Genomic DNA, 70,395 nt, shown 5'->3' on the forward strand with positions numbered 1-70,395 from the left:
GTGGCTGAATCCCGGCTGTGGACCCCTGAACCCCACAGGGAAGCTGATCTGTGGGGTCACAATGAGCTCCAAGGACAGCAAGGCAGAGGTCAGGGAAGTTCCAGTGAGATTCAAACAAAAAAGAGCTCTGCAGGAAAAGGTGCTTCCCCAAGGCGACTCAGGTCCGAGCTTGACCCCAGGTGGGTCATCACCTCCCCATGTAGCCAGGAGCCTCCATCTCTGCCTCTCACGGAATGCATCCCTTCTGTGCTGACGCAGTTCCTTCATGGAGGCCCACCCGGGGGCTGTGTCTGCTGGGGACACCTTCGTTCTGGGCGTGGGTCCTCAGAGGCTGCGACTCGGAGGCCTCCCAGGGCTCAGTGGGGCATGTCTGCTCCTTCCTGCACTTCGAATAAAGAGTACAGAAATGACTGCAGGATAAATGTACATTTATTTAGCACAAAACTGAGATTCCAGACAGTGCGAGAAAAGTTTGTGCAAGCACGAGGTGCTACGTCATACGAACGTGGCTTAGAGGAAGGCTGGCCTTTGAGTGGCTTCACTGTCCCTGCCCACTCAGCATCCATGGGTGCTTTATCGTTAAGACCATGGCACGTAATACACTCAGGACTTTTTAAATTAAAAGTGATGTTTTTCAGACTCAGCAAAAGGGGTTGCAAGGGTGACTCACTCTCATTCTTGCCCGCCGTGAGGGAGACCCGGGTTCAATGCCCGGCCTGTGCACTGCCCAAACAAACGGACAAAAAACCAAACAAACTAACAAAAAAATTCAACAAACGGTGCTGCAATAATGGGATACTCACATGGAAAAAGAATGAATAGTGACCCTGCCACACAGCATACAAAGAAAAATACTCAGTAAGAGCTATTCCCCTCCCGCCCCTCCCATCCCCTCTCTTCCCCTCCCCTTTTGTCCCCTCCCCTCCCCTCCCCTCCCCCCCATTTGTCCCCTTCTGCCCTTTAGTGGACTGACTGGCCCTTCCAGCCTGTGAGGGGTGCAGGGGGGTCTTTAGCTTCATCGCCTACCACAGTGGTTCTCAGGCCGGGAGACCTTGCTCCACAGTGGTGAGAAACCCATGGCACCGGTGCTGGGAACTCTGGCCTTTCCGGGGTCAGTGGCCTTTTCTGTGAAGGGACCTGGCATGTCCCAGGGCCTGCTCGGTGGTGACTGCCTGGGTGTGTGGTGTGGGGTGGGACCAGCCACAGGCGGCACGCAAGGGGGCTATGTCCCATTACAACTTGATTATGGATGCTGAAATTTGAATTTCATATAATTTTCATGTCACAAAATGTTCTTCTTTTAGTTTTAGTTCCAAAGATTTAAAGATGAAAACACAGGACTCGCTGGCTGACCAAACAGAAAACAAGGGGTGGGCTTTCTTTGCCCACAGCACAGTCAACAGAACTTTTTACTTCCATCTAATTTAGAGAATACAGTGTTTTCTTTGAGTAAAACCACTTACTCATTTTTTTCCACTCACCGCATTGTAAAGTAAGATTTTTGTTGTGTGTTAAACACCAGGGATTCAGCTAAGAAGAGCTGTGGGTGGAAAACAGTCCTCATTCACGTGGTGATGTTAGGTCGTGGCCATTAACATCTGAATTTTAACAGGATCACAGCTTGGGGGACATTTTCTTTTCCTTAAGCGCTTATGACTTACCTATGTAATCTTGCTCTTATCATTAAGATCATGGCATGTGATACACTCGGGAGTTTTTAAATTAAATGTGATATTTTTCAAACTCACCAAGAGGGGGTGCGAGGGTGACTCACTCTCATTCTCGCCTGCCGTGAGGGAGACCCGGCTTCAATTCCCGGCCTGTGCACTGCCCAAACAAACAAACAACAAACCAAACCAACCAACAAAAAGTCAACAAATGGTGCTTCAATAACTGGATATTCACATGGAGAAAGAATGAATAGTGACCCTGCCATACAGCAGCTCTCCAAGCTTCTGCAGCCAAAGACTGGCTTCCTGGGTGCTGGCAGGCCCTGGCCCCATGCAGCTGTGAACAGACCGTGGGTGGGGGCAGCCTGTAATGCGGTCCCCTTCCCGCAGGGACAGAGTCACCAGGGCCGAGCTGGGTCACCGGGCCCAGGAGGGCACTGCAGAGGGAGACTGAGGCCATGGCGTTCTCTTCGTCCCTCAGCAGTGCAATGTCGTGGGAGGCATCCCCAGATACCACTTCCACAGGAGCCCCAGGAAGGCATGCAGCCATGTGCAAGGAGGGAGCCCCGCTTCCCAGTACCCTGCACTGCTGAGGGCAGGGGGTGAAGGGAGCCTGGGGGTGAGGGGGGTTAGGGGGTAAGGGGAGGGCCGTGGGGGGATGAGTGGAGGGGAAGGGGGCCAAAGGGGGCACGGAGTCTGAGGGGTGTTAGGGGGGAAAGGGGAGGCTGACGGGGCCTGAAGGGTGCCAAGGGGGGCCGAGGGGCTGCTGGACACGCGGAGCCAGGTGTCGGTGCAGAGAAGTGGACGGAGCTGGCTTCCTGCATGCCCTGTCCCACCTGCAGAAGCCCCGGGATGGAGACCCCACAGCGTCCCCACCCTGAACACTGTGCCCGGCCACAGAACTGTCCATCGGCGGGCTACAATATGAAAGATAAAAGGTCAGGCAATTCTCCCGGTCGACCTGTTAGATGACATGCTTAGAAAAGTGTCCCATTCCCGGCTGCAGTAAAAGACATGACACATAAGGGCACGTGAGGTGACCGTGGTGACTTCACTGGTTTCCTGGGGAGCCTGAAGGAAGCCTTGGCTCAATGTTGTGTCCACTGCATCAGCTGCAGTTTTTGGGGAAGCGTGGCATGAGTGATGTGACCATGGTGGGTGCCATGTTGGGTGCAGCCATCTCCACCCCTGTCCTGTCACCTGCCGCCCCTGTGAGGCTCTGAGGTCTTCAGGCCTGGGCGTGAAGGTCGTCTATGCAGGGGATTCTTCCCCGACCACCCAATTCTAAGCAGCGCCAGACTCCCCAGCTCCCAGCATGCTTTTGTTTTTGTCCTTGTGTGTCCTGACATCACATGGTAAGTTTCTTTGGTTGTATTAGTAACAGTTTTCCAGAGAAATAGACCTGACAGTGGACACACACACACACACACACACACACACACACACTCTAAACACTACAAGGTTTATTATAGGAATAAATGTGATCATGGGGATGGGCAAGTCTCAGTTTTACAGGACACGCCACAAGTTAGAAACTCAGTGAATTCCCTGGGAGAAGCTTGCTAGGAGAAGTTGAGGCAGAAATTCCTTCTGACTTCTCGAGTCCTCAGGTCTAGCTTTAGGACTGCCCACGGATTGGTGAAGAGCCTTCCCTCAGTGCTGAGTGCAATCTCCTTTGTTGATTGTAGATGCAATCAGCTCCAGATTGCATCAACTAGCCCCACAGGCAGATCCGCCTCTGCAGTGTGCTCACAGGAACAGTCAGGCCCGAACTTGCTTAATCAAACAGCGGGCGCCCTAACCTAGTCAAATTGATGCAGTTGAGTCCTTATTTTCTGTCTCTCCAAGCTCCAGGAGGGCAAGGCTCTGTTTATGGCTACACCCGAGCCCCTAGGACAGAGCCGACTCTCACTAAATACTTGTAATGAATGATTTAATGGTGCATGGCTGAAAGAAAACCATCCCATAAACAGACAGTTGACAGTAATATAAATACAAATGTCCAATGAACACATGGGAAAAAGGTCACTAACAAATCAGATGTAAATTATACTGAAATGCCTTTCACCAGTGACATTTGCAGAGATTTTAAAAAAGAGGATATTATTCTTTATTGACTAGTTGATAAAGAGAAGAGCATATGCGACTTGTGCAACACCAATTTAGACAGCTTTTTGGGAAGTAATTTGTAAATAAGAATGTGAAGTTCCTACCCTTTAAAGACAATTAAATTCTAGAAACCTAGAATATGGTACACTAACTGATTTAGGTAAAAGGAGTTCATTACAATAATACTGAACATAAACTAAGTCCAACAATAGATGAAAGGTTTAGTAATTTTTTAATCACATGATGAATAATATGGAGACCTTAAGATGATACATGAATTTTCATTCCTATACATGAATTTTCATTCCTAGATAATTCTTAGGAAAATATGCAGAATATAATGCTTCATTAAAAAGCAAAAAATAAAAAATTTTAGCTCTCATGTGATCCTAAATGACTTACATGTATGCTTACATAAAAATTTGTAGTAAGTTCCATACAATGTTAACCGTGCTCATTTCCTGTTAGTGGGATAACTTGTGATTTAAATTTTTGCCTTTCTGCTTTGTTTAATTTTCAAATTTTATACAATGCATATTTAGAATCAGGAAAAATAGGAAATTTATTAAGAAAAATCATTGTAATTGGTAGAGAAACTGCTCAGTGAATGCTGGAGGTCATGAGAACTTCTGACAGGTAAGGACGAGTGGGTTGATTAACAAATCAGACATGCACAGGGCTCGAGTCATTGCAATTCAGTCTAGTGCAAAGCCAGGCCAGGCGTCCACCCAGCAAGATGTAAATTACTCCTTAGTGCCTCCCGTGTGTGTGGAAGGGGTCACTCTTATTTTCTGTGACTGGTCCCACTGTACTCTGCTCCTCGTAGGCCTTTTGATGGTAAAAACATGTATATTTCATTTTGTCAGGTAAAGCTGTCTTCATCTCACCCAGTTTGAACAGCACCTTTTGGGTAATTGCTTGGGGTCTCTCAGGGTTGCTTCCTTTTCCTCCTGGTCTGGGACATGATAGAGACCTGGTGGTGTGGTTTATGAGCCGCCCTGGAAAGAGCCGCTGGCTCCTGCCTGCTCCTGGTAGCATCTCACTTTGTGTCGCCACTGTCTGGAATGTCTCTAGCCCTGGTCACTGGGGATGGATCCCACGGGTGGAGGGAGGCAGGTCCCACCTGGCAATGGGGCTGTGTTTGCAGCTGATGCACCTAACACCTGGCTGCCACCCAGCACACACCCCATGCAAAGCAGTGCTCTAAGGATCCAAGGAATAGTAGCTTCTGGACACTCAGCCCAGCTGGGAGCCGGGCGCAGATAAGGAAGCAGAGGCTCAGAGAGATGCAGTCTCATGCCCACACCTGTGGGTGTCAAGGCCAGCTGCCCATGGATTTTGCCACTGCCCCTAGCTGGGGTCCCTCACTGCAGCCCCTTCCTTAAACCCCAAGTCTCCCCTGACCCCTTCCCCCAGGCCTTCCCCCCTTTCCCCACTTCACCCGGCTTTGACACCCTCTCCCCAGGGCTGCCCCCCAATCCCCCAGGCCTGCCCTCTCCTGTGGTGTTGGGGACCACTGGCTGCTGCTTTGTGGCCTGCTGCAATGGCCATGTCCCCCAGGCTGCCCCCCGACCCCGCTACCATCCCCAGGCATCTCCGCGGGCCGCAGGCACTTGACCCAGTGGCTCATGTGTCCCAGGCCTGCTCTCCGCTGGGCCTCAGGGGGACCTTCACCAGCTCGGTTCCTCCCATCCCGAAGAGTGCTCTCTTTACCTGCTCTGTGCTTTCTCTTCCTCATGGCTCTTGATGTGGAAAAACTCAGCTTTGGAATATTGGAGAGATCCTCGGACAGGCCAGACTATTAGGAGAAAAACAAATCCAGCAACTCTTAAGTGCAGCTGTTGGCAGTTTGTGCTTTCCCCAGACTGGAAAGAAAGTAGCAGGAGAATCACAGGGAAGGACATTGGGCTTATAAGACGTGGCCCTGGCCGGCTGGCGGGCGCCCTTCCGAGGGCCCCCCTTGTGGCTCCATGGCCCTCCCAGGCCCCCGCCCACCCTTGGCCCAGCTCCCGCCCCTGAGCTGGCCACTCCCTCTGGTGTTCAGGGCTCTGGGCCTCAGGGGACCCTTACGGAGGTGTGGAGGGAGGGAACCCCAGGTCTCCTGGCTCCCAGCTACCGCCAGCGCGTGCCGCAGTGAAGATGGGGAGAGAGGGGTGCCCGGGGGCCAGTGGGTCATTCACCTGGAGCTGCCCCCTTTAACAATCTTTGGGTCCCCCCTGCATGGGGAGCTCGGTGTCCGGGTCGTGTGGAAGCAAACCTGCAGTTTAATCCGTCCCGGGGGCCCCGAGGCCGGCGGTTCTTGGTCACACACCCCTTTGTGTGCACAGATCTGGGCCCCAGGAAGTGCTTTCCTCAGGCCCGGCGGGGAGTCATCCGTGCTCCTCATTATTCCATGGGGTGCAGCCTCACCTCATTAGCTTTCTTTGGCTTGTACACTCTCAAGGCTGCTGTTCTGTCTGCAGACTGAGCTATGCACAGTGCCTGGCTCCCCTCCGTGAGGCCGTCGTGGGGCAGGGCTGTAAAGCACAGTGAGTGTGCACTGTCCATCTCACGTGTGCCCGGCTCGCTGGCTGGCTGCAAGCACACTCCAGCGCGTGGCAGCACAAGGGACAGGGATGGTCCAGAGGTCACGTGGGCTGCCTGTGAGGTCTCTGCATTTGGCACAGAATGCTTATTCATGTGTGCCTCTGTCCCCAGCACCAAAGAAGACCCGAGGTGGCTGAAGACCCCAGCACCAGAGAAGAACCATTGGGCAGGCATAGCATAGCCTGGCAGGGGGCTGCCTACAGCCTGGTTTGTGCCCACAGCTCCTTCTCCTTTCCCCAGGCTCAGGCTCATGCTGCAGAGTGCCCTGACTACTTCTTTAGCTGGTGATCAGAAGCTGAAACAATCCTGTCCTATAATCACACATTTTTCTGGCTTGGAAACATTCAAAAGTGAGTACAAATGAAAAGGCAAACTAACCAGGGTCATGTTCCCCCAGGTGTTATCACCAGAGTAAAATGTTCCTCAGAAGACCTTCCTGACAGGTGACTCAGCACACAGCCCTCGCCCTATGAATCTGGAGGTTCTCTCACTCCACAGGACTCGATAGAAGCATCCTTTAAGAAGTCTCGTCTGGTGCTCGCTTCGGCAGCACATATACTAAAATTGGAATGATACAGAGAAGATTAGCATGGCCCCTGCACAAGGATGACATGCAAAGTCATGAAGCATTCCATATTAAAAAAAAAAGTCTCATCTGCCTCGAGCCAGAGCTGTGGTGGGAAAGCTTCCTCCGGCTCGATCCCCTTCCTTCTGTCTCTCCTGAATGCTTCTCATGGCACCCATCCCATTTTTCTTTGTTACTTAAAATAAAGAAAATCCTCCTCTTATCACTGGTGCACTCAGGCTTTATGTTTAACCTTTTGAAACTCATAAAATAAGTGAAAATCAAGCACCCTGCATGGGTGGTCAGGTTGAGGGGTCGCTGTGGCTGGGTGACAGTTGTCCACCTGTTGCTATGGATTTAAAACAGCAGCATGTGGGCTTCGTCCATGGCTGATCACATCTGCAGTCAGCTAAGCAGAGCACCTTCTGCAATGAGTGAGAGTTTAATTTAATTAGTTGGAGGCTTTAGAGAGAGAGGTCAGCACACCTCAACTCAGCACTCACAGCTCAGCCCAGACGTTTGGAGATGAAGAAAGGAATCACCCGGTGAAAGCTGTTGGAACCCAGAAGCCAGGAGAGAAGGCCAGCAGATGTTGTCCTGTGCCTTCTCATGTGGCGGAGAAACTCAGATGACAGCCAGCTGCTTTTCCTCTGAAGAACTATGAATTTGTAACTAAATAGATCCCCTTATTAAAAGCCAATCATCTCTGGTGTGTTGCATTCCAGCAGCCTTAGCAAACCAAAACACTCCACAATGGACCATCCTCTCCTCTGAGGCCCATTGTGGCGAGGTCCTGCCCACCCAGGGCCTGTGCCCTGCCTGCCTCTAGGAGGAGTTTAGGTCTCCTGGTGGGACAAAGCTGAGTCACTGCAGAGAAGCAAAATAGTAATAATGACAGTTATCATAGTAATAAAAATGAAACTTTTGCTCTCAAAGCACTCTTTGGGGGGCAAAGGAGATGAACCAACAGTTCAAAGAAAAGGATATGTAAATGCCTCTTTCCTATAAAGAGATACTCAGCACCATTCGTAATGAGAGAAATGCAAATTGCTCAGCTATACCATTTCAAACCCATAAATTCATCAGAAACTCTAACACCTGTGTCAGGAGCATGTTGGAAAACAGACATTCTCAGAATAGGTGATGAGATCTGGCAAAATCTATCAAAGTTGCCAATGTGTGCAGTTGTTAGTCCATAAATCTCACTCCCTGGAATTTCATCCTATAAATGCACTCACACACATGCAAAATGACATATGTAGAAGGTTATTTGTTGCAGTGTTGTTTGTAATCGCGCTTTTTGGAAACAGCCTTAAATGTCTTTCAGTAGGTTACCGGTCACAGAAGTGTGGTAGCCCCTACACTAGAATACTGAGCAGGGTTTAGAAGACTAGAAACATGTCCATAAAGACGCACAATGAGCTCTAAACACAAGTGGGAAAAGCGAAGTACTGAAGTGGGAGCTCGCATTCGCGCAGGCAGGTGGAAGGAGAGGTTTACTTGCATACACAGCATTGGCTTATAAAAGCATGATGGCGTCTCGGAAGGACACGTGGGAAACTGACCTCACGTGCTGCACCCACAGAGCAGAACTAGATGGGGAGATACAGAGGAAGGGAGGCTTTCCACATATTTCTACACACACAGAGGCACACACACTTATTAGCAGTTTAAACTTTGAACCATACAAACGTATTGTCTATTTTAAAAATTAAGAGCAGTCTTGACTGTAAGTAATAAGTGCTTTTATTTCTTTATTTTTGGGGTGCATGGTCTGAGAATCGAACCCAGGTCTCCTGCACGCAAGGCAAGCATTCTGCCACTGAACTCCCTGTGCACCCAAGCACTTTTATTTTTCAGTAACACAGCATCACCTTAAAGAGGCGGCTACGTTCACCAAAGCCAGCTTCATCAGTAGCTCCCATCCCACACTCCTCTTACACCTCGGCCTCGATGCTCCCCTTGGATCTGGGCCCGTGGCTGCGGTGGAGGTGATGCTCGATTTCCAAGGCTAAGCCCAGAAGGGGTACAGGGATGCTTGCCCTTGAGCCCCGTCTCCACATGGGAAGAGCCAAGCAGCCCCAGATAGGTGTGTGAGGGTGCCCTGCCCCCCAACCAAGGTCCAGCCCACAGTCACCCATGTAAAAAAATAGCCATGGGCGTGTGTGGGCCAGCTCACAGTGCCTGCAGCCCCCCACTTCACCTTCACACCACCCCCTTTGACGCTGAGGGCCAGAGAAAGCCATCCTTCCCAGCTCTGCCCAAATTGCAGATTCATGAGCAAACTATGACTCATGTTGTTTTAAGCCACTAGGTTGTGGGTGGATAGTCACAGGGCAATAAATAACTAGAACAGAGAGGACATTTTTTGGAAGTTTCTAGGACCTCTGGAGTACATTCATGAAATAAAGTAGGAGTGTAGCCGGGGCTCAGGTGCAACTAACCCTGAGGCTGGTTACTGCTGGGATTCCTTCTCTCCTGGTCAGTGCTCGGCCATCCCTGCTCAGTTCTCCTCCTGGAGATGATCTCAGACCATTTGGCTTCCCTGTCTCACAATCCACAGTTTGGCCACCCAAGAAGAGCTAAGTCTCTTTGCCTCATGCCCAGTTTAAATATCCTGGGCACAACCTCAGGCCAGTTTCTCATGGCCCTGTAACATTTGGCCCTGAAGGGTCCTCTCCAGCCTCTATCCTGAGTCAGGGAAACTGTGACCCTATGCATTTTTCTATTTGCAAAAGCAATAGATTGCTTCAGGTATGGATTTAAATTTCAGAGACAATCTCAAGCTCTAATTTTATGAGAGAAATCAGTGGCAAATAGGATTGTTTGAACAGAAATTCTTTCATCAGGACCATCTGGGTTTCTTTCTATAGCAGTATTCCAGAGCCATTGATTAGGAAGCTCACAGTCCCTAATGTCACTCAGAAAGGGGACTGGGAAAGGCAGAGTCTGCCCGCATGGCTCAACATCTGAACTTCTTTTGTGGAGCAGAAATGTACCGTGGTTGTTAAAGTCATGGCTGCAGTCATATTGCCTGTGCTAAACCTGGGGCCCAGCTTGGCCACCCAGCAAGTGACACAATCCACATGTCTTGATTTCCTCATCTCTGAGGATTCAGTAGCAGTTCTTGTCATATAGGATTGCTGTGCGTTTTAATGAATTAGTTCATGTAAAGCACTTATAACCGTGTCTGGTGCAAAGCAAATCCTCTATGAATCATGACAATGACTATCATTTTTATATACAAGATACCAGTTTTGATATCCTGGGTCATTTATCTTGAATGAAGCCATCTTCAGTAGGCTTTAGAATCCATTAAATTCAGGGATATGGGTAAGTCATGACCACAAATTAGATGCTGGTGGGAAACCGCTTTTATCACTAACCCTTCAGACCCGTTTCTCACCTGTGTTTGGGAGGGAAGGTGTGATGTTTAAGTGCATGTGTCAGCTTGGCCAGGGGATGGTGTCCAGCTGTTTGGTGAAGCAAGCATTGGCCTGGTTGTTACTATGAGGCTATTTTGTGGACTTAATCATCAATAAGTTGATTGCATCTATGCCTGATTGCATCTACAATCAACCGAGGAGATTTCCTTCAGCAATGAGAGGCATCTCTTTCGATCAGTTGAAGACCTGAAAAGGAAAAGTGATGACTTCAGCAGTCAGTAGAAGGAATTTCCATCTGTATTTCAGCTGGCCACTACTCCTGGGCATTCATCAGAGTTCCCAGCCTGGGGCCTGCCTTGTGGAGTTTGGACTTGCCCATACCCACAGTCACATGAGACAATTCTTATATAAATCTCAAGATATTTCCATAATAGACAGATAGATGGATGGATCTTCTGTGGACTCTGTTTCCGTAGAGAACTCTGGCTACTGCAGAAGGCAGTGTTATCAATGTGGGCGATGAGCATGTGGCATCAATTCCACCCCCTCCAAGTGTGCCCCGAATTCTGCAGAGGCTGGAAAGCTAAGGCCCATCTTTCCCAAACTTCCACCCAGCTGGGGATCTGGCCATGAATTAGGCTCTGCCAACCTGATGCACATCGGCGGGGTCTTTAAGGTGGACGAGAACCAGGGGCCACCTTCCTGCATTGCCTTCACCAGAAAACATGACTGGGAGGACTTCGAGTTTTTCTGGAGCAGAAATCTAGAAGAACACAACTCAGACATGCGTGGAGAGGCATGTAGGGTTTTCTATTCCTTGCAGCCTCATCTGTACATGATTTGTTATCTGTACCTCTTGGAGTTTTTGTAGGGCTCTTAAAGGTTGGCTGGTGTGAAAATATTTTGAAAACTTTCAAGAGTTAGGGTTAGGGTTAGGTTTTAAAAGGAAGTAGTCAGATGTTTTCTGAGTAGCTCAAAGTAGAGGAAGTTTCACTGAGATGATAAATGAGTGAAATAAATATGCCTCATAATCCCTTCAACCACTCAGATGAACATTTGCTTCTCTTCAATTATTAGTAAACCCACTTAGTACTTTCAGAGTGCTCTGACATCATTCGATATTTAATCCTCAGAATTTCTGTACTAGACTGTAAAATATCTTTTTATAAGGGAAGAAATGAAGACAGAAGGTCCTTCAAAGACTTTTTTAGAGATACCATGTGCCCATGGCAGACTCAGAACGAAAAGTCCAAAAGCTTGGCAGCTCCATGTGAATTGGCTTTTCCCTCTAAGTTTAACATGCAGGGCAGGACACAGCCCAAGGAAGCCTCTAGTACGTTAAAAATGTACCTTATATATAGATTCAAGTGACTGTTCAGCTAATCATATAAGACTCCTTATACTCTTAAGTAAAATGTCTTTATGCCCAACACCATTAGAAAAGAACAAGGAAAGAATCTCTCTTCCCAGGCATGAACTTGAGTTTATTTGTGCGTTGAGATTCTCACCCAGGTCTGACATAACAGAGGTGATGGCAGGATCCTCTGTTCTCTTCCTGGTATACATCGGCATGGGCAGTGAGAGGTTGGTTCTTTCTCTAGTACGTGTTGAAAAAACGAGGGCAAATGAAATATAACAATCTAGTGGGTTTGTGCTCACGCTTAAAAAAGGAAGCAAAGAATAATTAATATTCAGAAATTCATTCAGAAATGTGCTGCCTCATCCCAAGAAAATGCCCTGGCAAATTTAATCATGTTTTGTTTCATGAAAACAGACATTTGGCCTTTAATTAATGATGTTATTTTCAAGAATAAATGTATGTATTTCAAGACCTTCTATCTAAATTCTGATTTAATAAAGTGGACATTATATGAGATCACAGAGGGGAAAAGAAAAAAAAATTCAAGCAGAACCACCCAAATGACTTAAGTCTACATTGCTTATTTAGATTTCTCTTCAAACCCAGTGATGGGTCACAGGACGGGTGTTTAAACACGGCTTCTGGAGCCGGGCTCTCCGGTCCCTTCACCTCTGCCCAGCTGAGGGGACTTGACAAGTTGCTCTCCTTCCACATTGAATGTCTTCTTATAGCAAATGAGGATATTCACTCGGGGATGGGGTGGATGAAAAGGGATGATGTGGCAGCTATAAATGCTCGCTGCTGTTTCTGTCTGGAGAGGCTGTGAAGGACCTGCTGTGCCACCAGCCTAGGGGATGGGGGAACACGGCCGGGTCTCGGGGTGGCCTGGGGATGCTGAGTTACTGCTGTTCAGGCCTTCTGTCTCAGCTCATTGCCCAGCCCCGGCAGGGCCCATGTCAGGCAAAGGTTCTAAATCCCAAGAGGCAGATGCTCAGGAGGAACAAGGGCCCACTTAGGCCCAGTCACACCACTGGGAAAGGCAGCACCAGTGACCAGATGGGGGAGGGCCAGGTGAACTGAGGAGGGTGGGGGCTCAGCAAGAGACCAGGGGTCCCACAGAAAGCCAGCGTGAGCAGGAGAGGAGTGGCTGTAAAGACTGAGGGTCTGCTAACTAGATGGCAACCCGGAGCCAGGACTCCACATGCCCCGAGTTCTTCTGAGACCCAGGGCCTCCAGTGAATGGCAGGAAGGGCACCTGTGCCTGACCTCAACAGCCATCTGGCAAGCTGAAGTCCACACAGGTGTGCTGCCTTCGTATCCACCTGCCCTGTGACCATGGGACCCCATTACAACAGGGGCGAGGACACGAGAATGGAGCAGATGCTCTCTGAGAGGCTGCAGGCTTGGGGCTGACACAGAAAGGGGCCGGAGGGCATGGAGGGGAGCAGAATGACACAACGCCCAGAATGAGCAGGAGGCTTGCTGCCCCTCTGCGTGGTGAAAGACAGAGAACAAACCACAGTAACTGGCTCCACATAGCTGTTTCTCAAAGAATATCCTGTCGGCATCTGATTTATCCATCTCTGGGTTAAAGAATTATCCTCCTGAAGCCTTGGTGTGTGCAGTAGTTATTTACAGGTGACATTGCACCCCAGAACTCCAGCGTTTGTTTTAGCCCGCCCTGTACGACGGTTCTGTCTGCGTGTTGGCTCCACTCACTTTCTCACCTGAGTCACCTTTGCTCTCTCAGTTCAGGCGTCCGTCAGGTCACCTCTTGGACTGGCGGTTCCCAAATATTAGTGGGCATCAAGGTCCTCTCGGGGCTGTGAAACACGGAATTCAGGGCCCTGTTCCCCGAGTTTCTGGTGCCGTAGCTCTGGGTGGGGCCTGCCCGGTCTCCATGGGGTGCTGACATTGCTGGTCCCGAGACCTGACCTCGGGAACCAGGTGCTTGGTGAACAAGGAGGTAGAGACACCTGCTGTGTGCAGATACAGCACGTGGGTCTACGTGCAGGCAAGCCCCGCTATAGTGGGCGAGAGGTTTGGGGTTTGGGCGATTTTGTTAGAAACATTACTATGCAAAGATATCAATTACATTATTGAATATCCACATTAAATCTCTCTGGGATGTTTTGTAGGGAAAACTTTTGAAATTTATAACTTTCTCTGGGTCAGCGATTCACTTGAATTTCTGGTCTTCCCAATGTAGTCTCTCCGATTTTAAAACCTCAGACCTACGAGTTGTGGGGGGAAATGTCTTCTCTCCAGACAGTCAGATGTTGGCCCCTAGAGAAGGGCACATTGGCCAACACTCCCACCCTCTCAGAACAGCCCAGGAGGGGGCTTGTGCCCCACCCACCCCCTCATGACAAATGCAACATTCCCTGGATCATGCTGAGCTGGAGGGACTGTGCTCCAAGAGAGGGAGGTGCCCCCTCTCCTTCCTCAAGCCCCTGAGCTCAAGGTCAGGGTTGCCATGCCACGGCCCACCTGGAAAAGGCCCTTCCTTGGGCAGAGTCCCTGCTCTTTCTCTCTCAGCCCTGTTGGGGATGCTGTGCAGGTGCAGGCTGGGGATACTGTGCAGTGCAGGCTGGGGACACTGTGCAGTACAGGTTGGGGACATTGTGTGCTGGGGACACTGTGCAGTGCAGGCTGGGGACACTGTGCAGTGCAGGTTGGGGACACTGTGCAGTACAGGCTGGAGACACTGTGAAGTGCAAAGTGGGGATGGCATGCAGTGTGGGTTGGGGACAGTGTGCAGTGCAGGCTGGTTATGATTTGCAGTATATACTGAAGATGGCTTGCGGTGCAGACTGGGGACAGTATGCAGTGTAGGCTGGGGATGTGTTCAGTGCAGGCTGGAGACAGTTTGCAGTGCAAGTTGGGGATGGAACGCAGGGCAGGCTGGGGATGGCATGCAGTACAGGCTGAAGATGGCTTGCGGTGCTGACTGGGGACAGTGTGCAGTACAGGATGGGGATGTGTTCAGTGCAGGCTGGAGACAGTTTTCTGTGCAAGCTAGGGAAGGCATGCAGTGAAAGCTGAGGATCGCGAGCCATGCAGGCTGCAAATGGCATGCCGTGCAGACTGGGGATGGCATGCGGTACAAGCTGGGGACGCTGTGCAGTTCAGCCTGGGGATGCTGTGCATTGCCCTTGCGGGTCCTGGCAGCTGGAGGGACGAGTGGATACACCCCCAAGTTAATGCACAGGTTCTGAGTCTCAGGAAGTGTGGGGACCAATCTGCATCCTCCAGCAGGATTTATCAGAAGCCCTGCAAGCCCCTGACACAGCTGGCAGTGTATTCTGTGTTTACTCCATCAGACAGTGCCCTTGCCAGAAGCAGAGGAAAGTTTAGATCTCCCAAACTAATGCATCAGCCGGGAAACAAGCCTGTGTGTGAACTGGGCCCCTGGGCAGCAGAGGCCACGCTGGGACACTGGGGATCTGGGGTAAGGCTTGGTGGTTGGGGCCACAGCTAATGCATCAGGCACAGGGATGGTCAGAAACAGAGCTCTAGTTAAGTCCATCTCAAAAAAGCTGTCTTCACTATTTGATACTTTTTAGGCAATTTGGGAAAAAGGAAGCATTTGAGGATGAGCCCATCATTTCAGGTAGCAAAGCTAATAAAGCCTGCGGTTCTGAGGAAAAGACCCAGGAAATGCATGGGGTGAGGACTCTGAGCACAGGTGATGGAAACATGAAGCAAAAGAGATAAACTCCGAAAGAGACAAATTCCAGGTTGATCTGGTGGGCGGGGAGATGACTCCGGGGGCAGGGGGGAGTTTCCCATCCAGGGGCTGAGGAAGGCGAGTGCACGCGTCCCGCTGACCCAGACTCCACTCATTGCACGTCAGGGACCCCACAGCAAATATTTGGCCTTCAAGGGAAAAGAAGCCAGGAACTGTGATCCAGGAGGAAAACACACAGAGCTCTGTTGAGCCTGCAGAACTCATGGAGAAACAAAAGGAAATAGAACTTTAGGGTCACATCCCACTGCTGCGGGAAAAGATGCAGTGGAAAGAATCATTCTCCTGCCAGTGGAATGGGCGAGGTGTTCGAGGCTGTGATGACTGAAACGTCGAGGAAAGACAAGGTTTGGGGGAAAGCACATGACAGTGAGCATGGACATCCCCACTTAGAAATACCCGCCGTGGCTTCAGTTAGGGTTTGCTGAGGGCACTTCTCTAACTGTGGTCCCCACGGTACCCTGTGACAAACTGCCCACCATGTTCTGTGGATGCCAACCAGACGTGGGGCTGGGCTGTCCCACTGCCCTCTCAGGATCAGCCCTGCTGCTGGGGACAGCTGCTCAGTGGCACTGGGTGTGCGTGTGTGTTTTCTAAGCTGTAATGTGGGGGCCTGCAGTGGGCCCTGGGTGCCTGGCATGGTGGAGGGAATGCAGTGAACCCTGGGTACCTTGGTACTTGGCATGGTGGAAGGAATGCAGTGGGCCCTGGGTGCCTGGGTCCCTGGCGTCATGGAGGGAATGCAATGGGCCCTGGGTCCCTGGGTCCCTGGCACACTGGAGGGAACACAGAGCCTGTGGCTGGGTTCCCTCAGCGTGGCAGTGGCTCAGAGGCTGCAGGTGCTCCAGGGTCCCCTATGGAGAGAGGGACAGCTGTCAGTGCCATCCCAGCCCTGCCACAGTGAGAGCAATCCAATAATCAGAAAGTAAAGACAGGAAGAATTTGGAAGGGGACTTTGAATTTGATGTCAAATATTTTCTTTTGAAATTCAATAATCAAAGAATCAATTGGGCCTTTTAAATGTTTTTTTATAGTGTATTTTTTGAGCCCTTTTCAGCCGGCACATGGGACTCGCTAGTTGCCCGGTATAGTTCAATAAAACTTAAGGAAAGATGACTGACTGGGGGTGAACTTCCAGCCTTCAGTGCAGGCTGGAGGTAAGGTGAATTGAGTGCATTTCTGTCCCCCGCAAACAGAGGCCCCCAGAGAGAGTGGAGTGGGCCACTGGGACACGGCAATGCTTTCTCCTGCAGGGGGTCAGTCCTGCCCCTGAAGGACCAAAGGAGTGACTCAGTCTCATTCTCATTCCCTTAAGGTGCTAGACACAGGAGCTGGGGTTTAGGGCCATGAGTCTCCCGCAGAACAGGTCTATTGCCATGTGGGTGCACCTACAAGAGTCAATTTTGGTGGAATCCACCACTGCATAAATTTTAAATTGCTGGCAATCTATTGGTTCTTCTTCCAAATTTGACATTTCTCAAGATTATAGTGTTTTAGACAAGGCTTAAGTATGCTCAAAGTACAGTTAGGAAAATGTTTCTGTTTTTTTTTTTTTTAAAGATTCTTCATTTAGCATTTATACTGTGTGTTTTTTACAGTCTTTCAAGTTTTGAAGCCCAGATGCACCTATGAAGAACTATTTAAATTCACTTTTCAGCAAGAATACTAAGGATGAGCAAATATTCATCGTCATCTAGACTTTTAGTAATTTTCTGGTGGAATAGGAGAACCTGAAAGAGCCTTTCCAACAGCTCCCACAATATCATCAACTACGGCTTTAACTGAGATTTACACGCCCTGATTATATTATGAGAGAATAGACCTTCCTTCACCTGGGATTTGAAATGAGAATAGGTTGTTTAGATGAATACGTTTTCTAACTGAATAAAATAATTTTCATTCTTTAGGTATCCACACCTAGCTAAAGTAACGGAGAGTTAGATCAACAAACCACATTAAAGCTTTTCAAAAAAGTTCACTTGAAGTATTGGTTGGTTGTTAATGGAATTTTTAAATACTCTTATTTATAATACTTAGATGATAAATTATCAGATTAAAAAATAAGGTTGGTACTTCTGTTTTCCTACATATGTATGTGTGTGCATGTGTTTGTGTATACACTTTCATAAATCAAAGAAGCTCACCAATGTTTCTTTTTTTGTGGTATATTCAGGTTTTCCTTTCTAAAAGTATTTCTTCTATGCATATATATGCCCAAGATAAGTTTTCCACTTACTACATGTATTTAACATAAAAGAATGAAACATAACTTGTTGAATTGATGGATTTAGCTTTTTTAAATTTCTTTTCCTGAGAGAATCTATAATTATATGTGATATTTCATATGATAAGTTAGGCAAATTCTAGGAGGATATTTTTGTCTAAAATATATTTAAAATCTGGTTATAAACAGAGTCATTTTATTTATTCAGATTGGCAAAATATTTTCTATATGCCTCAAATTTTCCTCTGACCTTTCTCCCCTACTAAGCTGGTTGGTTTCTCATCCATCCCAACAGGGCAAAATTTCAAAAAGGAGGTAAGTATTAAAAGTTGAAGTGCTGGGCAGGCCGCGGTGGCTCAGCGGGCAAGAGTGCTTGCCTGCTATGCCGGAGGACCCCGGTTCGATTCCCGGCCCCAGCCCATGTGGGAAACAAACAAACAAACAAAATATAATAAAACAAGAAAATGTTTGAAGATGTTTCCCTTTCTTCCTCCCTTCCTTCCTTCCATCCTTCCTTCCTTCTCTCTGTCTTTCCTTCCCTTCCTCCCTCTCTCAAAAAAAAAAAAAAAAAAAAAAAAAAAAGTTGAAGTGCTGAAGAAAGGAAGGATCAAAATGAAGTTGGGAATAAGATAAGATCACCACATGATGTTATGCTTGGAGATAATGGCAAAGTGCATGATCCCTACTGCTCACTTGATATAAAAATGAAGAGAAAATGTTACAGTGGATCAATCATACATTAATTAATTTCAGTCCCATGATCAAGAGGATATTGGAAAGAGACATCTAAACAGGCTAGCACATATGTGCAATTCGTGGACTTTCTCTCCAACCTACTGATGACAGCTAAGCATCACTGTGTACTCAGATATCATTTGGTGAAGAAAGACAGAGAAAAAGATTTTTTTCTTAGAGAAAAAGATTTAACCAGATATATATGTTGAGATACTGAATGCATTTGTATATTTTTATTCCATGCAAATGCAATTCCATTACCCACTCCCACTTTCCCAGCTCTTGAATCATTACATCCTGTGCAGGGAAAATACAGTCAAGAACAAACAGGTCTTTGCTCAACATTGACTTTCAAATTAGAATTTAGGTTGTGCATATGACACAACGCTAATCTAAAATGCAGGTTTTATAGAACTAGACAAAAGTCTTCTCATTCTAAAGGTTTATAATTACATTCCAAGAATAAGGCTTGGGAAGTAAAGTATAAATTTTATTTTATAAAGTCTTTTCATGGAGGATTTCATGTCACAGATATATAAGATACCATATAGGAGAACTTTTTTCTTACAAGAAATAGGAAAAACTTTTAAGATGTTAGTGTTGGGTATGAGTGTGCATAGAGATGGACAAATGGTGGGAAAAAGACAAATGTTTAGGAATATAGAAGTAAATATTCTGGTTTCCCCTCTGAGATCCAAACCTCAGATAGGTAGGTAGATGTCTTAGTTTTCTAGGGCTGCTAAAATAAAGTATCACATACTGGAATTCTTAAAAGAAGCATATTGTCTCACAGTTCTGATAGCTGAAAGTCTGAAATCAAGGTGTTCATATGGCCACGCTTCCTTTAAAGGCTGAAGAGAAGAATGTGTTCCATTTCCTTCTTGCTTCAGGTGAGATTTTGGCTCTCATGGCATTCTCCCCTTTTTCTCTCTGAGTCCAAATTTCCTCCACCTACAAGGACATCAGTTATATTGTATTAAGGGCATTCCAGTATAACCTCATTTTAATGTACCTAATTGTATCTGTAACAACCTGTGCTGGTTTGAAATGATGTATGTATCCTAGAAAGCCATATTTTAATCCTAATCCCATTTTGTAAAGCTGTTTCTTCTAATCCTTATTCAGTAGTATATGTCTGAAACTGTAATCAGATCATCTCTCTGGAGATGTGATTTAATCAAGAGTGGTTGTTAAACTGTATTCGATGATGACATGTCTCCACCCATCTGGGTGGGTCTTGATTAGTTTCTGAAGTCCTATAAAAGAGGAAACATTTTGGAGAAAGGTAGAGATTCAGAGAGAGCAGAGAATGATGACATAGCCATGAGAAGCAAAGAGCCCGCAAGCCAGTGACCTTTGGAGATGAAGTAGGAAAACACCTCCTGAGGAGCTTCATGAAACATGAAGCCAGGAGAGAAAGCTAGCAGATGACGCCTTGCTCACCATGTGCCCTTCCATCTGAGAGAGAAACTCTGACTGTGTTCACCATGTGCCCTTCCACTTGAGAAAGAAACCCTGAACTTCATAGGCCTTCTTGAACCAAGGTATTTTTCCCTGGATGCCTTAGATAGGACATTTCTACAGACTTGCTTTAATTGGGACATTTTCTCAGTCATAGAACTGTAAACTACCAACTTATTAAATTCCCCTTTTTAAAAGCCATTCTGCTTCTGGTATACTGCATTCCAGCAGCCAGCAAATTAGAAAACAACCCTATTTCCAAATAAGGTCACATTGTGAGTATAGTAGTTTGGTTCAGGTGCCAACTTGACCAGGTGATGGTCCCCAGTTGTTCTGTTACTGTGGCCTAAAATCATCAGTATGTGAATTTCATCTATGGCTGATTATGTCTATGGTTGGCTAAGGGGAGTGCCTTCCACAACGAGTGAAGCTTAAATGGTGGAGTCCGAAGAGAAGACCTCAGACCTCAGATCCAGACATTTGGAGATGCAGAGAAGAGACTCCCCCAGGAAAGCCACTTGAACTTGGAAGCCTGGAGAGAGGGCCAGCTGATGTTGCCATGTGCCTTCCCATGTGACAGAGAAACCCAGGTGAAAGCAAGTTGCCTTTTCTCCAAAGTACTGTGCATTCGTAACTTAATAAATCCCCTTTATAAAACCAGTCCATTTATGGTGTATTGAATTCTGGCAGCCTTGGTAAACTAAAATACTGAGGTATTGAGAATCAGGACTTCAACATATCTTTGGGGGTCTTAATTCAATCCCTAACAGGAGGAAAAACACCTCCTGTTAGGGATAATCCAGAATCACCGAGGACAAGTATTCTGTTTTTCCAGCGATGGAACAGACCTCACTTCAGAGTACAGCCCGAGGACCCCATTTATCAGACAACATAAAGGACAACATGGCACAGACCTAAAAGAACAGCAGGGTACATAGAGACCCTTCTTCCACTAGCTAGATTGTATACAGGCCTATGTATATGCCTCCCATGGCATCTGGGAGGGAAGAGAACTTATGTTAACAAAAGAGAAATAGCATTTACTGGGTGTTTGAATATGGACTGAGTAATAACCCCAAAGAGAATTGGGATGTTAAACTGAAGTGGATTGAGTGACTGTTCACTGGCAAGTTTAGTCTTATCCATTTTTCCTATAGTCCCCATAATCCTTTGCCTCCCCCAAACATGGATATAAAGGAAAAGCAACATATGCTATAGAAAAGTGTCAAGCATGTTTTCATAACAGTATCATATTTCACACATGCTCTATATCCTACATATTTGTCAAATTAGTCCACCTCCCTCTATCTCAATCTCTCCCTAGTCCAAACTACAAGCCTCTCTTAGTTGAAATACTACAGTTGCCTTCAAATTATTTCCCTGGATTTGTTTTTCCTTCTCCAAACTGCAGGCAGAATGATATTTTCAAATTGCAGATATGATGTTACCATTTCTCCATCCTAGGATACAGAACAAAATCTCTAACATGGCCTGCAATTCCCAGTCAGTTCTCGCCCCTACATTGCCTGCAGTCTCATTTCAAAGCCTTCCCCTGCAAGCTCTCTACATCCCTGGAATTAATCACTCTTCCTTTTTTCCAGGGATTTTTGACTGTCTCTTTCCTTCGTGTGAAATGCTTTCTATCACTCCCATTTTTGTTCAGTTAATTCTCACTCAGTATTCAGAATTCAGCTCTGATATCACTTTCTCATGGATGCTCCCTCTAATCACCCAGAGCTAAATCATGTTCTCTATACCTCCCTCTGAGTTTGTGTTAGTATGCTATTTGTGGTGTGTAATTATACACCTGCATCACTATTTTTATTTCCTTTCTCTCCCCAATGAGTTCAGTAAACTCATTGCAAGTTTCAACCTGCCTGTTTGTTTCATTATGCTACACCTAACTCCAAGCAGAGTGCATTGCAGGTAGCAAGCACCAAAATATCTGTCAAATCAATGTGTGAATGCATAAATGGATGAGCATGTGAGTACAGGTACACTTTGCCTGGCACATACTGATAAATGAACAATGTTACCTGTCATGGTCAAGTTCATGTGTCAACTTGGTACCTGTTTGTCTGGTTGGGCAAGTGCTGGCCTGTCTGTGGTAGTGAGGACATTTCATAGAATTAGATCATGATCAGGTCAGTTGCATCCACAGCTGATTCCATTTGTAATCAGCCAAGGGGAGTGCCTTCTGCAATGAGTAATGCTCAATCTAATCACTGGAATCCTTTTAAGAAGGATTCAGAAGAGACAGGCTCTTCCTGTTTTGGCTGGTGAGCCTCTCCTGTGGAGTTCGTTCAGACCCTCCATCAGAATCGTCAGCTTCACAGCCTGCCCTGGGGATTTTGGACTCTGACTTTCTGCAGTCACGTAAGACACTTTATAAATTTTATATTTGGGAGTGTTCCCTGTTGATTTTGTTTCTATAGAGAACTCTAACTAATAGATTACCTGACCATGGCAAGAAGCAAGGTCTATTAATATTTTTGTTTTCTAGATATTCAAATAAAGTTTATGTGAATAAATCTATGAATTGGATCACTTTCATATTGCTTTGAAAATACTTAGAGATATAATTATTAATCAAAAGTCTGTTTTCTTCTTAAATATTGTTGCTCATTGGGATAGATAATGTAGATAGATATTTCACTAAATAGAAGGAGGGAATGAAGCAGAAACTTAATCATATCTTTCTAAAAGTAAAGCAAGTTAAGAAATGAGGTGGAATCACATATTATTTATTAGATTCAGGATAAATTCAGTGAATTCCTTTGTGTTTTAAATATTTGCAGAAAAACACTCTTACTTTGCCTGACATCGAAAAAAGAGAAAACGGTGTTCAACGGTGAGAGCAAGCTGACCAAAAATTGACATTGACACTTCAGCACCATGGACAACAGCCTGAGTAGTCCTGAAAGCTGCACAAAGCAGATACCAAGGTTGAGTCTCTTGGTGGCCAACAGCCACCATAAACATGAGATCTGAGCAGATGCTGCAGGCCCATAGGACCTGCCATCCCTCATTTTCTTTTCCTTGCCTGACATTTTCTCACCAGAACTCACCCTTAGTCAATAATTCAGTGCAGTTTCAATAGCCCTCAGGGAAGAACATCCTTTTCTGTGCCCCTATACACTCACTTAGGTTATTGGTTCAGATGTATCAATACAATTTCCCTACTTCTTTGATAAGTTCCTAATTTGGCTCCATATCATCAGACTCTTCTTCTCTTCCTATCCCATGGACCATGTGGTTACTATTCTTCTCATTAATTATTATTTTGCTTATATAGTTCTTTTTTGGTCATTTGAATTTCCTCTTCTATACTCTTTCCTCCCCATCCCCCATAACAGCTTTTCTTCTGACTATGGCCCTGCTTCCATTCACCACTGGGAAGTTTTGAGGACATCTCTGATTTACCAGGACCATCAATGAAAATATTACTTTCCTTCTTAAATACCCCACCCTTGATAACACATTTTTATCTGCATTACTTTCTACAAATTACATCATAGGAGATCCTTGCCAGAATCATATTTGTCACTCTGGTGGTTGCCCTAATATTAAGATTCTTTCTTCTGCCATGGCTTTTTCTATCATTAATTTTGAGACAACCCAGACATAAACTGCAAGATACACAATTGAATCAATTATCTGAAAAACAAACAAAAGCAGACCAAACTTCCTTGTTCAATAGATGACTCTCAAATATAGCATTCAAGACAAAAATTTTCTTACAATATCCAGATCAAAATTTAAAATTCTCTATATTTTTATCTGTACCACATCATATCTAAATGTCAAACCATTAACTTTCCCTTTTCACTTACCATATTCAGTCCATCCATTTATTCAAGCTAAACCTCACAATCACCCTGGTTCTTTTTTTCCCCTAATCTCTTTATATCCAGGAAATTATGAAGTTTGCTGGCAAGAGAATGCTCTTATAATCTTTGATCTTATACCTATGGACTCGTATTTGAGAAATAAAATTGCATTTTTCTCAAAGCACATTTATTTTGAGTGTTGTTTTTACTTGCAATACAATGTAATCTTAATATATTTCAAAATACTTAATGAAAATCACATTTTATTAAATATAATGAAATACAATTATTTCCATTTTAACAAATCACAAATATAAGTTCCTTATTGAGGAGAGAAGAACTCTAAAAAAAAATCAGAACCACAGAAATATCTGGCTAATATTTTTTCAGTTTAAGATGAAGATTCTGTTCAACATCAGTAAGAAACTCCAGTGCTTATTTGTGAAAGACAGAAACAGGATCCAAACCGAGATGCAATCATTTTCAAAAACATCACAATAAATCAGAGAAAGTTGGTAATGTGTAAATCCATTGTGTGTGACATAGAGTTCCTTGTAGTTAGAAATTTTCATCCCTCCAAAATAAGATTCTTAAAAACTTAGTTGAATACTCAGAACTTTTCCCATAATGCAGCCAATAAATTTCAGTTTGAAACAGTAACATTTAATAGTCAATGCTCATTACTTGGACAATATCAGAAAAAAAAATCTAGAATTCATTGAAATCCCTACCATAATTTAAAATTTCCCCAGCTTTATGTTAAGTATGTCTCTTAACACTTCTTATATATCTCTGGAATCAAATGCCATGGCCATGACTAGATTTTGCATCAAAAGCAACAGCTTCTCTAGGTGAAATGGTTGTTATTGGGCCATCTTATCCTATTACGTTATTTCTACTCCATATCATTATTTGTCATGAAGGCATTGATACATTTCAAAATATTTATATCGACATATTTGTTGATCTTGTTTAGCAGAGGTGAAGGTGCATTCCTATTTATTTCATATCTAACAGAATGGAAAAGATGAGGTGAATATATATAATCAGAATTTGTTTGCAATAAAATATTTTGATTTTGTCTTACCCTGGGTAATTTACATTTCCCAGACCTATCTATATTCTAAAATGAAGTACTTTATCAATGGTAGTTTTTACTTTTTGGCCTCTGATTGCAGTATTCATCTTTGTTTTGTAGCAGTTTTAGTAAGGACCTTGCTAATTACCTCAAAAGTTGTAACAGTTGTAGTTAAATATTACACAATGACTCCTTCAGCTCTTGTACTGCTTTGTCCTATCATACCATCCATTGGTTTTCAGTACTATTAAAAGTTTCCAATTCACTTTAACAATTATAAAATTTTACTTGGTTAATTGTTGTGTTATAAAGTAATGTGGCCAGCGTATGCCACTAGATTAACACTCATCAAATAGAGTAAGTTCACTTTCACTACTGTGCCGTTACATGACATTTTACCTTCAAAGCTGAAATCTTTACAACTCTAAAAGATTATTTAAACTTTTAAAAAAATCTGGGTCTTACGATCTAGTTAATGTTATTTGTTCAGTCATAAAATATTTATTGAGTGACATGATGTCTCAGACATAGTTCTAGGTGCTAGAGATGCATGAGTAAATAAAACAGACATTATATCTCGTAATTTCTTTTTACAGTCACAAGGAATGATCAACATTTCAATATTTACCTATTTTTAAAAATGAATAATTAAACATTGAGTTTTACAAAGTGGGAGGAGAGATAGGAAGGGAATATAATTTTGGACTTATTCCAGTCTTAAATTATGTCATATTCTCATACATCTTTTGTATAAATACTTCAGTTATTATATTACAGAAGTACCTTTGAAGAGAACTGAACAACTGATGCTGAAGTTCTATGTATGAGAACTATTATTAATTCCCATATTTAGTAACAGCCATATTTCCAGTTAGAGTAACAGTATAGTTATTGAGGAATTGAAAGATTTAAGGGATACCTACCTGTAATTCATGGAATCTTTTGTACTACCTACCTCACAATCTCTTCCTAAAGAGTGATTATACAATCACTGTTGATTTGGCTAGTCTAATTTTTCAAAAATACAGTATAAATTAATACTTATTTTTGATATTTTTTACCTTAAATCCTATCTTAGACTAGAAAGAAGTATCTACCTTGCTTTGGTAACAAAACTTTAAGAGTTTTTCCAGTTCTTGTCCCTGGACTAAGAGATTTGTTGCTCTGTTTTACTTCTGAGCCATTCCAGAGCCTGCTTTTCTTATTCACTACTATTACCTCATTTGTCCTAGCTTATTGCTTTCTTTGAACATTTCATGACATATGGTCTGATTGAATCAAGAAAAGTCACAGAACTAATTATTATCTAAATTATAAAGGGTAGTGGTGGTAGAATCCAACAGAATTAATATATGACAAGTGCATATGATGAGCTGAACACTATGTTAGGTTCTTTGAACATATTTCCATATGGGAATTATATGGACAATGAAATGCCCTGACTAAAATCTCTTTCTGTTAAACCTAAGCTATTCGTTTTCAGACTATCTTAGATAATGCCTAGATTAACTGCTCAATAAATCTGAAAATTCATCTTCATAAAAATTTTATCATAATTTTCATTGAACTTCGGTAGATAAGCGTCCCTCTATCTTAAAATTCTACCTGTCAGTGTATGCAGTTGCCAATTATGAAAATAGTACAAAAATTCAGAGTATGTGGTTTGAACAATATGTAAATTTACTAACTTCCTCCTTCTTCCCCCAGAACTTTTTTAACCATAAGAGATGAGGAAAACAGGCAAGAAATTTTAAAATCATAAGTAAAATAATGCATTGGTTTATTGCTAGATACTACATATTGAACGTCTGCATTAAATTACATATAACTCATAAATCTTCATGATACATATTTTTTGTTTTCCATGTGCATGACATTTCAGAGAAAATTTAAACTGTTTGGAGCAAATCAAATACTCAGCACATAATGAAGACAGTGTTAGTCTTTCTTTGATTACAAATAATAGAAATGTAACTTCATTAATTTCAAGAGAGTAAAAGAATGATTTTTTTTGTGTGTGAAGCAGTGTTGATTCTTTATTGGAAGTACATTTATTTTAGGTCTTTTTAAAAACTTAAAATTTATTTTACACAGAAAATTTTAAATCATATAAAGACTCACATTTGAATCTAGTGAATAAGCATTTAAATAAAAAATACAGTAGTAAATAAATTATTTTAATATTATATTAGGGAAAAACACATGCATATTTAAGTCTCGTGTATACTGATCATATCTAGAGCTTAATGAAGTTTCTAAAATTTGTGTAATATCTTTCATTATTCTTAAAGTCCATTACTGAATGTTAGTGTTATAAAAATTATTCTTCAAATACTCGACTTTTTACATTACCAGTGTCTGAGACAATAATACTAGCTATGAATAAATAACAGTGATCTAAAGAATGATCACATTTCTAATCTATCTTTTGTAGAGCCTAATTATTCAGCAAGGCCTCAAGGCCTGTGTGAAAATTTAAATAGTCTATTATTGACTACTGCAAACCAATCTAGAATTATAGTCAGAATTTACAGAGGTATGCTTAGAAATATACCTATTATAGGTTTAAGTATAGTCTTTTAGAGCTAAAAGGCTGAACTTAACTTCAAATATTTTTCACGAGTTCTTTAAAGTTCACATTACTGTGTTTTATATAGATAATTATAATAATCATTTTCAGGTTTTTAATTGTTTGATACCTGGAAGGTAAAGATAGCCATATAATTAAAAAAATTAATCAAACTAAGAATATAGGTGACTATATGGAATAGATAAGGGTTTTTTAAAAATCGAATTTGTGTAAGAAAACAGTTTTGTCATTGATTAGGATCAGTCAGGCAAGTTAGCTTTAAACATGATAGGATGCATAAAATTAGTAAAATATTACATTAGGTAACATAAAAGCCCAACATGAACACCTTATTCATGATTAGAATGTATCTTCAAATGTAGGTTTTTAATAAGAGGTGTAGTTGATTCTCTGTAAACAGAAAGTTGCATTTCGATACTTAGTGCCTAAGAATGTTATCCATAAAACTTGACAGCAATAGGAATGTTGAATAAAAATTTGCAGTTCTAAACACTTGGGTAAACAAACTGTAAAATTTAGTTTAAAGCTTTGTGTTCAACAGCAACCAACATTTTAAAATTCATAATATAGGTTTCATCAGTCTTGGGTATTTTGTTTCATTTATATGAATACTATTGGTTTTATCAACAAACACTATTTTCAGCATATTATTTTCTAGTTATTAAATAGTTGGTGGGGTGCTCGTGGAAGTGCCAAATCATCATTCAGTCGGTTCTTTGCTGTGATTCCTTCTCTGCCATTTCTTGTTGGCGAATTGTATCCTGTGCAGCTTGCTGCATTTTCTCCAGTTTTTCCAGAGTCAGAGATTTCAAGGGTAAAAGTTTGGGTTTACACAGCACCATCGTGGTTACATCTTCCACAGACAACTGTCCTTGTTTTGGAAGAACTTCCCGGAACACTGACTTCACTTCTGCCATATCTGAATTGTTGAATACAGTGAGTTTGGAGTATTGGATACAGTTCCTTCCTACCTTGGTCGAGAATGGGCACCCCTTGAGAAGAATGATTTATTGAATGTATACATGAACTTAAGGGTTGGAAGAAACTCTACACTTGAAGGATTGCAATTGGAAATCCCAGCCATTCCCAAGGCAAAGCATCTATGGACTCAACTCTCTCTCTCTCTCTGCCCATGTGCTCCTCTCTGGGCACTATTTCATTCACCTTTCCTTCTGCCGTCTAACTTTCTTTGTTTTTCTATGCATGTATTGGAGAATATCTTTATGCCAATTTACTGATATAATGAAAATTATTTTAAAAGGGAAAAATAAAGAACCTGGGGTTCCAGTCCTCTATATAAATTACGTGGCAACCTGGGCCAGGTTTTCACATTGGGTCAAAGTTATTGAAAATGAACTTGATTTTAGGAGTTCACTCTTCATCTAATGATAGTAGAAACTGTATAATTAAATAGATATATATTAATCAGAGCATTACCTGATTATTTTGAATATATTTAATAATGAGTTCAAAGAATTAGTGAATTTTCTCATGCACCAAGAGTCCTGCTCTAGATCTCCATGATTGCCCCAGTTCATCTGGTAACCTTTGTGGAAATGGGTTTAGCCCAATGTGTTAGAAGACTATTGTCAGATAATATAATAAATATTTTTGCATGACAAGGGATTTTACTTTGTCTGGAAATGTGTTGTAATAAACATTAAATCTAAAATCTTAGTTATGTGAATGGCAACGCCTTACAAATGTTGTTGTGCAGTATGTAACTTGTCCAACGTTTATATGTTGGCCCTATGGATTCTTATATATTTTTTATTTGAATGGCATTTAATATAATATGACAATTTATAACCAAAATATTTTAACTCTTTAAAATGTATTTTGAAGCACTATTATTTTTAACTTTATAAAATCTATTCTGTGCAGAATACAAAGAGGAGGTCAGGCCCTTGGCATTAAGAAAATTAGTCGTGCATTAGCCAATTCTGACATATATGTAGTCACTTCTGAATTTTATAGAATTGTTTTGGAATACTTTGCCTCACTCACACCCTAAACAAAAAAGTGATATTTACATGTTTTCATTCGTATATCAAAATAATTCCTAATACTTTTCAAGTAAAGTTCTACATTTTGGAAATTCAGTAATGAAAATATTAGACAAAGACCTACTTCCCCATGCAGATTATATTCTAGAGGAGAGACAGACAACAAATGAAGTAAATGTGTAAAATTAATCACAAAGTGTGAAGAAAATTACATAAGGTACTATGATTAATAATGACAAAATCATGCAATTTGAATTGGAGAGTTCCAGGAATTTCTTGCCTTGAGATCATCTTTACACTGACACTTAGGAGACCAAGGATTAGCTAAATCTTATGGGAAGACTATTTTGTACAGGTAACCTTGATTTTTAGATGTAAGACTGAACATGATAAAATTTTCTACCAAGAAGTTGTGATGTTATTATGAATCATGGTTAGGATAGCAAACTGATATTTGATGCAAATGGATCAATGAAAAGAAAGGAAGAGAATGAGCAATTTACCAAGTGAATGACAGAACAAGAAAGAATAATGCTAGTCCCTGCAACCAGGACCTCTGGCAATCTTGCTTAAAGCTTAACAAGCATAGCATCCCTCAATCACCATCATCAAGACCATACATTTCCTGGCTCCATACTACATTAATGAATTAGATTGACAAATTGTACAGAGAAGCACAGTTCAGTAAGGACAGAAATCTGACACATTTTGCTGACTTCTTAAAAAAGAATTATAAAAAGAGAAAGTCAGTGCAGTGAAAATCACTGAATTGATTTTCATATCTACAGAATATGGGTATCTACATGTTTTCATAGTATGCATGTATATATGTGAGAGATAAATCCAAACTAAACCTGTGATTAATAAATTTATTTATAACCTGGAGATCTGTATCCAATGGGCTTTGAGCTGAGACCTTCCCTTCCATGATTATTAACACTTAATTTGCATTTAAAATTGTCAATCATTTACCTTTAAAGGAACAGAGAGGGTCACAATTTTCCAGACTGTAGAACATAGTCATTACGGAACTTGTCTCTGGGGGAGGTTTTGAAAGATTTTATTTGTGAAGTTAGCATTAGAGTGTTTTTCTGAGTTATTTATTACATGTTAAGTTTTTATACTACCAAATTAATGTGCAAAGTCTGCCCTTACGCCATGATTACATTTCCAGGGCTTTATGTCTGAACTTTGCAGTACTCACTGTTAGATGGTGTTATTGACTAATTAGGCAGCATGGATCTCAAGAGAAAAGGACTTTTCAGTCTCTGGATCAAAATATCTGGCCAACTTCTGGTTTTTCTAGTACAATGAGATATTTTCTAAAGAAAAGAAATATCAATGGATGATAGACCACAATATAAATGAATACATCTGTTGGTATTAAGTGTGTAGAGTGCTTTTCATATGTTACAGCACTGAATGCCCATTTAAAAAATAAATGGATTGTAAATATGATAAAAGTAATTAACATAAATTTACATTTCAAAGATTAGGTGGTTTTCCATCTTTATTTTAAATATTACTTTATTTAATAAAAAATTTCCAATGTGAACCTTCTCTCTCTTGTTTTCAGAATATTTGCTGCTTTCATGTATCACCCAAATAATTTTACATATTAGTCTCAATGTTCTCTTTTTTACTTTCAAGCATCAGTAATATAGATGAAACATTTTATTCAGTGAACTTTTTTCAACTAATTCATAACTTCCATAATTTTCAATTTATATGTGTTCTGGTTTTATCTCAAATTAGAATTAATTTTTTATTTTAATTTTATTTTATGTGAATGCTTTAAGCTTCTTTCAAACTCAAACTGTGTTTGTGGATAAGATGAGGCTGACAGTCCCCTTTCTGGTCCAGTGTATGCATATGTTCAATCACAGAGAATGTGGCTTGAGATTGAGCTTTGTGGTACTGCATTCTGCCACATGTCTTCTAAGCCCATGTGATTTGGTTGTGCATTACAGGCAAATCTACATAACTTATACATGACAGAGAATGTCTGAAGATTTTTATGGCAGAAATTATGTTAACAGCTTTTCTGCCTAAAAATAAGTTCATGTACAGCAAGGCTTCTACTTAAATTTGAAACTATCACAATCAGTCACTTCATACAAACTGTGTTGACATGAATCCATAATAACTGCATTTTGAAATGATTTAATGATATATTTAAATATTAAAATTAATTCATATTCCAACTACTGTGTGTTTATGTATAACCAATAGGGATACAAATTAAGAGATTAGGCCATCTGTTTCTATGCCTACACTGGTTCCTGTAAGGAACGCAATTGTCACAGAAGGGTGTTGTGAAGATAAATTGGGATTATTCAGGTAAAGCACAGAATACAGTTCCTGGCACAAAAAAAGAGTTCAATAAATGTTAATTTTTAGTATTCTTATTTTTCTTGTGACTAATAAATATTTCTCCATGGAACTTATTATATCTTTCACCTTTTATACCTCATTGCCATAAAGGCTTAACATGTATGTACTGCCTAATGGTAATGTCATTTTTCTCTAACTCGCTGTATTTTCCATGTGTTTTTGGTTTGCTAAAACTGCTAGAATGCAATATACCAGAAGTGGACACGCATTTAACAATGTGGATTTATTAGCTTACAAGTTAGAATTCTAAGGCCATGAAAACATCCAAATTAAGAAATCAAGGGAGGATACCTTCTCTAAAGAAAGGCTGCTGGTGTCTGAGATGCTTCTCCACATGGGAAGACACATGGCCTTACATCTGCTTGTCTTTCTCTCCTGGGTTCTCTGGCTTCAGTAGCTCTCTCAGCTTCTCTGGGTAAGCCCTTGTCTCTCAGCTTCTCTGGGTAAGCCCTTGTCTCTCAGCTTCTCTGGGTAAGCCCTTGTCTCTCAGCTTCTCTGGGTAAGCCCTTGTCTCTCAGCTTCTCTGGGTAAGCCCTTGTCTCTCAGCTTCTCTGGGTAAGCCCTTGTCTCTCAGCTTCTCTGGGTAAGCCCTTGTCTCTCAGCTTCTCTGGGTAAGCCCTTGTCTCTCACCTTGTCTGGGTAAGTCCTTGTCTCTCAGCTTCTCTGGGTAAGTCCTTGTCTCTCAGCTTCTCTGGGTAAGCCCTTGTCTCTCAGCTTCTCTGGGGCTTCTTCCAGCTCTCTGGGTTTTTTCTGGCTTTCATCCTCTCATAGAGGACTCCAGAAAAAGGATTAAGACCCACTTTAAATGGAATGGACCACATCTCAATTGAAATAACCTAACCAAAACATCGCACCTACACTAGGTCTGCGCCCACAAGAGCGGATTAAAAGAACATGGCCTTTTCTGGAGTACATAACAACTTCAAATTCACACACCGTGCAAATGTCTTCTTTGTGTGCTCCTCAACCTGGTTCTTAATTTCATTGCTTTTTCTACTGAACTTTCACAACTTTACATTTAAGTCTCGTGTTTTTCCGTCATAAGAACCTAATCGGGCAATTATTATTCTTGCTTTTCTTTTCTAAGTAGAGAAGGCAATGTCCCTATTTATTTCTATACTCCAGAACCTGGCCTAGAAATTCATATACGATGGGCTGTAAATGAGCAGCTATTGGGTTAAATCAATAGTTGCATTAAGATTAGGTCTTTCCACACATTTTAAAGTGCATAATGAGGTAAAAATGATAGATTCTGTTTCTCTAGGAAATTACTAGGGTTCTAGACTCTCTTTTATTCCATTCTATTTGCTAATTGTATCAGATAAAAATGGTGACCCACCATCTTAGTTTGCCCGGCTCAGAGAGTTTCCTGGAATGTGGTACTTTCAGGATTGAATCCAGGAAGGGTCAGGGCAAACTAGAATTGTGGTTCATCCAGAATAGTTATCCTACAGAAATTCATAGGTATTGGATGATACAGTCATAGAAAATAAAAGTATAATCTAAACGATCTCAAGCATCATTAGCAAGGTTTAAAATACAACATAATTTAGTAATATTTAAAAAAATTAGAATTATGTAAATATTCAAGCCATATATTCATACCACATAAAAGATTATTTAGTAACCCTTAGAACTGAGTGTAGTACACATAGGAACAGAGAATATTTTAAAAGGTAAAATCAGTAACTGTGATAGTGTTTGATTATTTTACCCATCAGTTTAAAACTCTTCAATGGTTTCATCCACTGCTATTAGCATAAATTTTCAGAATCTTTACCTTGACTTGTGAAACCCTAAATGATTTGGCACTTTCTTACTTTTTACTTTCTCCCCTTGCATCCTTGCTTCATGTGCAATAATCCAATAATCCCCCCTACTTTTCTAAAGCTCCTTGTTTCTTTTTTCCTAAGGGCTTTCACACAGGCAATTAACTCAGAATACTCCTGGTTTTTTGTTTGTTTGTTTCCTCACCTTGAAAACTTTTACATATACTTCAGGTTTCATTTGAAATAGCTATTCCTCAGAGGTTACTCTCTGGGATTCTATCTTGGCCACTATGCAGATCTTTTAACACATTTATGTTACACTTGTAGCACATATCAGAGTTGTGCATATTTTTTTCTAACTAATTATTTATCTCCCCTCCTGTAAAGTGTCACTCATGAAGGGGTTCTGTCTGCTTAATTCACTACACTTGCACCCCTATGCTAAGCACAAAATAAGTGATTAATAAGTAATTATAATAAACAAATAGGAGAAAGGGACCCTCCCACATCTTTTAATTTAGGAGTATTTATTCTCTCTTTCAGGCATCTTCACAAAAGAAATAATTATCAACCACAGAGTTGATAAAAAGTTTTAGTGATCTGTTTGCTTATTTGATGGTTTATTTATTTATCTTTCCCGGTATGTCAGCATATTCTTTTATAAAAAAGAAAAGGAGTAATAACCAAATGCCCACATTCATCAAGTAAAATTAAGGAGCCTAAGCAGACTTCTTGAGAGAAAAAAAGTCAAGACAGAATCAATCAGAAAAATAAATATTGTACATAGGATATTATTGGGTGTCCCAGTGGCTAATAGTGAATAGATTCCTATGGCAGTATGTAAGTGATTTCCTTAGATCTCTGAAAGCAAACAACATTACAGGAAAAGATTAGCTAAATAGTCAACAGGATAAGCACTTATGTGGCAAAGATTTTTCAGCTTGCCTCTCTTCATGAAGGAGACATAACTTGAACTCATATTGAAGACTGTCCCTATTCAAGTTGGGACATTATCATAATGTGTTGTCAGTGTACACTCATTGCTCTTCTAATTGCTTTCTCTCCTTTGTCATTTCCATATGGTCCCCTGGGGTCCCAGCTCTCACATGACACTGTAATCATTATCATGTGAATAAGTTGGCCTTCTTGAAAACAAGCAGACAGTGATATTATTTCCCATAAGCCTTTCAAACCTTTGATCTAGACATTTTTTTCCCTTTTGAGCCCCTGGATGAAATTTTGAGTTCTCATAGTTTTATTTTTGTCCATGTCAATTCCAAGTAGAAACTTATTTCAGTAATTAAATGATCTCTTTCAGTTTAATATTAAAACTTTTTCTTTAAATTCAGTTTATAGTGTCTTCCCAATGCCAACTCAACCTCATCTCAGATCCTAAAGCGTGCAGTTATGAGAGGATTTCTTTTTCCTGTCTGTGTCCTCCTCTTCTACTCTACACCTAATATTTTTTTCCTTCTGTAAAAGGGGATGGGACTGGGAGACAGAGGAGAAATAATTTGATGCTTAGCTCTTACCTGAGTGGTAGAAGGATTTTTTTGGTGTGATTACCCTCTCATGGCAAATGTGCAATTGACAGATATTTTTTATGGTGTTAGTTTGTTAGCGTGGCTGTAACAAATTACCATGGACTAGTTGGTTTACAAAACAGGAATTCATTTCCCCCCCGCAACTTTGGAAGCTAAAAGTCCAAAATCAAGGTGTTGGCAGCATTATGCTTTCTCTGAAGTCTGTGACATTCTGGTGGTGGCTTGCTGGCAATCCATAACTCATTTTCTGCTTCTGTGCTTTGGCCATCTGTCTCTTGCTGCTTCCTATTACTCCTGAGTCCAAATTTCATTTGTTTATGGAACTCCAGCCATACTGGATTTTATAAGAACTTCTGTGGTATTGGATTAAGGTCCACCCTGATACACGTTGGCCTCACCTTAACAGCATCTTCAAAGTTCATATTTATATATGGGTTCACATCCACAGGCCCAGGGGTTAGAACTTGACCATGTATTTGTGGGGGACATGAGTCAATCCATGATGAGGGTTCTTTCTCTCCAATTGTGGACCCAATTGCATTTACTGTGAAATGGCATTACTTCCTGTAGCTGGCTGCTTTCCACTATTTCCTCAGCCCTGAGGTTCCCCAAAAGTTACCCACTTTCAACCCCTAGGCAATCCTTTAAAAAAAATGCTAGATCGTTTCGGTTGCCCAAGCCTTTATTTGGTCTTTGAAAAATATCCATTATATAGGATAATTCCTCTAATCCCTCTTTTCCTACTTCTTGTTTTTGTATAAACACGTATGCCATTATTTATTCCATTCGAGTTTTGTTCTATTCCTATTTGTCATATACTTTTGGCCATCCCTGACAATGCCATATATGGGATGCATTTTCTTTTCTTTTTTTCTTTTTTTTTTTTTAGAGAGAAGAACTTTATTCTTTATTAAGATACCATGCTAGAAGTTATGAAGGATTTCTGTTGGAACACATTTGGAAAATAGAGTAGCTTTAGTTTAATAACTTGCACTGCAGAGAAAATTGTTAAAGAAATTCATACGAAAGTCCAAGTATTAGTTCAATGTCCCGTATTTGATTCCATGATCTTCATAGGAAGGTCTTCTGCAATAGAATATGCTCCTATACAGCCGTGATATTTAAGGTTGCTTGATTTCCTTACCATTACTCCACTGCAAGCTTCTGGTGTAATCCCACATAGCAAGTCAGTCTTCATTGTAACAGGTCAGGACCGGCCTCGACCCCTTTTCCCTGCCCGCGGCCTCTTTGTTGTTGGGCACCTCCTCTGCCACGACGCCTCTTGCTGATCCAGGACCTCCTCTCTGTGAATAACCGGCTCTACCACGGGGAGGAGCAGCCCCATGACCTCTGGATGGAGCAGCACCCCTTGCTCCTCTACCACCCCTTCCTCTAGCTCCAGCTCTAAAATCTTCATAACCGTAGTATGGATCTTCATATCCACCATGATAGTTATGGTAATCATAGCCATAATAATCATAATAATCTTCATATCCATAATAATCTGGAGGATATCCATAACCACCTCTACCCCCACGCCCTCGACCTCTTGTTGGAGGGGCATATGAGGTGGAGCATAATAGTAGTAATCATCATACATTTGATTCTTTGCTGCTTGCCTTTGAGCTTTTCTTTCTTTCCTTTTCTGACCTGGCAGCTTTGCAAAAACAATTTCAATATTTTCTCCCTCCAAGTCTTTACCATTCATTTCTTCCATAGCCTTGACAGCACCATCTTGTTCATCAAAATGAATGAAAGCATAATCTTTTAGTTTGTTCACGCGCTCCAGTTTCCCAAACTGACTAAATGCTTTTTCTAAAATCTCTTCTGTTACAGTATTGGCAAGGTTGCGTACAAACAACACTTTCACCTTTGCCATAACCTCAGGATCAGGATCTTCTATAGGGTCAGCCCATTCAACAGTTCCAACATTTCCCCATACTTTGACTTTACTGCTCATTAACCTACGTCTTGCCTGTGCAGCTGTTTTGTGATCTTCATATTCAAGGAAACAAAAGCCTCTGTTTTTTTTCTTGTCATCCGGTTGGTGGTATAAAATAACATCTGTAAGCCCCTCTGTTACTTTGCTAAATTCTTCAAGAATCTGTTCCTTGGTTTTACTCTTAGGAATAGAGCCCACAAACAGCCTATTATTGGCAACTGAGATGCAGACACCAATATGTTTTCCAGAACGAATTTCATGATTATTATACAATTTAACAGCCTCCTGCGCTGCTTCTTTTGTACAAAAAGTGACAAACGCATAACCTCTATTTAAACTGGTGAGTGGATCCATCATCAGACGGAGATCCCAGATAGGTCCAGCTTTTTCAAATAAAGGAACAAATTCATCTTCAAATAGATCCCATGGGATCTTCCCTACAAATATCTCCGTGCCAACAGAAGGCTGCTGACCTGAATAAACGGAATCTGGAGGTGGTCCCCCACACTTCCTCTGTCCAGTGGTCACATCAAGTGTGTAGCCTGTTCTTTCCAAGAGTGCCTTAAGTTTTGCCTCATCTGGTCCTCTGCTAGAATCTGCTACTTTGGTCCCCTGTTTTTCTCTCTGCCTGTAAGTCTTCATGACTCCACATAAAAAGGCACTTTTGTTCTGAACATGAGAGAGATGACTGTCTTTAAACTGTTGAAGAACTGCCAATGCACCGTCTTCATTGAATTCTTTGAAAGCTTCAATAGCTCTTTCATCTAAATCACTATGTGCAACTAGCCCTGCAACGTAAATTTCATCTAGTTTTTCAGCGACTTTCTGTGGTAAACCAGCATCAAGCAATGTCTGAAAATTTTCTGAACGGATAACTGCAGAAGTAGTATCCATGGGCTCTTCAGTTCCATTTCCATTAACATGTTCTGTAGCCCTGTTTCCAGAGATCTCCCGTTGGGCTGCGGTGGAGGAATCCTGTCCGAAGGGATCGGGTTGGGGGAAACGCGTGCTCGCTGCTCAGTGTCCCGCGCGAGTGGAGCTGTTGTAAACCGCCCCGAAGCTCACGCCGCTGGCTGCAAACCCGATCCGGTTCCCCTCGCCTCCGAGCGCGCACCCCTTTCCCCTCCCGAGCGCGTCCGCTTCTCTCCCTCCCGCAAGCCCCTGCCCTCCTCCAGCTCCTCCTTCTCCCCCTATTACCACCGCTAGCCTCTGTCTGCCTTCTCGCGGCCTTTCTTCCCTCCCTGCTTCTTTCCCTCTAGTCCGCCGCCGCTCAGACACCAGTGGCCGCCTTTCCTCGCCTCGCTGGCTCGCTCGCACCCTCCCTCGTTCTCCCGGCCCAGTCCCTGAGACGGGATGCATTTTCTTAAGTCAGATTGCCATGTTTTAACAATATTTGAATTGATTTTCCTACGTTTATAAATAGAAAGTCACTTTTTGATATTTGCTTTTGTTGTGTATATCCTGGTTTGTGTAGTACAAAAAAATTAAGATGTACTTAGGTATTTCTTTTAGTGAGTATAGCTAGAACTCACTCTCTACTTATTATTTCCATTCTCCTTCAGTAGCAGGGTTTGTGAGTATATATTTTAAGTAAATGAATTTCGGAAATAATTTACTCTGTTCTGAGTTTCAAATTGCAGTCTGTCAGAGAAGTAATTTGAAAATGGACCACAGAATTTAATGGTGATTAAGCCACCAAAATAGTCCATACATTCAAATCATGTTATTATTTTTCTATATTGTACATGCTGTAAACTTTCTGGGGTTTAAAACTACAATAAATGATACATTATTGAATTTTCTGATATTGCTTAAGTATAGGAGAAATAGGTTTCCAATTATTCTCTATACATATTTCTAGATGATAAATTTCCAAATATACATAGCAAAGCTGACATTGATTAATCATTTGCAACATGTTATTCCTTCCTTGACCAGAATCAGCAAAATAATGGTCATTAGTACTCTAAAAAAAAAAATCAATGGATTCAAGCTTTTTATCATGTTTTCTATGAGAAGCATGGGTTCCCATAAACTCTCCTGATAAGTAGTTCATTACTGTAAAGGACATACTACACTGCTAAATTAGCTCCAGATTTTTTCCATTTGTCTTCAACATTTTTTCAATTTGATTAACTAATAGGCAGTGTCTATGCTTTTTCTTTTAGCTATATTCTCACAGTCTAAATACATTTCTATTAGGAGTCATAGAAGTTATAAAATCAGGCTGCTGACAGCATGTTATTATGATGCCGTTTGTGTGATACATCTCCTCTTATCTCTTCTTATTGCTAATCAATGTATTATAGTCTTGAAATACACTCTCAAATTAGAAAACAATACACAATAACAACAAATAGTAAAATATATCTTACAAAGCAATGATGAAATTAAATGCAACCCCATGGATAGGTCAACTTATCTAAATGTTTTTATATTGATTAGCTGATTAGAGGTGCACAAAAGCTTAATCATTTTAGGAACTAGTTCAAATATATTGCACCATATCATAAAGGGAAATGACAGAAATAAAGAGAAACATTTATATGAACTATATCTGTTATTGAAATAAACCGCTCTGTCTTAGATAACAGTTTTGAAGCAAGAATAACAAAAGTAATTTATTTTAAAAAATTAATTTAAAGAATATATATATTTCCACATCGAGAGGATTGTAAAAGGAGAAAAATCCTGAAAGAGTAAATTCAAATCTAGAACCTGACTTTCTTAGCAAGGATAAATTACTTACAAAAATAGAAAATCCACTAGTAACTAGATTAAGTTAAGGAAGAAATGACAATTTTATGGGCTTCTGCAACTAAGATGTCTATGGATATGCTTTTCGTCCCAGGTGTTTAAACCATACCCCTAGATCTCTAACACTTTTACTTGCCTGTTCTCTGCATGCAACTTCTGTAGAATGTGGGCATCTTTCTCTTCTATTGAGCCCAGCTGGAATATTGATGTGGAATAATAACACAAAAGGGGCATCTTATATGATGAACTCGGGTTCTTAGAGGCAAAAGCTTCATTTCTTTCTTGTTTGCCAAAACAGTACTCCCACTGGAGACTCCTATTGGTTTAATTTAATCATCGATCTTCTGAATGGAATTGGGGATGCATGGATCCCTAAAGAAAGGTCAGTGTTAGTGTAGTGTTATAACAAAGATGGCAATGGCTGCAAACCATTCATGATATATATTTGTTAATTAGCGCCACCCTGAAATAAGCTTGCAAAAATCATTAGAGCCATGAGAATCACATTCAGCATGCAAAGTGTGCATTAAACCCCTGAAACATTTATCTACTGAGTTATCCTGTGTGATACTGCCAACTTCTCTAAATGGGAAGCTGTGTTTTACAGCCACTAGGCAGAGACTCAATAGAAGTTTATTTCATATTTACATAAGACATTCAAAATACTTGAACATTTCTGCTGCTTTGATTCCTTTTAAAGCCATGTGCCCAGATGACAATGGTATCTTCTCCCAGTGCGCTATGTGCCAAAGCATGGGTTGGTAAACTTTTTTTGTAAAGGACTGGATAATAAATATTGGCTACACTGCAGGTTGAATGGTCTCTGTCACAACTCCTCAACTCTGCAGTTATGGAGTGAAGGCAGCTAGAAACAATATATAAACAAGGTGATGTGGTTGTACTCCAATAAAATTTTATTTAAATTTGAATTCAAATATTTTTCACATCAATAAATATAGTCACCTTTTTCTTTTTCTCCTAACCATTTAAAAATATAAAAGCTATTCCTAGCTTGCAGGATGTACAAATCCAGTGCTTTGGATTTGTCCTATGGTCCGTAGTTTATAGATCCCTTTATTGCAGCACTGCCCTCAAGATTTCAAACCTTTCATACATGAAAGGAAGAAAATAAGTTTAAATAAAACTTGAAATACTTGACTTTAACTCTGATATTTTGTTATGAATTTCAGGTATTTTGTACATATATTTGAGTACCATTTTTTTAAACATATTGCACACTTGTGTTTCCAGGTGTATATCCAAGAAGAAATTGCTATGCTAGCAAATGTTGGCAAGCATTTATTAAATGGTCAATAATTGATGTTGAATAAAAGTAATATATTACAAAACATAAAAAGAGATCATGCCAATACTTCATCTATCAACCTGTCATCTTTCATACATCTATGATTTTAAAGCAAAAAAGATTAAACATAGAGCTAAATTTATATATTTAAAAACCATTTTAATTTTTCCTACTAAACTGTCAAATGATCATAGCTTTTCTTTATTTATCATAAACTTCTTTTTTTCTTTTTATTAACTTTCTTTTTAGTTCTGAGCTTTAAAGAGTAGAATTGTTATAAGAACGATTTCAGAATTGAAAATTTTAGTTTTGCTGATATCAGCAGGAATTGTTTTGATTTTATGTCTTTGCTCATTTTACTTAGGATTTTTAGCTTTAAAGAGTAGATTTGAAAGTAAACTATATATGTCATAAACAAAATTACCATCCTTCATTTTTGCATTTGTCTCTCAGTACAAAAATTCCTATCCACTCTAACTTCATACCTCATCTACCAAGGATTGAATTCTCCTTTCTATTTGATACTACAGTTCAGCCTACTCCAAAACTTTCTCTATAAGTCATCAATTTTTTTTCATTTATCTCATTTCTCTCTTCTTTGCACTCTTCCTTCTTTCTAATTTTTTATTGAATATACAAGTTAAATTCATGTATTAACTGTAGTCTATTGCTGGTATTTCTTTTGGATTTTCTATGTACACTTTCAAGTCATCTGTAAAATTAATATTTTTATTTCTTCATTTCCAGTCTTTGTATAGTTTAGGACCTTCAGTACAACACTTGACCAGGTAGCACCAGCAGACAGCATTGTCTCACTGGAAGGAAAGCTTTCATTAATTCATCTCTCAATATGATATTTTTTGTATTTCATTGTACTCTTTATGAGATTAAATAAGACCTCTTCCAGTTCCCAATTTGCTGTGAGCTTTAAGATTATTATTAATTTATGAGTACATACCATGCAATATACATTTTTGCTGTATGGTTCTATGGAATTATATAAGTTTGTATATCCACCACCAAAACCAGAATACAGAACTGTTCATTAATCCAAAAAATTCTCTTACACTGTTCTCTTTGTAGTCAAACCTCCCCTAGTCCCCATCAATAACTTAGTTCCAATAGCTTACTTTTTCTAGAATCTTAAATGAATGAAATCAGGCAGTAAAAACATTTTGAGACTGGCTACATTCACTTAGTATAACACATAGGAATTCATTCATGTTATTGGATGTGTCAATAGTTTGTCCACTTTTATAACTTAGTAGTATTAAACTGTACAAATATGCCACAGTTCAGCCATTCATTTATTGATGAACATTTGTGTTGTTTCCAGTTTGAATTGACTTTGATTAGACCTGCTCTAAATATTCATTTCCAGTTTTGAATATAAATGTTTTTTATTGCACTTAACTTTAGTGCAGTGATTTTTAATATACAACTAGTCTTGCATCCTAGAACAAGCCTCCTCTCTTAGTTGTGTTTTTACATATTTCTATGTTCTATTATTCATATTTGGTTTGGATTTTTACATTTATAGTCATTAGAGAGATCAGTGCACAAGTTTCCTTTTTTGTAATGTCCTGAGCAAGTTTTGATATCAGAGTTATGCTGTCTTTGAAAATGGGTTTGTGAGAAGATGTATATTTTTTTCTCTGGAAGAGTATGTGTTAAATTTAGTATTATTATTTCTTTCTTAAAAGATTAGGGAAATTCTCCAATCTAAATCTGGAGTTTTCTTTAAAAGAAACATCAGGGAAAAATATCAGGTTCAATATCTTCTTTCTCTTAGTATGGATTAATTTTCTAGAATTTTTTATAATTGGTATTATACAGTATGTACTCATTTCATCATAATTATTGTGAGACAAAATTTTTTTGCACAAATTAATCGCATATTTCTTTTTAATTTTGCTGTGAAGCATTCTGTGATATGGATGTGCCAAATTTTATTTATCCATTCATCTGTTGATGTAAATTTGGGTTGTTTGTGCCTTTTATAACAATTACAAATAAAGTGTCTGTGAGCATCAGTGTACAAGTCTTTGTATGAGCATGTGATTTTATTTATTTTTGGCAAATACCAGGGAGTATAGTGGCTAGATCATATGTAGTTGCAGGTTTAATGTTTAAGACTGTCTAACCATTTTCCAAAGTACTCATCAATACCAAAAAAAAAATCCTTGCAAAACCTTTTTTAGGAACAAAATATATTTAAGCTAAAAGAGCTAGGTTTATTTTATTAGATTTATCATTTTAAGTTTAATAGGAAACACAAATCAAAAAATAATTTAAATAACACCATGAAAAAGCTAAACACATATTTACAGTATGGGGTATTCTACAGGTCAATCAAATGAAATGTGGAGTCCATATTTGGGTGAAGATTTGAACAAACCAACTGTACAAAGACATTTTCAAGATAGCTGGGGAAATTTGAATCTGGATGGACTATTAGAAGATATCAAGGAATTATATTTAATTAGCCTATATGAAAATGGCATTGCAATTAAGTGGGAAATGCATATTTTTAAAGAGATGCCTAGGGATTATGTAGAGGTGAAATTAAGAGATGCATTATTTGTTTAAAATATGTCAGAAAAATGTAAAAAGCAATAGGAGGAATAGATTAAACAATTGTGATAAATATTGTTAATTGCTGTGCTTGGGTAATGAGTATGTAAGAATTTATAACACTATGCTATCAACTTACATATATTTGGAAATTTCTTAGTAAAAATGAAAAAAAAATAAACAGTTAAAAGGGTACTTCAAATCGCACTATCTTACTGATAAAGCCTTGTTTAAATCACTTTAGAGATATCCCCAGCATGCTTATCCCCTACTCTCCTTCTCTGGAAGTTTACTCACTTCAACTCCACACTTGTTTTGGAAAAGACCCTCCTCATCTCTGGTCATCCTTGACATTGGATCCTGTTCTAGACCAGCACCAATCAATGCTACAGGACTGGAGCAATGGTTTAAAAGTTCTAAAGAAAAATGATTTTTAATTTGAATCCTGCTTCCCAGCAAACAATATGCATCAAGTGTGAGAAAAATATAGTCATTTATAGACCTGTTAAGATGAAGAAATCTTACATCCCATAATTCCACTCAAAGGAAATAACTTGGAAGTCAAGAATGACAAGTGTGTGGTAAATGAGAAATAAGTGTATTTAGCTCATTTGTGAGAAAAATAAGGAAAGCAGCAGGACTGAAAGGCAAGTGGGGGCCAATATTAGAGCAAAAAAGTCATAAGTAAAGGAATGTCCTTTCTGAAGATTAGAATGGATTCTGAAAATCAAAGTTTTGTGAGCACGAGAAAGAAGAAGTATAATCTAAATTCCAACAAGTAATTAAAAAGGCAACTGGAGATTCCAGGAATAAACAAAACCAAACAAAAATCCTACACAGAAACATCAACTATAAATGAAACTGGTGCTGAGCAATTAGTGGGATTTAAAAAGAAAATCTACTTGACCTTGCTTCCAGGAAATTTCTCTTTAGAATTACAGAGAGCCAAACACACACAGATTCTCAGTAATTGGATCTGCAGTAAGTAATATTTATATAGACATATCTATTAAATATGATGTATTGATATTCAAGTTTTAGATTAAAAATTTCAGCCCAGAGGATTTAATTATGATTAAAAACAAACATATGTTGTTAACCAAAGGTAAAATGAACATACATCACAAGTAATGTAGAAAGGGGAAAGTTGGAGAGGAGAGGAAGGAGAATGGTAAAAATTCGGATCTTATTTTCAAGAGGAGAGATGATAGTCACTGTTCTATGGTGATAAAGCAAGATAGGCATATTTAAGCTTATTTAAAGGTAAAAAATAGCCAGCTAAGGTATTAAAATAGTGATGCAATTAGCATAAAGGGGGAAGACTTACTGAAGCCATGGAGATATTAGTTAGTTCTTCATTTATCATTATTATTAGGTCAAAGTGTAATGAATGCAGTTAACTAAGAAATAGCAATTAAGGCTGAGCATTTGAAATATGAAAATAATCTCCAGAAAAATGTTAGAACAAAAATTACTGCTCTGAGGAGCAGTAATAAAGGTAACAGAATTTAAATAAGTTTTCTTTTAACTTAAACTCTTTTCCATTATATTGTTTAACTGTGTGAAAATCTAAAATGATACAAACAAAATTATGAGCACATGTACACATAATAACAATGACAACTATCACAACTAAAACAACAACAAATGACTTTTACGATTCCAAAGCAGCTAATGTTTATTTAGTGAAAGACGTTAGGATACCAAGGCCAATGTTTTAAGAAATGTAGATGTGTACAAGAAAGCCAGCATCTGAACTAAACGTTATAAGACCCTAATTCATGTCTTTCAGGCCAATTGCATATTCAAAAAAACACTGAAAAAAATAAATGTAATAAAAGGGATTATTTTGCAAGAGAGTGAAATGGTATAGATATATTTTGTAATTTTGCATGGATTTAGACATTATTAATTTAGAAATCTAATACTCAAGCTGTGAGGATTACCAATGAGGATTACTTTTAAATTATTGTGCTCCGCTAGATCTACATAAATGATGTATAGTGTATAAGGTGTTGTGGTAGTTAGGTTCAGGTGTCAACTTGGCCAGGTGAAGGTACCTAGTGCTGTTGCTGTGGACATGAACCAATGGTACATGAACCCTATCTGTTGCTGAAAACATTTGCAGTCAGCTAAGAGGTGTGCCTGCTATAATGAATGATGCTTGATTTAATTGGCTGGTGCTTAAATGAGAGAGTTCAACATAGCACAGCCCAAGCAGATCAGCATACCCCATCCCAGCACTCACAGCTCAGCCCAGGCCTTTGGAAATGCAGAAAGAAAACACCCTGGGGAAAGTTGTTGGAACCCAGAGGCCTGGAGAGAAGGCCAGCAGAGATCACTCTGAGCCTTCCCATGAAAGAAAGAACCTCAGATGAAAGTTAGCTGCCTTTCCTCTGAAGAACTAATGAAATAAATCCCATTTTATTAAAAGCCAATCCATCTCTTATGTGTTGCATTCCAGCAGCTAGCAAACTAGAACAGGTGTGTATAACCAGAAACTGGCAGGATGTAGTGTTCGTATCTTCTGCTTAGGGGAATAACTGGGACCATATTCACTTATCTCAAATTGGGCACTAAAAAGAAATGATTAACTTTTACTATTGTCTTACTGGTTTACTGTTGGTTAAGATTCTGTACAAATTTATTTTTATTAGAACCTAAGAGTAGGTTATCATCAATAATAAGACAGAAAGCATATGCAATTAAGCCATTTGTAACAATTTGTAACATTCTTTATAATGTAAGAATACTAAATTCTTGTCTTAGCTAGTAATTCAAAAGCACTCTACAATTAGAAGTAGAATGATCAAGAATCTCTTTCATATTCTCTTCACTCTCCCTTTGTGATTAAATTATTTCCCTTAAAATGACAAAATGTTTTTCAGTAGATAAAAGAGTTGCAACCAAAGCTGAATGATATGGTTTGTTGTGTTATTCCCAATAGAAATTTTGTTTCACTAAAAATATTGAAGAAATTGGAAAGGAATGCTTTCTAGGAAATGTCCTTAAATTTGTATGATGTGAGAAATTACTTTAAAGAGAATTATCTTCTGAATTATAACATGTTCAAAGTTTACGGCAGCTAACATCTATTAAGACTGTTCTTAGAGGTATTCGCTGTGTGGTTTGTATATCGATTTGACTTCAGTTGGCTCTGAAGTTAATTTGGCATTAATTTAGCACATCTCTAAAAATAATTAATTTGGATGAAACTTCATAGTATTCAAAATTATTATTCTAACCTTAGTAGATTGTCATAATTATATTTTCAGTATGGAAAGATAGTTTTGCATGGGATCACATTCTTAACTGAAACGTATGATTAAAAAAACAATCAGGGAATTGTACCAACGTACTGGAAGCATCCTTGGTAGAAACACTTTGAAAGATGATCTAACTGAATCCTAGAAAGCAGAATTAGAGTTATGTATGTTCATTGTTTTTCCTATAAAATAAATTCAAATGAACTCAAAGTAGAACAATTACTATGTGTATTGGAATAGTTCTAAATTTCCAGCAGACTGATACAATTTAGTGTAGCAAGGTTTGTTGGAAAAGACTACTATGACATTTAAAGATCCCTATGCAGTTGAAATGTCTAAATATAAACTATTAAATTAGAAAATATTTGTAATAATATTTCTAAAGTTAATTGTCTTAAATTTTAATGTTCTTAAAATTGATTTGTCAGCCAGCAAAGAAACTAAATATTTCAAAGTTAAGTTTTTAAATAAGCTTAAACTGAAGAAAATTCTCTAAGGTAAAACTGAAAAGAAAACACTGTCACATAATGGTGTTTCTGTGTAGCCTCATTAGAATCAACATATTTAATAAATAAATATTACTAGAGAATAAAACAGCAAAGACTTTACTCAAGATTATTGCCTTATTTTTTTCCCTGGTGACAGATGATTTCTGTAGTTCATTGGATCGGCATAAAATTAATCCTCCTTGCACGTGAAGGCAGCAGAGAGAGGCTTCTCCTCTGGCCCAAACGCCAAGGCCTTCTCTCTTGCTTTCCCCTTTCCTGGTCCTCTGCTCCCACCCTCCTCAGGATCTTCAGCTCCTCACTTCCATCTACCCTGTGCTTAGTGCCGCTTTATCACAACAGCTCTCTCTGACTACGCACTGAAATGACTCCAACATCCAAACACCCCCAATCTATCTCCTCATCCTGTTTTAGTTTTTCCCAAAGTAGATATCATTGCATACATACTAAATTTTGGTCTTACTCTAATAGAACATAAGCTCTATGAGTGCAGAGTCATCTCTCTTTTTTGATACTCTCTTGCCAGCTCTTGGAACAATGACTGGCATCTAGTAGTTGCTCTATAAATATTTTTTTTGAGTGGAAAAAATAGAAAAAAGAGAGGAAGGAAAGGAGTAAAAGAGGAAGAGGGGAAGAGAGAAAGAGCAGCATGTTTCAAGGAAAGGAAAGGCGGAAGGAAGGAAGGGAAAGAGGTAAATTTGACTTTTTTTCTTTGTTTCTGAAAATAACTTCTGATAAGTACTGATACAGGGCTGATAATAGAAGAAGTTTTCAATCTACATTCAATTAACTAAAGATATTTTGGAAGCCATAGGCAAAATTTAGAGTTCAAAACCTCAAGTAAGTCTTTCTTTCAGTCTGTTCTGATATTTTGCTCCAATACTTAAGTTTTGGATTTTTCCTGTGACCTAAATCACTTTTTTGATTGCGTTCCAAATATTTTTCCTTATTCATGATTCTCTGAATAGCTTACACAGTACTGCAATTTTGGGGTCTGGGAACTTAGCTTCTTCTTTGATTTGTGTTCCAAAAACTATAATCAGCTTCTCCCAAACCCCTATCTTGTAGTTCTGAGCCTGTTTCCTTAAAATCTTATCAAGTTTATTTTGACCACAGTTTAACTATATTTCTGTATATAATTTTCTACAAGATTCTGATGCAACATTCTTTCTAACTTCTGGTTATTCTCTTCTTTTTTTCTTCTCCATTTCTGATTTATTTTCTACAGTCTGATTTTATTACTACTACTACATATATTAGTAAACTTGATAATGTTAATACTGATAATGACAAACATGTATAGTATTTATGCTGTATGAGCCATTGTTCTAAGTACTTTTGAGAGTTAAGTAGTTGCTTTGCAGAAGTTGCTATTAATATCAGTAATTTATAGATGAGGAAATTGAGTCACAGTTCTTTCAATTATCTTGCTAATCTCACTGCTAGAGTTGATAAAGTATTCAAACCCCATACTCTGACACCTAAGTCTAGAATCTTAATTGGTAGACTGAAACATCTTTCTTAATAGTATATTCTAATACCTTGGATGGAATTCTCTTCCATTTTTTGTTCACCCCAGGAAACCGGCATTTCAAAATAAATATCTTAGGATGGTGTGATGGTGGTTCAGTGGTAGAAATCTTGCCTGCCATGTTGAACACCCAGGTTCAATTACTGGTTCCTGTCCATGCAAAAAAAAAATCATTAAAAATAGATATCTATAGATTTTTTCAACTTTTACATTTTGATTGATACTGTTTTCTAGAATATACAGCATTAAACAATTTTGTGAATTTTATTGAAATTTCATATAAATTCCAAAATGATTAGTCTTTGTAAATGAAGCCATCTTTGAAGACTTTCTTTCATCATCTGATTTTTTGTCTTCCTGTCCATCACTGTGTTTGCTATAAAGCACTTCAGCAATCAAGAGGAATTCCGATCTTTCTTTCATAAACTTTGAGTTATTTTCCCACCTAGTCTAGTTTTGAACACATCCAGTTAGCAGGTGTTTGACATGAATGTTTAGGGTGTATATATCAATTTATTTACCACAATTGTAAGCCAGAGAGCTGGAAGCTTTTTGACCCAAAACCTGGAAGCCACAAATATAAAATTTCAATAAAAACCTGAAACACTGTTCTACGCAGCACCTATTTCTCAATTGATACCATCCTTGTCCAGACTACCAGTCTGGACTAAAAGGAACAGAAAAGAGACAAATTGAAGAAAAAATAACTTCAGAGACAGAACCATGGAAGTTAAAATGTGAAGACAAGAAAACTCCAGCCAGGAGATCAGACCCACATAAGCACTTGGAGAGGGTGAGTTAGCCCTGAAGGCAGAGGGTGGGCCTTCTACCTTGCTGTTTGGGCAGAGTTGTGCCCCAGACCTTGGGAGAGGCACATTCCTTGGGGGCTGGGGAGAGCTTGGCTGCCACAACACTGTTCAGGGGTTGGAGCCGGGGTGCAGCCCCAGTGTTTAGAGAGGGTGACTTCAAGAAAAGGTAGCATTTGGAGAGAGCCACACCACTGCATAGGCCCCAAACCCTGAGAATCAATGACTCTCAGACTTTGAAATTTCATATTATCTATTATATCAATTGTGTAATATATCTGTATATAAATATATATTTATTTTGTTGTCAATGTCATCAATATTTATTAAGTGCTAACAATATTGTATCAATGACAAAATAAAGACAGAGAATATGAGGAGAAATAAGACATTGTTTCTCTCAAGGAACTGATAATTTTTTCATTTTTTTGTCATTGGTTTTTCAGTCTTTTAGAACAGGTTATAAATATATTCTAGCATAGTGGCAGTATTAAGAACAATAATAACGAATATTTAAAACATTAGCAATAATAACAATGCCTTGAATTTCCATAGGACTGTATATTTCTCAAAATGGTTTTGCTCAGATTTGCTATATTATCCTTTTAATCCATGAATGAGTGCTAAGATATAAACAAATGGCATATTTTCTCCCTACTTCATCTAAGAAAAATTAAGTCAGTGAAGTTCATAAATATTATTCATACTCATTTAAATCATTTCATTATTGTTGAATTTAAAGGACCTGAGTTTTAAAAAATACTTCCAACCTTAAATTACTGTAGCTTCTTATGCATACTATAAAAATCTATATTTTTTAGGTAAATGAAAGTGGAAAGAACTCTAGAAAAGTTTAGATATTGTCCTTCCTGCAGTTAAATGGCATAACGTGGACAAACCTTGAAACCATTTTGCTAAGTGAAAGAAGACAGCCACAAAAGACCACATATCACATGATTCAGTTTATATGAAATATGCAGAATAGGAAAATCTAAAGAAACAGAAGATCAGTGGTTGCCAGGGGCAGCAGGGAGTGGGGAAAAAGAAATGATTGCTAATAGGTATGGAGTTTTCATTTGGGGTCACGAAAATATACTGTAAGTAGATAGCGGTGATGGCTACACAACACTGTGAATGTATTTAGTGAACGGAATGGTACACTTTAAAATGGTTTAAATGGTAAATTTAATGTTATGTGCATTTGCCACACACATACACACAAAACACACACCTGCTTAGAAATATTACAGTTGAAAACATGCTACTTAAGCAAGTTGCCTAACTCCCCATTTCATCTGGAAAATGGAGATAGTAACTGTTGCCTTGAGGCGTCAATGCGATAACCCATGTTACTTACATAGTGCCTGACTCAGTAAATGTTAGCTGTCAGTAGCTTTAACCACTAATGCTCCTTTTAACCGCAGTGTGAATTCACTCCTGAGTAGTTTATTTAAAAAATTACTATCCTTTTAACATTTTTATAAATGACTTTCATTTACACATCATTCAATCTGTCCTAAGTGCTCAACCAGTGGTTCTCAGCATAATCACATAGTTATGCATTCACCACCATGATCAATAATGTGAACATTCTCATTTCTTAAAAAAAAAAATTCCATACCCATTATATGTCCCTGTTATTGATGCTCAGCTTTTGGAATAGTTTCTTTGTTATACTTTTTTTTAAAAAAAACCCACAATATTTCATATGAATTTTAACAAAAAGATAAGTACAAAATGTGTACTTTCACTACCTCTGCTTCTAAAATGCCAGGCACTTCAGAACATCTAGAAGGAGGAGATATTACAAAAAGTACTTAGAGACTATGTAGAGAGTAGTGAAGAATAAAGTTCACACACTGAATAGTGGTTATAGTATGAAAATATCTTCTAAACATGACCAGTCTGGCATAGAACCTTCTCCTCTTCCTCTTCTCAGCCTACAGTTCCATGTCACCTGGCCCACAGAGCCAGTGGACGTATGTCATCTAGTGTTCCTTCCAGAAGCAGTCTAAATTCCAACTCCAAAGCCACTTCAAAAAGCCATTTCTATGGCTTTTTTTCTAACAAGTGGGCATTAGAAGAAATCTGATTTTCTATTTCTATTAATCATAGATCAGCAACCTCATTACATCTAGATAGCTAAATGTGACAAAAGCTTTCTTTTAGAAGATTGGTGGAAGAGTTGAAAGCAGCTTTTTCACAGTATATAAATGGGTCTTTTATAAAGGCCAGTAAATCTTCCCAAAAGGCAGTGGGGACATCTTATTGGGCAAATGTGGAACATTCTTTTACTGTTTCACTCTTCCAATATCAAGCAAGTTCTGGGAGAATCAGATGAGAGCATATGCATTTTATTAACAAGCTGTAAAAATGGCCAAAAATTATGGAAATATTGTTATTGCATCTTCTTCTTCTAGTGTTTACATACAGTTGCCTCTGTGGAAATCAAAAAATGAAAAGAATGTGATGTGAATTTTTTTTTGTTTCCCCACCTTGAGTCAAAGGGAAAACTGGTCAAGTTGTAAAGAATTATTTTGTATGCCAGCAGCTCCCCCCACCCTCCACATACACATACATGCTAGTTTCCCTGAAGTCTGGGAAAGGGTTCTAAGGTTGTTTACTCCCAGAGAAAATTCACAAATTAATATTGGCACCTTCTATCTTTTCTGTGCTGGTTTGAAAGGATTAGGTGTCCTAGAAAAGCCATGTTTTAATCTTGATCCATCTTGTGGAAGCAGCCATTTCTTTTAACCCTATTCAGTACTGTAGGTTTGAGACTTGATTAGTTTACCTCCATGGAGATGATGCACCTAATTGTGGATATTAACCTTTGATTAAAAGGAGATATGACTCCACCAATTCCAGGTGGGTCTTGATTACTTTACTGGAAACTTTTAGAAGAGGAAATATTTTGGAAAAAGCTTGAGAGACATGAGAACCAGAAGAGCCCACTTAACCAGGGACCTTTGGAGATGAATAAGGAATATGCCCCTGGGGGAGCTTCATGGATCAAAAAGCCTGGAGAGAAAGATAGCAGACACAGTCATGTTTTCCATGTGCCTTCCCAGTTGAGAGCAGAATCTTGAACATCATCAGCCTTCTTGAACCAAGGTATCTTTCCCTGGATGCCTTAGATTGGACATTTCTATATCCTTGCTTTAACTGGGTCATTTTCATGGCTTTAGAACTATAAATTTGCAGCTTAATGAATCCCCTTTTTAAAAGTCATTCTGTTTCTGGCAGCTAGCAAACTAGAACACCTTCTTAAGAACTTTTCTCAAATATTTCTCCTTCTTAGGAGCAGAAATCTTGTAAGAGCAGATGGTGGGTGCAGGTAATTCTCAGGCCCTCTTTCCTTTTCAACAGTGTCCCCCTCCAAATACCTATTGTTCTAGTTTGTTAGCTGTCGGAATGTGATATGCCAGAAATGGAAGTTGCAAGTTTACAGTTCTAAGGCTGTGAAAATGTCCAAATTAAGGCAAGGTCATGAAAATGTACAATTAAGGCACAAATGAGAGGTTACTTTCACTCAAGAAAGGGTGATGAAGTTCAGGGGTTCTCTCTCAGCTAGAAGGCCACATGGTAAATTCTGCTAGCTTTCTCTTCCAGCTTCATGTTTCATGAGCACCCCAGTGGGCATTTTCCTTCTTCATCTCCAAATATCTCTGGCTACATGTGTTCTAAAGCTTTTTCCAAAGTGGTACCCTCTTAAAGGGCTCCAGGCACATATCCATGGAAACTATCTAATCAAAAATTGCCACCCCCAATTGGGTGGGTCACATCTCCATGGACACAATCAAGAAGCTCCTGCCCAGCAATATTGAGTGAGGATTAAAGAACTTGGCTTTTCTGGAGTACCCCACAGATTCAAACCAGCACACCTACCATTCTTTCCACTAACAAGAGACCCTCCCCCAACTCCTTTACATGGGTCAGTGGCTTTTCCCAAAAGCAGCATTAGGAAATACTTGTGAATAGCCACACAGCAACCATGCTGTGTTCTAGCTCAGAATCTTCTCTATGACATAGGACTTAGGGCTTTGAAAGTAACACAAAAGAAAAAAAGTTCCTGAAGATTTGGTATTTCCATTTGCTAAAACTGTCAAAATGTAGCATACCAGTCAGTAATGAGTTGGCTTTTATTAAGTTACAAGTTTACAGATCTATGGCCATAATAATGTCCACACTAATGCAACAGAGAAAGTATTTTGAATCTGAAGAAAGGTTGATGGTAATCATGATTTCTCTGCCATGTGGGAAGGCAACAGATGACATACACTTTGCCTCATCTCCCAGCTTCTGGTTTTAAACAGCTTCCTCTGGAGCATTTTCTTCTACATCTCGAAATTTCTTGGTTTATGTCTGTTCTGAACCTCTTTCAAAATGGTTCCCTCTCAAGGGACTCAAGTAAGCAGATTAAGACCCACCTTGAATTAGTGAGATCACATCTCCATGGAACAATCTGTTTTAATTGTCCCACTCACAGTTGGGTGGGACACATCTCTATGGAAGCCACCTGATCTAAATGTCCCACCAAAATAGGTCTGCACTCACCATATTGGACTTGTAGTAAAAGAACAAGGCATTTCTGGGGTTCAAACCAGCACATTTATCATGGCAAAACCATTCTGAGTCTGGCTGAGGGAAGACTGGGCTCTGTCAGGGGTAGTCCTAGGTGTGAACAGAGGAATATGCAAGCAGAAAGTCACTGCTCATGGCAAGCTTGTGTTGCAATGGGAGCACTGGCAAGGTTGGTCATTGGGTCTTCCTTGATCTGGTTGGCAGATAGGGGATGAACAGGCACTGAGTCCTAGAGGTGGCTTCCCAGCAGTTTCCTAAAGTCGTTCCACCCCAGAGGGCACCTGTTATGCTTCAGAGCCTCCCAGGGAGCAAGGTGGGTGGTGGGGGCACAGAGTATTACTGGGGTAGGGGTTGCAGTAGGGACTTTGGACCTCAGACCTAATCTCTCCTAGGCCATGGAGCTGGAGAGTGAGCTTCGACAGGTTCACGGCAGAGCTGGTGAGAGAAATAACTACTCAGCCTATTCCCCTTGCACAGCTGAGTTTATACTCTGCTGCCCTTTGTGAGCTGCTACTTTCACATAGTCTTTGTCCTTGCCCCCAGCTGTCCCCTCAGTGCAGGACCACCATCCTCCCCTACACACAGTGCATTGCTTCCACAGAGGATGAGCTCATCCTGCTAGGGATGCATTTAGGTCGATGCCAAAATAAAATGGATAATTTTGTGCAGGTGCTTATTTTCTGCCCCCTAAATTCAAACATTCAGCAACTAAACAAAGATTATAGACATCCAGATGACAGGACAAATTTTCCCATTTGAGCTCATTTTTAAAATTTTATTGAATAAGCAAGAATTGGCAGGCTTGATGCGTAGCTCAACCTTTCATCAAATCTCAAGGATGGCCTCTAACAAAAACTTTAAAAGTCACTTCTCCTAGGCACCATGCTATCTGTGCTTTTCACTATTATCATCAGAACCTATTGAGTTTGGTATTATTGTCCCTGCCCTCACTTTCTAGGTAGAGAAACTGAAATTGTACCACTTGCCTTCAGTGGCAGCACTAATAGGTGGTGGAGGCAGCCTTTGAATCCAGGTCCAGCTGTCTCTAGAGCCCTTGTTCTAAATCACCACAATACTTGGTTTCACAAAGACAACTGGGACCATCTAAATGCTCTCAGGTTAGACTGATTAATAGTCATCAAGCAAATCAACAACACTAGTGTTGTAATTCATAGAAGACTCTATGTGTGTATGTGTTTTGGAGATGCCAGGACAACCCCTTCAGACCCTCTTCTCTGTGGCTAGGTTGAATCCAGGCTGAAATTTTCCAGGTGGCCACCTCTGTTCCTACCTTCTATCATGCTTTCAATTCCTATTCCTAGAGTTCCAGCTCAAGTTTCAGCAGCCACAGCAGCAGGCCACATGGATAAGGGACTATCATGTGTTCTGGCCACAGAGAAGCTGTGAAATTACACCCTCAGTTTATGTTCTTTCTCTTGGTTTAATGATTTTTCTTCCTTTCCTTATTTTCCTTTTTTCCTCAGAAGGGGAGTGTGAAGAGAAAGGAATTGCCCATTTATTTGTTTGTCAGAAAGAAATGCGTGGGCCAGTGGAAAGGACACCAGCAGGAACAAGAGCCCAGGGGCCTCCATATGAGCGAGGCCCTGGGGTAGCTTGGCTCATCTGGTGTCTGTGGGCAAAGAGGGACTGAAATCATTAGCATTATCTCTCCATGCCCTAGACCTCCCACCAGTGAGGTCAGAAGTGTGGGAGGAAGGAACTCGTGGATGGCCAAAGTTCTTGGCAAGAATTGGGCCTGGACGCAGAAGAATGACTAGTGATGAGCTGAGACCTATATAACAAACATTTTTGAAGCTCCTTTGTGCGCCATTATGCCCCATGTATATGTTAAGCCTGGGGACCTAGAACCCAATAAAGCATGGCTTTTGCCCTAAAGGGTCCCTCATCCATCACTGATGTCTGGGAGCCAGGCTAGGGCTGAGAATGGTTCCTCTAGGTACAGAAGACTGCTTGACCAAGCACTCAAGAAAATCATAATGGTGAGGCAATGAATGTTAAACAGAGACAAGTGGCATTAGTCTCAGTCAGTCAAAAATGGAAAGCAACCTGTTGAACCTTTAAGACTCCACTATATCGTGGTGTACTAGCCAGAACTCTGCTATTTGTTTGAATAGGACCCTGGGAAATGCTCTGGTCTTCTCTGGGCCTCAACCCCTTCATGTGTAAAAGGCATCTAGAATCAGCAAAGCCTTCCAGGCTGATATGCTGTTTCTAGGGGTCCCTCAAGCTACCTCTCACTCAGGAGTTGAAGAGATTGAAGATGTGTGGGGAAGGGTGGGGGAGAAAGGGACTAAGTAATGTCTAGGGAGAGTCCTTGTGAGTTTAGTTTGCCAAAAGGGGAGGGAAGAAGGGAAGAAGGAAATGAAGTGAAGAAGGGCAGAAAAGAAGAGTGTAAAGAGAGGGAGGTAAGGAGGAGGGAAAGTGCAAAAGATACATTGTGGTGGCCACCACAATTAGCCCAATGAAGGCTGCTACAATGTAGACTTATCATTTCTCTATGAAAAGGTGGAGTCTAATTTCTCTCCCTTTAAATCAGGGCTGGCCATATGACTTGCTTGTAACCAATAAAATGTAATAGAAGTTATTCTGTGTGGTTTCTGAGCCTTGGTAAGATGTAGCTTCTACTCAGTTATCCTGGGACACTTACTCTAAGGCATGTCTAGTCTTACACCATCATGTCAGGGAAACCACATTTAGGCATCTAATATTGACAATTCCAGCCATTTCCCAGGCTGCCACAAGGTGGATGAATCAAGCTACCTTGGTCCCTCCAAACAAGCCCATGCTGCAGCTTGGCATGATTGATCAACATCTGTGCCTCTGCTGAGGCTATGAGGCATCGGAAGGACCCTACTGAGCCCACCCCCAATTCCTAGTACAGAGGAATTTATGAGATATAAGAAAATGATTGTTTCAAGCAAAACAATATTGAGTTAATTGCTTATGAAGCAAAAATTTCTGGAATTTGATAATAGGATAGGTTTAAGAAAATAAGCTCCCAAACCTCAAATAGTAGAGACAAATCCTTAAACATATGTGAATGAGATTTTAGAGTCTTGTGAACTTTCAAAGCTGATTTTGTAGCACACTTTTGATATTTCCCCTTTAGGACATTGCAGCAAGGCTGACGTCTTCTGTGGGTCACCATATTACATTTTTAAAGCATATTTTAACATTTTTTATAAAGAACTATCAGAATTGCTAAAATGAAAGTGAGAATATCAATTGTTCACACCTCTGGAGGACCACAGCTGTAGGGGCTGCTGCCCCCGAGGGACTGGGTTAGCTGCCAATGAATCAGCAGTAGGTTAATTGCATTGTGACAAAGGGAAAGGGTAACTGTGACAGCCTCAGACTTGGTTCCAGTCTTTCAAGTGCCAATTTGCAGTAACAGCTTGCAGCCACAAGGGGATCTACTGGGAATGGAGGAGATGTCGATATAAGGGGTGCTTGAGCAGGCAAAGGAGTCAAGAAATGGTCAGGTAGTCTCTTCTCTCTGACATCTCCAAGCACCGAAGCCCCCAGTTCCCTGTGGCTGTCATATCCCAGTATTTTACCCATTAGCAGTCTACAACCTGCTGTTATATATCTAATATGTTCCTTCTTTCTTTCATGTGAATTCCTCTTCTTGCTTATGGACCAGTAGTCACCATAGAGGGAGATCACTTTCTTTTATTCCACCTCCTTCAGTGCTCAGCCAAGCCATGAGCTCTCTGTCTTGCCAGATGTGGGATGCAATATTATCCTGTTTCATCTCCAAGTCTCCTGGTCCACTCCTACCTTGACCCCACAGTTGCTACCCACTTTAGGATTCAGCATATCTGGCCAAGATTAGTGCTTCCTAGAGGATTCCTTGCCCATCTCCTCTTTCCTCTGGAGACAGAGAGATATCACTTCCATGAGGAGCTGGCCTTTAGGCATTCCCAAAGTCCCAGCCATTCACACAGTACCTCAGATCCTCCAAGATTCAGCTGCCTGATAGTCAGGCTTATGTGCCTCCTCTTCTCTCGTCCTCTGACCAGCAAAACTGAAATACTTGTAATTGCCAGGAACACACCATGATATTTCCAGCCTTTGTGCTTTGGACAAGTTATTTTCCATGTCTGGTATCCTCTCCCAATACTTTCTTCCCTGGGAAGAGCCCTACTCATCCTTCAAAACTGTGTGTTCTTCTGTGAAGTATTTCCTCACCTATAACTCCTTTCCATCCCTAGAATCTCACCTCTGAAAGAACCCCATTCCCTGAATATGAACATCTCATTGTTATTCAAAGTGGTAATAATTACTCATATACCTGCCCTGCCTCTGCCCCTGGCTTTGTTTCCTTATGTCACCCACAGGGACATAGTAGGTGCTACATGGAAAGTGTTGTACTGGATTTGGAACCTCTCACATTCCTTGACAGGAGGATCCTCCCAAATGCTTGCTCAACAGCCCATTTCTCTCATTTCCTGTCCTTGTGGCCATTGCTTCAGCTTCAGCTTCATCAGGTAAGGATCTCTCCTCAAGAAGAGTACAGGGGCAGGTGGTGGTGAGGCACAAGGCTGGAGGGGAGGGGGTAACAGGATGACTGTTTCTGTCACCAGCAATTTTGCACCATCATCTTCTATCTTGGGTAAACCCTTTAAATGCTCTGAACTTCATTTGCTCTTCTGGAAATTGGAGAGCTTTGCAAATCAGAAGAGAGCTTAGACATTTTTAAAGCCTGTATAAATGGCCAATATTTTTATTGCATCTTCTTCTAATGTTTAAATACAGTTACCTCTATGGAATCTTAGAACAAAGGAATTCTCAATGTGATCTTTTTGTAATTTCTCCACCTTGAGTCAAGGGGAAAACGGATTAAGAGTAAATCTTTTTTTTTTTTTTGTCTCCAACAGGACCTCTTATCTTCTCTGAAGCCCTGGAATTAATGATTCTAATACTGTTTCCTCCCAGAACGAATTCTCAACTTTGACATCTTCTATCTTTTCTTAATAACTGTTCTCTGACAGTTCTTGACTTTAGGAGCAGGAATCTTGTAAGAGGAGATGGTGGGTGCCTGTAGTTCTCAGGTCCTCTTCCCTTTTCAGCAGTTCCTCCTCCAAATGCCTACCATTTCTTCCACTAACAGGACAGCCTCCCCCTAACTCCCTTGAATGGGCCTGTAGCTTCCCCCAAAAGTGGCATTAGGAAATTCCTGTGAATATCCACACAACAATCATGCTGTGTTCTAGCTCAGAATCTTCTCCATGACATAGAACTTAAGTATTTGAAGGAACCACAAAAAGAGAAAGTTCCTGAAGAGTTGGTGTTTCAATTTGTTAATGCTCTCAAAATGCAATATACCAGTAATGAGTTGGCTTATACAAGGGGATATACTAAGTTATAAGTTTACAGATCTATGACCATAAAAATGACCAAACTAAGACACTAGAGAATCTGAAGAAAGGCTGACGGTAATCATGATTTCTCTGTCATGTAGGAAGGCAACTGGTGACATCTACTGTGCCTCCTCCCCCAGCTTCTGGTTTTAAACAGCTTCCTCTGGAGCATTTTCTTCTACGTTTCCAAAGTTCTTGGTTTGTGTCAGTTATGAGCCTTTTTCAAAAAATTCTTAAAGAACTCAAGTAAGCATATTAAGACCCACCTTGAATTGGTGGGATCACTTCCCTCTGGGAACAACCTATTTAAATGGTCCCACCCACAAGTGGGTAGGTCACATCTCCAAGTAAACCATCTAATCTAAATGACCCACTGAAGTAGGTCTTCACTCACCATATTGGATTTGTATTCATTAGAACAAATTGGGGGTTGGTTCGGTCCAACACTCATAACCCAGCGAACTGAGGTAGAAAGGGGTTTATTGTAAAGGAGGGAGGGGGAGGAGGAGGAGGGGTGGAGGGGGAAAAGGAAGTGGGAAGGGGAAAAGGGTAAAGGAACACTTTCTCCAAGAACCTGAAGAAAATGTCCGCCTGCCGTGTAATGTGTTTCTCCTTTTATACTCTGAAGTTCGCTGTCCCTTATTGGTCCTGACTTCTGCATTTGGCTACTCATCTGGTTGCCTTTGGCTAGTATTTTTGCTTCCTTCTCTTTGTGCCTATCCTGACCTGTTGACTCTTTATTGGTGAAGTTTGTTCTGTAAGTCCTTCTTTGATGTGGTTTCTTGCCCTGGGTATTGAAAGAATTTGGCAACAGGCATCAGCATTGCAGCGAGGAGGAGGGAGAAGGGAAAGGGTCACCAGTGGACCATGAGTTTCGGTCATGACTACAGGGTGAGCAGGGGGTGGGAGCCTGAGCTCCTTCCTTGTGACCTGTCAGCATTAAAAGAACACGTTATTTAAATAAACTTATACAAAATGTATGACAGTTTCTCCAGGATATATATATGTGGGAGTGCAATTGCTGGTCTTCCCTGCTCCAATTGCAACAAATGCTACTGCACTATCATTTCCCCTGAATATTCAAGGGAGTATGAGCCCTGCTATTGTTTATGGACCTTCAGGATGAACAAATTTTGGAAAAAAGAACGACATAGTGGTGGTAGAGTTTCCCAGCCCACAGTCTCACTTTCAGCCAGCACACTGAGAAGCCAAAACCAGAAAGGAGCTGGCATGTGGAGCCCTCCCAAGTGCTCAACAGAGCTCTGCCAAGCATGCGTGAGGTGTAGTTCCCCTTAACTGGATGTAGCTGTGGAACAGTTGAGGTCACTACTAGGCTGACAGACATGGAAAGTCAAATACAACACAACATGCCATTTTGAGATCATAGGGTACTTTATTTAACCTTAGAATAGGATTTCTGGGGCTATTTCTCTGAGCCCAGGTACTCCTTAGAGCTCCTGGCTTGTTCTAGTTAGCTAGCTGCTGGAATGCAATATTCCAGTAATGGAATGGCTTTTAAAAAGGGAAATTTAATAAATTGTGAGTTTGCAGTTCTAAGGCCAAGAAAATGTGCCAATTAAAGCAAGTCTATAAAAATGTCCAAATTAAGACACCAACTAAAGGTTACCTTCACTCAAGAAGGGCCAGTGATGTTCAGGGTTTCTCTCTCAACTGGGAAGGCACATGGGGAACATGGTGATGTTGTCTAGCTTCCTCTCCAAGCCTCTTGCTTCACGAAGCTTCCCCAGGGGTGTTCTCTTTCATCTCCAAAGGTTGCTGGCTGTTGGGCAGTTCTCTTGTCTCTGCTGTTCTCATCATTCTCAAGTTTTCTCCAAAATGCTTCCTCTTTTTAAGGATTCCAGTAATCAAGACCCACCTGGGATGGGTGGGGTCACATCTCCATCTATTCAAAAGTTAATACTTTTTTGAATTTTCAAAAGTGTATTTCAAGTGGGTGAGTCACATCTCTGTAGAAATAACTTAATCAAGTTTCCAACCTATAGTACTGAATAGGGACTGGAAGAAATGGTTGCTCTCACAAGATTGATCAGGATTAAAATATGGCTTTTCTAGGGTACATAAATCCTTTCAAACTGGCATACAGTATCCCTCCATGTCCTAAAACTCCCACCGGTGAGATGAGAGCTGCTAGAAGGTGTGTGGGAGGAGAGGACTCATGGACGGCCCGAATCCTTTGCCACAATTGTGTGTGCATGCAGGGAAATGATGAGTGACCTTCATAACAATCATTTATGGAGCACCTTATATGTGCCATTATGCCCCATCTATGCTAGGCCTGAGAACATGGTCTTTCCCTTAAACGATGTGATAAGCTATATCAATACAAATAATTCCTTCTATCCCATTTTATCAACACAGCCCTCACAGATGCCCTTTCTGGCCCTGCCCAAGTCACACAGATGGTGTTAGGAACTCTCACAGTTGCCCCAAAATGACTGCCCTGGAAGTACACCCATGTCACAGCCTAAACAATCTTGAGGCCTAGAGCCTAAGGATTAAAAATATTTGAGATGCTGCTTGGCAGGCTATTCCTCACATCATTAGTTGTTCAGATCCCAGAACAATTGAGCCAATGCTCTGCGTCTTCTCCAGCCCTTGCCCTTCCCCTCAAGATGTAGCCTCTGATAATATGAGATGGATGGGGACCATCCTAGGATCCCCTCTGGGCCTGGTCTCCTCCTCCTTGGCATTCTTATCAGAGGAAACAGACTTGAACATAACAGAGCTGTTATCTTTTGGGCCTGGCTTTAAAGTTGTGCCTTTTCAGCCTATGTCATTTCAGGTGTATCCTCAGCCCAACATCAGTTATCAACAGAGTGAATTAAATTCACCAGCCCCACATGATCAGAAATGTTCAAAATTTGCCCATATAATGCTAGCCAATATTAGGGCTCAGAGAATACTTGGGCTTCAGGATTAGAAAGGAGCTACTTGCTTTGGGGTTGAAGAGGGCTGGATGGAGGGGATGGCCTCACTGATCCTGATTTGCTCCATCCACATTCCCTCATCCATCTCTGAAGTCTCACTAGGTCAGGGCTGAGATAGGTCTCTTGGAGTGCAGAAACCTGACATCATTGGTTTCACCCCTTGACCCAGCAGGCCAAAATAAAACTGTAGTGGTGAGGCAATGGTTGTAAAACAGAAACAAGTGGCATTAGTCTCAAGGCAGTCAGAAATGGGAAGCAAACTGTTAACATCTTTGAGATCCCAGAGAAGACTACTTTTTGTGGTATGTTAGCCAGAACTCTGCTACCTAGTTGAAGTAGGACCCTGGAAAATTCCCTTCTCTTCTCTGGGCCTCCACTTCCTTATGTGTAAAGGGCATCTAGAATTAGTCCAAACGTTTCCAGGTTGATAAGCTGTTGTTCTAGGGGTTCTGGTATCCTCTCACCCAGGAGTGGAAGAGATTAAAGACGGGTTGGGAAAGGTGGGAGAGGAAGGACTCTGATTGGCTTCTGAGGCTTGGTGAGAAGTAGTTTCTACTTGGTTATCCTGGGACACCTGCTCTGAGGCCAGTCTACATCATGTCAGTGAAACCATGTCTGGGCATTTAATATCGATGATTCCAGCCATTCCCCATGCTGGCACCAGACAGTGAATAAAGGTACCTCGGTCCCTCCGAACCAGCCCAGTCACCAGAAGGACCCTGCTGAGCCTAGCCCCTATTCTTAATGTAGAGGAATTCATGAGATGTAAGAAAATAGTTGTTGTTTTATGTCACAGTGAGAGTTTTGAGTTAGTTGGTTATGAAGCAACAGATTCTGGTATATGATAGTGGGAGAGGTTTAAGAAAGTCTAATAATATTGCTGCTTTGACATCTAGTGAAATCAAGAAGGCCTCAAAAGACCTAATCACAAATTCTCCTCCCTAACCTTCTCCCATGGATCACATCCCTTACCTAAACAACCATCTCCAGATGCGGTTCCTGCTTATACCTGAGTAGCGTGCTTCAGTTACTTCCTTGCCAGTTTACTCATTCAAACACTCCACTTGCATCTTCCCACAAGAACAAACCCCCCCCTTTTGTTACTTTAATGTTTGTATCCCACAGTCCCTGCTTGTTCACTTTGTTCCCAATTGCAACCTGCTGGTGGCACTGCATGGAATGTAGTGTCCTCTTTCTCTACAGTGTGAACATCTGTGAGTAATAACTTGTTATCTCATTTGTCCAGTGTCAGATGCCATGTGTTCAGCAAGTCCCACAAATATAGGATAGGGATCCTTCTCTCAGCAACAGGGTAAAAAGGAAGCAATTAAAACAACAGGTTCAATATTTTTTAGTTTAGTACTTGATTTTTAGCATTCTTCTCAGGTAATATACAATAAGATGCAATTAATTTCAAATGACAAAATATCAGTAAAGCTATGGAATTTTATAAAGTATTTTAATCATGAGCCTTAGTATAATTTTGTGGAAATGTTTCTGAAGATTTAATATCATGTGTCTTGATTTTCATTTTATAGTCATGGAAATTCATGTGTTAGCATATTCATAGCATCTAACAATGAATTTTAATGAATAATTGGAAATATGGATTCACAAACATTCATTAAAGATGCACGACTATATTGGAGTGTTATGAAAAGCAGCAACTATCCAGGCTTAACAGCACCCTTTCATTCTGTTTTGTTTTGTTTTTTCCAGATTTTAGTTCATTGACCTCTTTTAAAGATAGCTTTTCAGCAAAGAGTGATTTGTTAAAATTATGGCCAAGCTGCTTATTAATAAATTTAAACCTCACCATCTAAAGTCCAAATTTTATCTTCTGCGACAAAAGATTAATATATATATATAATATATATATATATATTATATATATATAAATATACGAAATCTACTGCAGAAGTAACCATTTGGGTAAGAGTGAGAATATAAAAACCTGACTCCCTTAAGGATTTCATGTGATGGAAAAGTCTGTAACATTGATCAGAAACCAGTGGAGGATGGGTTTGCATATGGGGCAACTCAAAATAACCTCTGAAATTAATTCTTTTTTTTCCTTATATCTTAAATGCTGAATGAATAGTGACACTCCAAGCAGTCTAAGGACAGTGAAGTGAGGTCTCCTACACTTTCTTTTTTTTTTTATTTGGGAGAGAGGATATTTGATGGCAATAGCTTAAGTAGTGAGAAGAGGGAGTTCTTATATTTTGACTTTTTTCCCTCCGTCCTTCCCTCTTCTTCTCTAGAAAGGGAGAGACTGGTAGCTTGAGGTTCAGGAGAAAACAGTGATTTCTGTTTTTCAATAGGGAAAATATCTAGCAATGGCAGGCTGCCAAATCGGTAGCCTATGATCTAATGGCCCCCAGTTCCTGAAGAAGAGGTGAGCCCTGGTGTGGGAAGTCAGGAGAGGAACCAATATTGGGTGCTGCAGCCCCTTGGTAGAGAACAGCCCCAGAGACAAAAAACTGGGTGGAGGGAGCAGGAAGGACCAGAATGGAGGAAACTTAAGTGCCACCCAAATTAGCTGCTGTCTGCTCCCTGCTGGTGGGTCCCTGGGGTGTAAAGAGTGGCAGGGAAGGTGTTATGGCTGAATGGAGAAGAAATTGAGATGTTGATAAAACAAAATAAAACAAACACTTTCTACAGTGATGAAGTAGTATACATATCTCCTTATGAGGACACAGAAAAGGTGGAAATTCAAAAGCATTAGATGCATGATCAAGCAAATGCCAAAATTTGATTGACTTGAAATGAGAAAGCAGAGCTGCATAGAGGTCATAGCTCAGGGTTTGGCATACAGAACTTTTGCTCCATGACAACCTGTAAAAGGAGAGGAACCCATTACACTCCCCTTCCTTGTTACAATTTCTACATCCGGGATGAAACTGAAAATCCCAGAAAAATAACTGATTGGAAAATAAATGGAAACATACTTTTGAGAATATCAGAGTGTCTAATCAGAGTTAAGAAGAGGGAGAAGTCTAGTAGGAATTTAGGCTTGGATCTGAGGTTTTTAAGAGGTAATATATATTATCTTTATTAAAAAAATGATGCAAACTTGGATATAATACAAAAGGATGGACTTGATGTCTTTTTAATATCATATTGTAGCACTGCCTAACAGGACCACACACAGACTATTTAACTCTCTAAGGAAAATATTTTTTGTTGTTTTTCATCTTGCTATCTATTATTGACAAGGGCCTAGACTTCGAGATGTTGCTGCATGTTTATTTGTATATATTTTGCCCAATAAGAAATTAACATGATTTCTGTTTGGTAGAGAAGATAATTCCAGAGGTTTTCAGATTTGCTCCTTATGGAATATTAGCCAGCTTTTACTCTAGGCTTTCTTGACTGACTAGATCAATCTCTGGTTCTCAAATCCTTTCAAACAGCTTTATTAACATGCTTATTTCCTTGTTAAATTCATTTTACATCTATATGAGTCATGTTTTAACTTTTTGCAAATCATTCTTTGATGCTACCATGGTGGTGAAAAGAAGATACTGCCTCAGTAGTGTGGACATTAGCTTGCTCACGTGCTTTGCGTGTGGGTTTTTTTTTTAATATTTTATTTTTTTGGTTAAGCTGAAGTTGAATCACTTTTGCTCACATTTCCACATAGTAGTTGCAAACTTAGCTAAGAAGTTGATCTTTAAGGAGAAACTTCTTTCCCAGGGATAGCAAACTCTCTATATGTTAAATTTTCTACTTCTTTAAAATATCTTAATTCCATGATATTATAACCTCTAGATTCTATCAACACAATAGGTAAGCCAGTCTGCCAAGTGACAGTTTATGTTTACAACCAGGCTTACTTTTTCCTAAAGAATCATTCTTAGATGGTCACATTTTTATTCTACATGCAATTAGGTATTGAGGATAAATAATATTCAAATTTATTGACTTGTGAAGATGTCTTTGTCCTCTCTACTAGTAACTATACCAGGAAATGAGAGAGATTTCTATATAGTCAGATAAACCTTATAAGTTATGGTTTTAAATGATCCACACGCCGGAGTAGTTTTCATAGCAGTTAATCTTTCAAGAACATCCATCTGAACATTAGTTATACAAAGTATACTTGGCAGGACATTGTATTTTATGGTATGATTTCTAAATGCTAGCAATAAATGTTTTAGTAGTTAATGAATGATTTGAAAATTCAAACATTTATTTTGGTCCAAAATATATGTATTTTTTTCACTTCCTTAACGGAATAGTATACCTTGTAAAAATAAGTGAGATAAGTAAGTTACCAATGTTTCCAATCCACCATAATCAATGGAGCAGGGGAGTAAAAAAGAACAAATATTATTTGGAGAGTCAGCAAAAGAGATTAAACTGAATTGGGAAATTACTGTGCAAGGGTATGTACCTTTTTTCATTGAATTTAAATGATAATGTTTCTTTACATGTACTGAATTTAAAAATATTTTATATATGAAATTTTTAAATAATATCAAACTCTATGAAATGTGTTTAAAGATTTGATTTGATGAGATTTAAAAAGTGTTTGCTTGCATATAAAAAAATAAATTTGATAATCTAGAGACATGAAAGTTTCTAGGACATCTTTAAAATTATGGAATGAGTAAGGATAAAATTGTTTGATTAGATAAAAATGTGTGATGTGAAGTTAGCAAGTTTGTGGTTACAAATTGAAAACCATAGATTGCTATATATTGATTGAAATATTATAGTTCAGACACAATCTTAGCATTGCCCTGCAATAGAAAAAGTTTTAAAATCAATTTTATTATATAGAAATTTGATATTTCATGAGTATGCAGTTATTGATTCCCTGTTTAATGTATGCACAATGTTTACTATGGATTTTTATAGTAACTTCTATGTATTTTTAAGGTATTTTTTTAAATTTTGAAATAAATTTAATTTTACAGAAAAGTTACAAAGTATACACTTTCCATATACACTTCAGCCAATTTCCAATAACCATGATACATTTGTCAAAATAATTTATTCAGATTTCATGAGTTTTTCCACTATAGTCCTTCAGTACTCCATCTAGGACACCAAGTTGCATTTTATCCTCATGTCTCCTTAAATTCCCCAGGTCTGTAATGGTTTCTCAGTATTTATTTCTTTTCATGTCTTTCAGTTTTTAAGATTGCTGGTCAGATATTTTGTTAAATGTTCCTCATCTTAAGTTTGTCTGATGTTTTCCTCAAAATTGCACTGGGGTTGTGGATTTGGAGAAAGGAAACATAGAGGTCAAGGTCCCTTCTTGTCACATCAGAGGTACTTGATTTCCAAATGACACCCGCATGCGCATGTCCAAGTTTGCCACCCGGGGTCCTCTCGGTGCGCTTGCGCACACCCGACTGCAAGCTCAGCGGGTGCGATCACGATGCGCCTGCGCAAGCCCAGAGGCCTGGTGGGTCACACCGCGCCTGCGCAGGCCACCGCCTGCTCTGCGGAGACCCGTTTGCCGCCCCGGGGCGCCGTGTGCGGGTCACGGCCGTTGGCGTCTGTCGTGGCTTGGCGGGCGTTGGCGCTGGTTGCTGACCCTCAGGGAGCCGCGGCGTTCCCTAGCTGGCCCGGGGTCGCGGGCATTTGCGTGGGGCCGGGCGGCGGCGACCGAGAGCCGGAGGCCGGACGGGAGCCGGAGCGGGAGCGGTGGGGGCGGTGCGCGGCCTGCCCGCGGCCAGCCGGACGTGGGGCCGCAGTCGCAGTTTCCTGTGCGGGTCCCGCGCGCGCCCTGGGGCCGCTGGAATCCTCGGGAGGGGGCTTCGCCGAGACCCTGAGGAAAGTCAACGTCCAGAAAGGGCCGGACGGCCTGACCGCCGGATCGTCCTGGCCGCGCAGCCGCAGTCGCGGCGCCACGGGGCAGCCGCTAGCCGGAGATAGTGGAGACGCTGCGGGCGAGCACTTCCAGCTCTGCAAGGTGAGCGGGGGTGGGCGCGCGGTGGCAGAGCGCCGGGGAGGGGGGTAGCGGGTGGGGGTGGGGGTGGGGGAGCCCCTGGCGGGGCGTCGAGCTGGGCGGGCGGCGGGGCGCGGGGAGTAGCGCGCGCGGGTGGTGAGGCTCCGGGCTTGGGAGCGGGGCGCCGGGCGCGGGAGTCAGGCGGTGGGTGTAGGGAGCAGGGCGCCAGGTGCGGGAGTGAGGCTCTGGGCCTGGGAGCGGGGCGCCGGGCGCGGGAGTGGGGCGGTGGGTGCAGGGAGTGGGGCGCCGGGCGCGGGAGTGAGGCTCCGGGCCTGGGAGCGGGGCGCCGGGCGCGGGAGTGGGGCGGTGGGTGCAGGGAGTGGGGCGCCGGGCGCGGGAGTGAGGCTCCGGGCCTGGGAGTGGGGCGCCGGGCGCGGGAGTGAGGCTCTGGGCCTGGGAGCGGGGCGCCGGGCGCGGGAGTGAGGCTCCGGGCCTGGGAGCGGGGCTCCGGGCGCGGGAGTGAGGCTCCGGGTCTGGGAGCGGGGCGCCGGGCGCGGGAGTGGGGCGGTGGGTGCAGGGAGCGGGGCGCCGGGCGCGGGAGTGAGGCTGTGGGTGTGGGAGCGGGGTGCTGGGCGCGGGAGTGGGGCGGTGGGTGCAGGGAGTGGGGCGCCGGGCGCGGGAGTGAGGCTCCGGGCCTGGGAGTGGGGCGCCGGGCGCGGGAGTGGGGCGGCAGGTGCAGGGAGTGAGGCGCCGGGCGCGGGAGTGATGCTCTGGGCCTTGGAGCGGGGCGCCGGGCGCGGGAGTGGGGCGGTGGGTGCAGGGAGTGGGGCGCCGGGCGCGGGAGTGAGGCTCCAGGCCTGGGAGCGGGGCGCCAGGTGGGGGAGTGAGGCTCCGGGCCTGGGAGTGGGGCGCCGGGTGCGGGAGTGAGGCTCCAGGCCTGGGAGCGGGTCGCCGGGCGCGGGAGGGTGCGGGAGTGAGGCGGCTGGGAGCAGGAAAGGGGCGGCAGAGCGGGGTCAGGGAGCGGGGAGCGGGGCTCCGGCCTGGGAAGGGGCCTGCTGGCCGGGACTCAGGGTTAGGGTCCTTGTTCACAGGGCTCTGACCCCGCCAGCGTGGCCTGGAAGCCTTCCGTGGGAGCGATTTTGGTTTAACCCACTGACTTTAGTTTCCTTTGGAAACGCTGTCTGAAGAATATCGCTAACCCAAAGGCCAAACCTCTCCAACTGGGTGTTTGATCGTGGTTTTTCTCCTAAAATGTGCAGTGAGTGGCTGAAAATATGAAATTGCCATTATGTTTGGTTAAGAAGTTAGTGCTGTGATTTTTGCCTGTTGAGGAGGTTGGTGCTATGGTGTGCAAAAGCCCCCTGTAGCGGTTGGTTTTAGATATTTCTCCGTGGGGGCTTGGGCCCCATCTGTCTGGCGGGGTCTTCTGAGTTCTTCCAAGCATCTGTTAAAGAGGAGGGGGTGCTGGCCTCACCTATCTTGGGCCCCTTTGCCTTCTTTTTATTTTTTATAATATTTTTTACTATGAATATAACGTTTATACAATGAGGAATATATTTTGAAGTACATTGTAAGAAGTAGTTATCAGACGAGAGTTTGATATGGGTTACAGTTCCACAGTTTTGGGTTTTCTAGCTGCTCCAAGACCCTAGCGACATAATAGAAATACCAATATAGTGATTTAGCAGTCATGCTCATTTGTTACATTCTAAATTCTCTGTTTTAACACCTCCTTCTCCTTTGACCCTTCTCCCAGTCTTTTAGGGATATTTGGACTCTGCCCATTCTAACTTTTTCATGTTGCAGAGGGGTATCGGCAATATAAGATAGG

The 70,395-nt window shown here is 40.9% G+C and overlaps 1 long non-coding RNA gene, 1 other non-coding gene and 2 pseudogenes across 2 annotated transcripts; 2 read left to right on the plus strand and 2 right to left on the minus strand.

The window, feature by feature from the left end:
• Window positions 1–6,899: 6,899 nt before the first annotated feature.
• Window positions 6,900–7,006, plus strand: LOC143673178 (U6 spliceosomal RNA). The gene has a single exon (XR_013170229.1). It is a non-coding gene; the product is annotated as a U6 spliceosomal RNA (small nuclear RNA).
• A 20,715-nt stretch (window positions 7,007–27,721) lies between these two features.
• On the minus strand, window positions 27,722–28,324 carry LOC143673176 (BBSome-interacting protein 1 pseudogene; annotated as a pseudogene).
• A 7,625-nt stretch (window positions 28,325–35,949) lies between these two features.
• On the minus strand, window positions 35,950–37,906 carry LOC143673177 (heterogeneous nuclear ribonucleoprotein Q pseudogene; annotated as a pseudogene).
• Window positions 37,907–57,621: 19,715 nt separating this feature from the next.
• LOC143673175 (uncharacterized) lies at window positions 57,622–59,653 on the plus strand. Its single transcript, XR_013170228.1, has 3 exons — window positions 57,622–57,830; window positions 58,754–58,838; window positions 59,229–59,653. It is a non-coding gene; the product is annotated as an uncharacterized LOC143673175 (long non-coding RNA).
• The last annotated feature ends 10,742 nt before the right edge of the window (window positions 59,654–70,395 follow it).

This window comes from Tamandua tetradactyla, unplaced genomic scaffold (genome assembly GCF_023851605.1).
Source record: "Tamandua tetradactyla isolate mTamTet1 unplaced genomic scaffold, mTamTet1.pri scaffold_167_ctg1, whole genome shotgun sequence".
In the NCBI taxonomy this organism is placed as follows: Eukaryota; Metazoa; Chordata; class Mammalia; order Pilosa; family Myrmecophagidae; genus Tamandua; species Tamandua tetradactyla.